We start from the raw sequence: 72,089 nt of genomic DNA on the forward strand, positions 1-72,089 counted from the left end.
TTCTATTGATGGTTTCAATTTATTTTTATGCTGAAGTACATAACTGTTACCATATGTTTTACCTTTACGTCTTCGCTTTCATTAGATTCCAACATAGTGTCCACTGGGTTTAATACCTCGATTTTTGTTGCCATTTTTAAACACCGGCTACCTTATCTATAGCCCGCCCTGCTACACCACCTAATATACTAGTCAAGCCTGTCAGCAATAGTGGGATTAGTAGGACCAAACCTCCTCCTCATCGATATAGAAACTTTTGTGGTTTCTTTGGCGATTTGTGCAATGTTTTATACGCGTTGTAGCGAATTGTGGCTTTATATTTCTTTAAATCTTTGTATAGTTTTGGTGACAGTTTAACATTACCATTCAATATATTCTTGCAAACTTCGGAAGGAGCTTCAATGCTGTGTGGAGGAGCCTCTCTCAATATGTTTTTCCATTCTTCTGGAGTACAGGTTGCAAGCACTTTAAGGAAAGTTAAATGGCGACGTAAACTTTTCATTTTGGTGTGAAAACAAATTGTGACTCGAGCTTCGTTATACCTCTTCTCAATCTTTTATCAGACTGCATAAGTGGATGTAGCTCAATCACAAGACAACCAAATGCCTGTTGCATGTTCGAATGCATTCACGAACTATATCCTATCTCGCGTATAGAGATGAACCATATCTTGCATAACATTCTTTTCAGTCATGAGATCATCAACTATAATCAGTTTTGGCATGTTCTCATCCCATGTTGTTGGTAATTCTTTACTAAATGTAATTTTACTGAATTCATTCTGCCAGCTAGCATCATATTTACTAACATGAAATATTTGTTCTGGGACTACATTGTTATACTGATAGGTTTCTGAGGATGTTACGAACTAGATGAGTTTTTCCTGACATTGAGGGCACCTTCCTGACATATAATAATTCGCACAGGGTGGATGAAAGAAAACGGTCTTACGTTTGACATTGTGTCGCAGAGGTAGAAATGAAACTGATAATAACATGTGTTGAAAACTAGATTTATTACCATCCACTGCTTCCACAGCCATCGATTTGATGACATTGACTTTTTGCAGACTCTCGTTTGGCCCTGAGGAGACGTTCGTGTGACAAAACTTGTCCGATAGCTTAAGCTTTTGCTTCATGAATTTCTTGTTTCAGACGCCATTTCCTCTCTTCCCTCTCTTCGGGAGACTCAACTTCTTCCTCATCCTCATGTTTCTTTCCAAAACAGAGACGTAAGAGCTTCTGCATAATTATTTTGGGAGTGAGCTCCTGGTTTGGGGAACGAATATGAAAATGAGGAGGTGGGCTCGTCCGAAAGGCAATAAATGGAAAACAATGGAGAGGAGGTTGTATGATAATGAGGGTGTGGCACATTTAAAAGTTTGTTCCTCACTTATCTGACTCCAGTTGCTTCAAAATGTCTGACGACAGAGGTAAGTTTTTGCTTCGCAATGTAGTTCTTTTTTCTCATGAACATTGTCTTTTCCAGTATTTACTCCAAGTCCCGTTCTATTTGAAGAAGGTAAGAAATTATAATGAATATGAAAAAGTGTTTAAACTTGATTCTTATTTCAGCTCCAGAGTCGCCGCCGCCAATATGTGTGTATTACCGGAATTATGTTTAATTGGACGTTAATATATGAGTCCGATGACTTTGCTGGGTTGAATGATTGGATCTGTATGTTTAGTTAATATTAATTGTTAGTATCTTTTTCAGCTTACACACCGGTGTCTGATGATAGCGGTAAGTTTTTGTTTCGCAACATAGTTCTTTTTTCTCATGAATGTTACCTTTTTCAGTATTTACTACAAGCCTCTTTTCATTTGAAGAGGGTAAGGAATTATAATGAATATGAAAAAAGTGTTAAAATTTTATTTCTTGTTTCAGCTCCGGAGTCGCCTCCCACAATATCTATGTATTATTGGAATTTGTTCAATGGTTGTGTATGTTTAGTTATTATTAATTGTTAATATCGTTTTCAGCTTATACGGCGGTACCGCCGCCGACCCCTGAATGTGAGTAAGAGCTATAGGACACGATTACGATAGTAAATGAGATTCTCTTTCAGATCGTTGGAGTTCTACACCACAATATATATATTATTATAAAACGAGAATGAATGTTGATAATGTGACTATCTTTTCGATTACCCAACATTGTATCCAATCAACTGTATGTATTACTGATATGAATAAGTTGATATTAATTTAGATTCACTTCCAGATTACCGGGATCCGCCACCAACACCACCACAATGTATGTATTATTGAAATGTATAAGTTGATATTAATTTAGATTCACTTACAGATTACTGGGGTCCGCCACCACCACCACCACCATCGCAATGTATGTGTTATTGAAATGTATAAGTTGATATTAATTTAGATTCACTTACAGATTACTGGGGTCTGCTGCCATCACAATGTATGTATTATTGAAATGTGAGCGTGGTTTCATATAATAATAATAACCGGTTTTTCAGGTCACTGTTGTGCACAACGTGAGTTATCGAGTGGTAAGCAATGTAATGATGTTAATTTTATGGTTTCTTTCAGATATCGACGACTTGAAGGAAGTTGTTAAGAATATGATAATACATTAACAGAAATATTAAGTGATGAATAAAAGTGTATTTCCTTTACATGTACTGTCTTGTGGTTTGTTCCTTCTGTTTCAGGATTTTTCGGCTGGGTTTTTCTCTTTCACCTGATTCCCGGCACTATTGGCTTTAATAAATATATTTCAACTTGATTGGCATTACAATTGGCATTAATAAATATATTTCAACTGTAGTTTTTGTGTATGACTCTTCTTTGCATGTCTATGCATGTTATAAGCGCGCGGACAACCCTCCGCCCACGCGCCGCCCGCCGCGCACAAGAAAAAATACGTCAGTGAAGTCGGCCCAGGGGTCAATAAAACGCGCCTACCAGTGGACACGCCTTCCATACGACAAGACCAATTACTACTGCTGCCGATACATCGGGGAACCAAGCGTCGCTTCAGTGACTGCGAAGCCGTAACTTCAGTCTCGAATTTCAAGGTACGATATTTCACAGAGGGAAGCTGAAACTGCTCGCTGCGCGTTCATTTAAGAAACACCGTTTTCGAGTTTTTGTATCTTTATAGAAGTACAAAGATATGAAACGTCACAAGTGTGGTTTATGATTTTCCACCACATGAAATTGTCATAGGGCTTATTTTTGTTCATGGAATATTTCGCTGAGGCACCGTCACTGACAAATATGTTGCAGAGTCGTATGTCACTCACTTATCTCACTTATCTTTTTAGGTGATTTGCTTTATTTTCCGTCGTGTTTTATCATTCTACAACGGATATTTATTAGGTAAGTATAACTCTAAGTTTTGCAGCGTCGAACGTTATAAACACAGTGCGCCAACAGACACATGGAAGCGAGGATAGCCAGAAGGCCAGAGATCATGGCTAGGAAATCATCTTGAGACTTGATTAGAGCTGCGATTCCTCCAGCAAGAAACATTATGCTTCCTAGACCGTAATATTGCAGGCTGATGAGGAAAGGCAGTTCCGCCCTTATGGATCCGGTCTCTATGTTTGCCCGAGTACCAGAGAAGAGGCCCGTCATGAAGATGACTGTGCTAAGGAGACTGTACGTGAAGCCGAGGTTGCACAAATAAAAGAACACATCCCAAATGAAGCCACGGATGCTGAGCGTAGTTACGATGACCGAAGCGCAGCCAATTTCTAATAGCCCCAGTTTACCTGCAAAAAAGTGTGAAGAATGAAATGGCACCGCATGTAATGACCTTTAGTCTGAAAATGACGCACCCAAAAACTAGGATGTGGCAAGGACACACCGCTCTGTGTGATACATTGAAATGTCACTTCTACGCTGCTGTTCAAGCTGTGAAGCAGCTGTCGCTATCAGTAGCGTTTCTAGTGGTTTTGGTTATGGTAATAATTTAGCTGTGACGTGGTATCTTCGTTAACAGCGCTTTTCGCGACTGCTATGAACTACAGGAGGCGCACCGCACTTTCAACACGTAAACTTTACCAACACGGCTTACGAAAACTGGTCTCCAAAGCGAAGCGAGCGTAGGCAATGTATTGTCGGCCGCATTATAATCTTCCTGGAGGCTCCATTTCAGTTTTTAAGAGGCACAGGTCGAGATCCTTCATTAAAGCGGAATTAATTTTGTCTGCGGGTCATCTCATACCGTGCAGTTTAACTAAGAGAAATAGGCAGAAAGCTCGGTTGTCGGAGTTTGTTTACATACGTCGGGGGTCGAGGGTCATGGAAAATGGCAGAGAGACAAAGCAAAAATGGGCTGCCTCAGGAGCGTAACATACCTAATGATATGGAATGTGGACTAGTAGTCTACAAGCAATTCAATTTTCGGGTTGCTCCTTCCATTGTGCCGTAGTATTTGCATGTCAGCGTTGCAAGGGAACAGAAGCTCCATTTGAAGTGTTGTGTCTCCAGAAGTTAGAAAGTAATTTTAGGAACTGGTAGGCACAAGTAATCATACAAAACTGCAATGCACAAGTTAACTTCAACATGTGCATTTGCAATAGCTCAGATGCACAGTTCTTTGTTTGGTGTGGTGATGAGGAAATGTGCTCATATGACGTTCGCCCAGGGATGTTTTGCTGAACTCTGACTCTAGACCTGGCAAAGGTCTATGAACACTACAGATTTTGAATGACCTTGCCACGCAGCTTGCCTTGCCACAATGCCACAGCTTGCCGTAACACAATGCACGATTTTTTAACATTCCATGTGCTCCGCGGCGAATGCATATCTGAGCACTGCAAACGAGATGCTCTGGCAGAGTGAAATTCTGTCTTTCTGCGTTGATCTTGGTATTGTTCACTAACACCGTGATATTGTTATACTTGCTGAGTCATTTGTTGATGTGCGTGTGGTACCAGACAATCCTTGTCTGTCTATGAGCGCCACAGAACATGATGGATGCTTGGTCAATCCACGCTGCGTTAGTACTGTGATATTTACTTTGCAATACTATCATGTTCGCTCAGTCCGCGGCAGAGATAGACTGGGGACTAATTTCGCTGCTCCGTGTGCTCAGATTTCAGTGCGCATTAAAGAACCCTCGTGTGGCCAAAATTAATCCACAATCCCACCACTGTGGCGACCCCTAATGTTCACGGTTACCTTCCTACACAAAGCCTAAAATATTTTAAAGAAGATAGATTCATCGTGACATAAGTTGCCCAGGAAACTCGCGCGATGGATCAACACGCGAGACGTCTGTTCTCTTCAATTAGGTAATTATTAAAGGTCAGCTCCGGAGGAAACTCACTGCCACAGATTACAACAAAAACTCGCAGGCACAAAGGTTGATGCCTACTGAATGTACAGCTCGAAGCAGAGTTAACTGGAACGCCGCTTCGACCTGCGGAGCAAGAGGGGAGCCACCCTGGCGGCCTTTAGCAGAAATAAAGGGAGAGGGCGTTTCGACATTTCCATTCCAGTCGGAGGGGTGTTCGCTGCGGTGTGCCGAACAGTGCCCAATCAAGCTGGCGTTATCAACGCTGCGCCTGTTTGCGTTTTGGGCGGGCGATTGTATGATTGTGTCTGAGATAATGCGGAGAATCGATGTCATGACACGCGCCTAGAAACAGGTTGGCGCATGGCCACGCGTCATCCGAAACGCTCATTATGTGACCGAATGAAATGAATGACAACTTCTCTTTCGGAAAATTTACTGTGCTCAGAATAGAGGATGCGAAGACACTTGAAATAATTAACAATGGTAATCGCGAAACCATCGTAATGAGTTTTTAAATAATAATAAAACAATGCTTTCATGGTGTAGCATCTCGCGTTTCTCGGGAGCTTCTCGGAAGAGCAGCCAATTAGTACACACAAATATTTGTGTGCATGCTGGCACACAGTGCAGGGAGTCACCGTGAAGGTTTTCTATTATTGGTGAAGTGAATGATGATCAGACCTAGACAAATTCATCATAACCTTTGTCCTCACTTCAATGCCCGTCAGCGGAGGTTCGTCCCTACATCGACTGCACGTTCCCCAAATTTGCCTCTCCCACCTTTCGTAAATCTCATTTTGATTTTTTTTTCTCCCACTTCAATCCTTTTTCTGAAAATTTTCCTTATCTGGGTCACTTCACCTTAATTTTAATTTTGGAAGTTCAGGAGAGGTGAGAGACAACTGGTTCGCACGTGCTAACCCGGCGCGCGCCATCGGGATATCATCGATTCTTCGCAATCCCTCAGACAGGGCCGTCCAAAACCAACGAGCCCAGCGTTGATAACGCCAACCTGATTGCGCACTCTTCGGCACGCCACAGCGAACACCCCTCCGACGAGAATGGAAATGTCAAAACCTTCTCGCCCTTTATTTCTACTAGACGCCGCCAGGGTGGCTCCTCCCTTGCTCCGCTGGTCGAAGTGGCGTTCCAGTTAACTCTGCTTCGAGCTGTACTTCCAAAATAGTTTGGGCGAATACCCTGTATTTACTGCGAAATCTGTTTTTTGGTTTGCCGTCCGATCGTCCGCTTGAAGAGCTGACGTCACGCTCAGCTTTCGCTTTGGCTCCTCTTGGCTTGTTTGCTGGCTCGCAGTTTCGCAATCGCCAGCAATCACAACTCGTCACTCGTCAGGCTAAAGCGAAATGGAGAGTCGTGTACGTATGGGCACCTTTCTCCGCGTCTTAATTTGATCATCTTTTTACTCCGGCTAGTCAGTACACACAACCTCATCTAAGTTGTCACTTTGTGAGAGATGCAGCGTGAGTGAATTGTGAGAATGCCGTGCTTCTCGCAGTACGATCAGGTACGCTACTAAGAAAGATGTTTCGTGCCAGGTTCCCAGTTGATATTGTGCGTGATTGAGTGGTACGAAACCAGTGGTTGAGTGCTCTGAACTTATCAAGGCAACTGTCGTGTGTGCTCGAAGCATTTTGCATCAGAATGTTACGAGGTCGTTCACCTGACGGCCGATTTGGACTGTAAAAGTCGCTGGAAAGGGATGCGGCACCTGCCTCGTTCGACGACAACAAAGAGGAGAGGATAGCAACAAAGGACCAAAGTTGCGGGTAAGTTTCCGCACGAACTTGCACTATGGCTTGCACACAATGTAAACATGTGAACGACAAATATGGGACTGCTAAGCCCTATAATCTGCGGTTGTATGTAAAACTACGCAGTTTCTCAGAGAAGCTGGTTGAGAAATTACATGAGTTTGGAGACGTCTGAGCTTGGGCACAGGGAAGACAAAACAGTCACAGCAGCTGAAATCAGCAACAACTTAGGAGTTCCTGTTTTGAGACACTCTGTGTCTGTCTGGACTTCTGTGTGATCACATTCCGCCTTTTCCCAACCATGGAACCACACCATATCCTGCATACATGGTAGCATATTCTTGTTCCTCTTTAAAAGCCGGGCTGTGTCTGTGAGTGCTGTGTATTCAAGTTGTAATGTAAAGTTATTACGTGCCAGAAATTCCATTCTGTCCTTCTATACTAATGAAGTTGACTCCAGCAACTGAGTACCTTGACCAGCAAGGGATGACGATCAGCATGCTCGTCACAGGTTAGCAGAAATAGGTGAAGTCATGAGAAAGGCTCATCTACCTGTGAATCATCGTTTTGACACATGGCACATTGCAAAAGGGCCACATTTGCTTTGTAGCACACTGTCATAACACATATGTATGCTGTCCATTGGTTGACAATTTCCTATTAGAAGGGGTATAGCTGGGGGCAAGCTATGCTGTCAACATTGTTGATCACATTTTGTAGCTCTTAAATATGTAGATGCTTTTTTGCACTTTTCCTAACAATATTAGCCTTAACAGGTATAATTATAATTTCTGCTTCTCCTTTCTCAGGCCCCAGGAAAGAGGTACATACAGCAGCACTGGTGAAGCAACGTCTGGTGCTACAATAATGGTGCCACAGTATCGTGAACATGTACATGTGTGCGCACATGGACAAGCAATGATAATGGCAACCTGTTTCCGGTAAAATGGCTCGTGATACTCTGGCATGTCATGGATATTTGGATCATAACGTTGCTTCACATATTCATGAGCATCAAAGTCACCATGCAAGATCAAGGCATTGGGAAGCTGCTTTGGCCCGAGGAAGGTGATTTACAGTATTTCAAGCTAGCAGCGATTACTAAGCAATTGTCCTGCATTCCCCACTTACAGGAACTGGAACATTCGAAGTGTTGTAGGGGATAGTGGGTGTACTTCCCCTTCTGAAAGACATCCCGCCATTGTGTGCACTAAAGGTTTCCTTGTCTCAGTGTTGTTACTCGGTCATGTATCTAAGTATGTCATGGTAAGTAGGTCATGTATCACTTCCACCTTATCTGTGTGCCACATGTTGTATCTACACGTAAGGAATGTGTGTGAGAAAACTACTGAAACAGAGAATTGCATTGCTTCTTTACTGCACAAGCCTGGTCTGTCTGTTTTAGGAATTCTAATAATGCTAATTTTCATGTCAGGGTATGTCCAGGGTCTTTCTGGTGCTCTGCTCGATCTCTGTGGACGATAGCTGTTCATGAGCCCCCGAACAGAAGGAAGAGACTACACAAGGGGGGCTCACCGCAAGAGTTACAGTGAATGAGTAAACGCTAACAACTCTGCAAGGCATTAAATGCAAGTCGACATCAGAAGGGCTTCAGCTAACATGTACAAACAGTCGCATACCTAGGATTTTTAGTTTTTGGCATTTCATTCGCCATTAATCGGTGGCTTCTGTAGAAGCGTAGGGGATGGGGAAACAAACACAAGATTTTGGAGCACACAGTAAATGGTACTCCATGTTCCTTAGCCATTTTTACTACATGAAGTACCAGGGAAAAATCAATGGGGTTGGGACGCTTTCAAAGACGTGGTTTGTTACATCATGGGTTCATCATGCATTGCGCTCCATCTGCATACTGATCTGCTTTTTTTTTTCATGTGTTATACTTCGCGAGATAAAACCTCTCAAACAGATGCCTGACTAACGCACGAATGTCAAGGACCTCAGAGATACAGCCAATTCCACTGATAGCCCTGAGGTCTGTGACGTCAGAGCTGCTTGAGTTTTGCTATTCAAGGTGCCCATTTTCTACGCTCTATTCCAACCTTGGTTTGTAAAACACACATTGGTACGAAGAAGCTTTTACGTTCATGTGGGATGGTGGTGTTGCAGCCCCTTTCACTGGTTTGTGGGGAATGACCTGATTCTGCACCCAAGACTTACCACAGAACACCTCAACTGACACCTGTATTCTGTCCATCTTGCAGTGTGCTTGTTTACCTGTTGCGAGGGATTATGGGGGGAGTCAGATAGTTTTATGATATCTGTGTATTCAATACAATTATGGTCTATTCAGTGTTACGTGTAAAATTACAGTATCTGTGGAGTGTGTGGAGATGTGCATTGATCCAAGAAGTAAATCGGCTCCTGAAACCAGCATGCAGACCGAGATGTTATACTGGTGTCTTTCACATATGGAAGCAACTCATCTTCATTTCTTTTCTCTTTTTTTTTCTTTCTTTTTTTGTGGTTGATTAATGTGATGGCTCATGGCTGCACTGCACTAGTAAACCAGCCGAAATAAGGTGCAAGATATCCATGATAATTACACTTGCATGGTATCCTTGTACTGTGCAGTGTATTTTTGTATTCGTTTATTTTTTCCTTCCTTTCTTTTTCTGTTCAGCTCTCATAAGCCACGTATACCCTCATGTAAGTATCTTGTTCTTGTATCTGGTGCTTGCTCTCTCGACAGTGCAAAATTTTGGCAAATACGTTCATCGCGAATCTACACTAAGGTTGTCATTCAAGTCCAATTCTTACGTACGTAGTACCTGCAGTGTGTATACGATAACATGGCGTTGCCAAACACAACTCGTTCACCCGGTTATAATGCCAAGAAATGCGATTACTGCTCCTGTAACGTCAAACGCCAGGTATTCGAGAGTGAGAAAGATATGCGCAAGTGATGCAGCAGTGGTGAGCCGTAACTATAAGAGAGTGAAGTCTTCAATTAAGCGATGCACTGACTTACTTTATCAAAGACACCTACAATGCGAATAAAAATATCTTTCGTATGCAGGCGCAGCACAGTTCCGTTGACGATATACGTGACGTTCATTGCGTTCTTAGCTAGTCTGCCGCTGGCCGGAACGCGACAGCATAATTGCACGAATCCTAACTGCACAAGTGGTATTAACAGCGTGTTTTAGCATTGGCATATCATCCCAAATATTAAAAAAACGATGCTATCAAGAAGCCTACGTCGATCGAGCAGACGCTCCCTGCTACCATCGCCTGTTTACATTCCCGTATGCTCCGTAGAGGGGGAGGGAAGTCTTGAAGAACACTGACATCACTTACGTCGGCGATATAGACCGCGTGAACAGCTGCCGTCATAAAAATGGCGGCCCCCATGTCTGTTTCGAAATGGTTAATTTACGATTATTTAAAATATGGGGCTGTTTTGTCGAAATGAAGGGTGCTTTCAGACACAGTTCGATATGGGCTTCCAGAATATCGTTACAGTTTTAAGAAGTCAAGGTATCTCCGGAGCTGACCTTTAAAGAGACTAAAGGAAAACGTGGGACATTTCCACAAGGCTGAGAAACCTTGATATTCTTAAGTTAGGGGACTACAGTGAGAAAATTGATATACTTCGTAACTCTCGGAAGTTGAAGGGGGGTTCCTTACAAGTGAAGGAAGATTTTTCACGGCGATATTCGATATTCGATCAAAGCTGTGGCTTAGCGCTAATGAAGACAGAGAACGTGGACATAACGTCAAACTGCGGTTCGATAAGCTTTTTGTTAATGGTGACTGTTACAAGTGGAACGATGTACGTAATGAACGTGTTCTTCTAAGCACTAAGTCCCAGGCAAAAATCTGGAGTGGAACCACTTCGAAGTGGATTATTCGACAGGAACCACTTGGAATATGGAACCATTCACTGGCTGGGACAAGTTAAAAGTGGAACCAGTTCCACGGTGGTGCCACTTGAAGTGGACCCAATTGAATTTATCCAGTGGTCCCCTCTGCTAAGTGGTCTCGGATCCGACCACTTTGCAGCTGGGACCACTTAATGCATGACCGAAAGTAATGCGTAGAAAAGCACAAACTGTTCAAGTAAATATTGTTTATTCTGCTATGAGCATACACTAAGAATAAAAAAATAATCGATACATCACTCACGTACTAAGTCGCACACGGGTAATCACTCACTGCGTCTAGACGAGGCGTGTGCTTGTGTTGAATTTGCGATGCACTCACGGAGAACAGGGAGTATGGCGTTTTGTTGACCACCTCACACCACCTCGCACGTGTATTTTCGCAGAGAAGACGACACCTCCGTCCATGTAGGTCGCGACATGTACCCCTTTCCTCTTCACCAAACGATCTTAATCTTTATACTCGTCTTAACCATGTTTCTCAGGTTCCTCTAGCTCCTGAAATAAAACATATGATCAGTAGTAATCGAAGCACCACGGTAAGCACTTATACCTCTTAACATCGGAACAAGCATTCTGTGCAGTCCGTTTGGCGTTTCATCGTCCGGTTCTTCTGCAGACGCCGTGTCTTCCGATAGGGTCGAAACTTCTCCGAGATATCGCCAATATGTTTCACATGACTCATTGTCATCACGTTGTCTTAGAAAACGCACTAAAAACACGTAAATCGAGCACAGGAGATGCCCGATCTCTGCCACGGAAAAAAAAACGACCTCGCAGCGACGCGTCCAAGTTCCAACTGACGCTCTCTGACTCTCTCTGCTCCCTCTCGCCCTCCCGCGGCCAGCCGTTTGAATTTAGATTGAAAGCCTCCCGCCGCACCGGTGCGCCCTCATAATTATTGCATCTGCTTTGGGTCAGCCCGTGCAATTACCTCTTTGTTTTTAGTTCAGTTATTTGGCGGACTGTGTCATCCTTTGATTGTGTCTGTTGGCATTTTGCTGGTACTTTTTGTGACATTTGCCTTTAGATGAAAATATGAGCACGAATCGAAGTTACAGCATATATTTTATCGAAGACGTAGACGGATAGAAAACAATAAATATAGATCATCCGTGTGCTAACATACATCAAAATAATGGCTAAAAAAAGCAGAAGGGTACATGGCAAGAGTGGACTCTTCTTCCCCTAACGGATCTCAAAGGGGGAAGCTGCCCAGCTTGGAATCTCAAGTGGTTCATTGTGGGAACAAAATTGTACCTGTGAGGCTCCCACTGTAAGTTCTGGAACCATTTGAGGCCAGGGTGGTACCACTGATTTCACCAATGTGGAACCAGCCACCCCACTTGCGAATCCAGCTGGGACCATCAAGATTCAACTGGAACCATTCCGGGACCATCCACATTCAAATGGAACCAGTCCAGATTCAGCTGGAACCATTCTTGAACCAGTCCAGATTTTTGCCTGGGGTGAAATGAACAACAGCAGAGTAATTGACAAGTGTGTGACCATCCCTTGTGCCTTGTAAATATAATGCCAGAAGCATAGTAAATAAAGCCCTAGGCTCTTAGATAGCCCAATTCTTGATAGTGAATTTGTTCCTAGTAGCTTCTGTGCAATCCGAAACGACAGGTCCCCTCGCGGAGGTGGTGTCGCTTTGTTGATTAAGAACGTGTTCTAGATCACGGTTCTTCCTACCTTAGCGGGTATCGAGTTAGTTTGGTGTAAAGTTCAGCTGTATCGGCAATGCTTTATCGTGGCTTGCTTGTACCGTCCTCCTGACTCAACCACTGACATCTTCTCCATACTTCTAGACAACATATATAGAAATCATCTGTCGCATCACAAACTAATTCTAATGGGTGACTTTAACTTACCCTCCGTATGCTGGAACACCTCAGTAACACACGGGAGAGATGTTGCCCTCGGTCAATCCTTAATTGACTTCGCCACTAGTCTCGATTTCATCCAGGTTGTTAATAGTCCTACGCGTATCCAAAATGACACGTCATCAATCTTAGATTTAATCTTTCTCAGTTCCACTGTTGCTCGTCTTGGTTACAACTGTAACGTTACTGAAGGCCTTTCAGATCACTTAGCTGCAGTCGTTCACTTGAATATTAGTGTTCCCAGATCCATGTACAGGGTTTCTCAAATTCTCGATTATACGTCGGCCAAAGATACCGCTACTATTGACGAGCTATCATTTGCATTCGACGACTTTGTTCGTCCCAGTGAGTCAGCTGACGTTAATACCTTGTATGAGGCTCTACGAAGTTTGGTGTCAACATGTATCAGTCGTTTTGTTCCAACGAAGTTTTAAAAATGTAACGACAATAATCCGTGGATAAGCGTGAGACATTTTGCACCTCAGGCGTCGATTAAATAGAATAAGACGTCTACGTGCCCGCCACTTATCATCACACTATTCACATACTCGCAGTCACGTAAGACGAGGATGCAAGCTGCTAAGCATTTGTAGCAGGCCGTGGAGAACGACGAGGATGGACACGCGCCTGGAGTACCAGCTCCTCAGTTCCACCGGCGCGGTCACGGAGATCGGCCACCGTCATCGCCTCTGCGTGGCATACTATAATCGCTGGTCGGGACTCATGTAGAGGAACAACACCTCCTCTACATTTGGTGACCCGGACGTGATTATTACAATGTCTCACTCTCTAATTTTCTGAAGATAAATCCTAGGAAGTTTTGGCGCACAATTCGTCCAAAAGAATCTAACGTGCACTCTTTCATAATCTGTGGAGATGTTTCCTCTGATGCTTCAATCATTTCTAACCACTTTAACGGTTACTTTTCTTTCGTATTTGGTTCACATGACGAGGGCGGTACAGATTTCGTTCTAGCCGATGACGTTCATCCGACAAACGATCTGCATTTCTCTGCTTCCGGCATTTTCAACCAGCTATTGAAACTTGATTCTAAGAAGAGTAGTGGTCCCGACGCAATCTCAAACGTCTTCTTGGCTAGATATGCAGAGTGGATGTCCAAATAGTTAGAAATGATATTCAATAAGTCGTTTAATTCTGAGCAGGTGCCTGATCTATGGAAGAAAGTTATTGTTGTGCCTATTTTTAAATCAGGTAACAAGCAGCTTATACAGAATTATCGTCCAATTTCATTAACGTCTACCGCCTGCAAAGCATTTGAACATCTATTATGTAACCATATAACCGATTTTTTGGAGTCCCGCTCTTTGTTGTCTGAGTATCAGCACGGTTTTCGGCGTGGGTACTCCACTGTTGCACAGCTTATAGAGTTTGTCGACAGTCTGGCAACTGGCATTAATAGGAACAAACAAACAGATGTTATGTTCATTGATTTTAGCAAGGCGTTTGACCTTGTATGCCACCGTCAACTACTCTTAAAATTGCAGTCCTTCCTGAAGAACTCGAAAATTGTATCATGGATTAAGGATTACCTTTCATGTCGTCACTGAGTGTTTTTTATAACCAGTGTACTTCCGCAGATGCTCATGTGATCTCTCGCGTCCCACAAGGGTCTGTGTTGGGACTACTGCTCTTTCCACTGTTTATTAATGATATTGCTAAGGATGTTCCTGCGGAGATAAGGTTTTACGCTTTACGAAAGAGGTGACTTCACGTAGTGATCAATTATTACTCCAAGAGTCTTTAGATAGAATCACTGCGCGGTGCAACAAGTGGGGCATGCTCATTAACTTCGGAAAATGTTCCAAAATGACATTTACACGCCGTTATTCTCCGCTCCTTTTTGACTATAAAATTGACCATTCGGTTATAGCATCGGTCGACAGTTACAAATACCTGTGTGTTATCCTTAACCTCAAATTGTCCTGGTCACCACATATAGAAATGATCTGTTCCAAAGCGTTGAAGAAGGTTGCTATTTGACGAGGACATTAAAATTTGCTACACCTGAAATTAGGTTACTTGCGTACAAAACGCTAATACGCCCGGTCCTGGAATATGCATGCGAAGTGTGGGACCCATACAATAAGTCTGGTATTGCTAAACTTGACTCGGTCCAAAATAAGGCAGTACGTTTTATGTTATCGCGTTACGATTCATGGTTTTCACCAAGTGCAGCACTTCGTGACCTTGACATTACTCCACTAAAGGTTCGATGGCGTGCTCTTCGCCTTAGAACATTTCATTCTATTATTAATGGTAAAGTAAGAATTCCTTTTAGCAAATATTTATCATACGTTGGGGGGGGGGGGGGGGACATCCTCACTCAGAAGCTCTCATCAGCTAGATATTGTCCCTATTTGTACCCGTGTTGACGTTTTTAAGTATAGCTTTTTTTCTTGTTGCGTTGAAGACTGGAACGCTCTGGATGGTTCTGTCCGCCAATTCTCCTGTGAATGTTTCTTTGATGCACTCCTGCAATAACCCCTTAAAGGGGTTGCAGTATGTTTAAATAAATAAATAAATAAACACCAAATAGAGCAACATAACTCTTTTGTAGTTCGATATATTCTTCGTTTTCGGCATTATGTGCAAAAACAAGAGAACCGTGTACCGCCTCCTCTGACCCTGACGGGTTCTCTGACCTGCTACCGCAACTTTTGGAAATCCCTGTTATCTGGCCACGGCTGGCGAATACAATATGTATTTTATATTTCAATATTTTCCAAATCGCGATTCATATTCTCATAATCAGAACGTGCTACCAAAAAGGCGCGTGTAAAATATGTGGGCGTGGCGCGCAAGGGACGTGCGAGTACGTTGCGGTTTCAATATTAAATTTGTCACATGCACTGAAAAAAAAGGGCAAAGGGCGATGTCCTCTACGTATGCCTGACAGCGGGTAGCAATACAGTAAGGAGTTACTACTTTGCACGCATTGGATGCGCGTTTAAAGGAGCATGGAAGTATAGCACATAGCACGCTCCCAGCCAACCATCATACCGAATGATATCATTCTGTGTCATGATTTGTTCAAAACAGGGGGCAGGCGCCTATCTGGGACAAGATAATCTGTCCCAGCTAGGCGCCTCCTCTCATTTTCAACAAATCATTGCACAGAATGATATATTTGGAATGATGGTTGGCTAGGAGCGTGCTATGTGGGAAGTTCTGTTTTAACAGTGTGTGAAGCTCTCCAGAAGGAGTCACCCTGCAAAATATTTTCGCTCTGCGGCGTTTTGTCACTGCGCAATAAAATTTACAAAAGACAGTCCGTGAAAGCAGTCGTGGACGAGATACACGAGCTCCGCGTCACGTAGAAACTGCTCACGGCCTTTCTACTTTGTTTTTTCTTCCCGGCTCACGCGCCCCTTATACATGCTTGAGCTGTGCCGTTGGACGTCACTGGTCACGTGCCGGAGCCCGTGATACGTCAAGACGTCTTCTGCTTAGCCGACGGGCTCTTTGGATGTTGAGAGGGTTTTGTAAAGGTGTCTGGGGTTCGGACTCGCCCATAAAAGCGTGACCACAAGGGCGCTGCCATCCGTTGGTCACGGAAGGCGTTGCTTTCCGTTGGCGGCTTCATTCGGCTAAACTTGTCACGTTCGGTTTCCTAAATTCATCACTTGCCATCTAAATTCGTCGTACTATATGTGGGTACCTCATATGTATTTGTTAAACAATTAAGCAGTGAACATTTTCCCGCTGCATCACTTGCTTGTGTGCTGTCGTTCGTTCATTAGTTTATTATCACGAAACTCGACAGACCACAGCATGGAATGCAGAGTGGTTTCATTAATGCCATTTCCGGTTCCCGTTGGTTCGCAGAGCAGCATGAAGATGACGGTTTACTGTGTGTATTCATCTTTTGATCATTGTTGTCTTCGGAAACGCATGCCTACATTTGTTACGATGGGTAACGAGTTATTGATTTCGCTCTCAAAGCATACAAACCCCACTTCAACACGTCATAGGCGGTGAACAAGTTCATCTGTGTTGTGCAAAGCAAAGGGTTGGCGGTGTCGCAGGTATGCTCATAGACAAAATATGATTCACGTTTGATATGACAAAGTTTACCTTGTGATTCCAATATCACTACTCAATTCTGCACGTATCCCGAAGGTTCCTCAACGCAATTACACGGCTTGCCTCGCTTCCTACGCTTGACGTCATTCCCTCCATCGGCTCGTTTCCCCGTTTGTTATCCCACGTGAATGCACAAGGTTGGCAACAAAAATAGCAGCTATGCTGTAGTTTGGGGGCAGAAATTCGTCCGCTAACACTGTCCATGATCAACCGATGGCTGCGCCCTGGCGGTCACGCTCGGGGATAGGAGAATCCCATTGACGGTACGCCAGGTACGTTCCCTAGGTTCTCCCTATATTAACTCTATGTGTGGAACGGAGCCTTGCGCGTGCTCTGTAGGTTACCTGCGCTCATCGTTCCTTCGCAGAAACCCATTTTATTCGCTGCAGAAGACGTCGCAGCGGAAAACAAAAAAATATTTTGGGAGTGACTTCCATGCTCATTTAAGAACAACAAAGTCTGCTAAGCAGCAAGAGGCTATCTTTGGCGAATGTTTTAGCGGTGTGTAACCACTGGTGATGTTTAGACAAGCGATAGCTGTGGGTACCCGGTCCTAACAATCGAGAATACACGCCACAATGTTAAGACACTTTTCTGGTCGCATATCTGGAGTGACGCTGGGGTGAAGACAAAAGACCAACAAACAGACGTACAATAGAGGAATCCTGTGTTGTACGTTTGTTTTTGCTCGTCCCCTGCTTTTATTCGAAACTCAAGGGCACGTATCTTGGCTTCGTCAAGTTTACGCCAGTTCGCTTGCGTAATGGTTTTATGTTCATTGTTTTCTGCTTCCTCCGTGTTTGTATTTGGTGCAAAACGTCACCTCGTTGTCAGGGGTGTGGGAATTCTTCCTGAATATGAAATGTTCCTTTGACGCACGGTAATGGAGGATAGCGGGTGATAGGCTGATGTATATACAGCCCTACCTCTAAGCAATTTGTGAGACTCAAGCGGTTTCCAGCAAATATTACGCCAATAATGAGTTCGGACGGTTTATAACATGTATACGCATAAACTAAGACGTATGAAGACAATGCTAAGACATACGTTCACTACAGCTCGTTCCTATCAATCGTCGCAACAGACAACTGCTCAACTGATCGCCACTTATACTCTAGTTACACTAGCTTTCTCAACCACGGTTGAGTCGACTGCAGTCTAATGGCTCAACCACGGTTGAGTGAACTGAGTAACGAAATCAGTTACACGGGCTTCTGTGAGCTCAGTTGAGAAGCGCTAGCAGCGTCGCCTGATGAGCAAACGCAGAAACCCCAAAACACATAACAATTTTAAGCATTACGTCGTCAGAAAAAGATAACGCTTTGGACGCTTTCCAGAGGTGTATAATGCCGCAAGAATGTGTGTTACTGTGTATTGGAAGGATTTCGTACGCAACTCGACATTTTTACTACTGTTTCGCATTTCCAAATTTACATTTCAGCCGAATCGCGAAATATGTTCACAACACTAATTCGCACGAACGCTTCTGCTGTACTTCTGCTCTTTCGTGCGTCGCCGTACATTTTTCTTATCCGCGTTATTTAGTATTTTATTTTGTTGTACATGTCATTGTCCTCGTTGAGTTCTACATATTTCGTATAAATATTTCTTGTGCTGCCGTGTCTGTACTGTGCGTGTACGCTCTGTTGGACAAGCGATGTGTTTGAGCAAACTGAAGAACGACGTGGTGCGAGAGAGGGTCAGGAATGTTTTTCTGTACCTCCCCTACTTCCAGTCTCGACTGAGGAAAACAGAGTGTGAGCTGGATGCTTTGCGCGCGCGATAGATAAGCGACGAAAGCGGAAACGATCGACGGCCATCGTCTTGGTCGGAAACCACAGTGCCCAACCTCGCTGACGAGTTCTTTAAACCGAAACGGGACTATCGCGTCACCTGTGCAACGTTCAGCTACATTGTGGGCGTTTGCCAGAGCATAGCTAGGCGAGACACGGACAGGAGGCAGGCTGTGCCTTTGCAAAGAATGGCAGGTTCCCTTTATCGCCTATTAGCATCTGCAGAACAGCCTTTTTGGTGTCAGCAGGCATTTTATGAATCATGCGTACTGGGAGTTTTTACTTAGTGATTGTACAAACTACAATCCCAGTTTGTGAAGCTCACAACACAAGCAGAGCCACCTACGTCGGTTTGACGGAGTAACAGGACTCTCTCAAGATTCTGGACATATGCCACATTGAGATGTGCTCTCAAAGAACAAAGGCTCAGACTATTACAACTACAAGGGCTGGTACATAGAGACAATGCAAGGGTTCGTCGTGGGTCTAGTCATCCTATGTGACCAAGCGTTTCCTTTGCAGACGTATATGATGAAGCTATACTCTGACGGCAATTTAATGCTTGACTGTCAGATGCAAGACACGTGGTTGAAAATGCCTTTGGGAGAGTGAAAGCACAACTCTGCATCCTTCTAAAGGGGATTGAATGCGACATCAATAACTGTGACATGTAAATCATGATAGAGGTTGCATTCTACATAACATGTGCAAAGGCATGAATGACAGTGCAGGACTGAATGCAGGACTACCGCCATCATGTCAGGGAAATGCCACAACATTCGACACCAGTTTCCACTGAAGGTGGGGCATGTGTGCAGGATGCCATCGCATTGCACATTTATGGAGAAACGCCTTCATTAAATCGACATCTAGCGCATCACCCCCACACCAAAAAGGGCCTCGAAAAGACCAAGACAATTGTCTCCACCAAAGGACATCTCACCATTAAACAAACCCTGCTTAAACGCTAAGCATTTGCTTGTGAAGTAAATTATTAAAATGCCCATAAACCAGTTAGATTGATTAGCATAGCAAAACGGTGCAGTATTCAAAATTTTTTGCCGTAGCAAATAATAATGATTTTAAATGAGAGGTGCTGAAAGCGCCCATCATGCTTCAATAACATCGACGATTACTCTCCCTCGTCAGGAAAAGTCACCCTCGCTCTACTAGTTGGGAGATTGTGTACGTGTGCAGCCAAGGGCAACTGTGTGTCCTGTTGTATGAGGTTCGGTCATGTCCGTTGCACTTAGCTGCAACTTTAGCAAGCAAAAACTGTCCATCATAAGAAACAAATGTCCACATTATGAAATACAAAAAAAAAAGAAGACAGCAACACCAATGTCATTTTACAGTCTATGTTTATTTGAACTCTTATTTCATTTACTGGACACATCCATCAGGTGGACCTTGTTTGTTTTTTGTTTGTTTGTTTTGCATGGTTTTTCTTCTTTGCCTCTTCGTCATCTTGAGGTTGGTTTTTCTACTGTTTTCTATTCACGAGTTCTGCAGTAGCTGACCCGAACACCTCCATATTTTTTAAAATCTCAGTCAATCAAACAACGTTTTACAACACTATGACAGCATATTTATTGCGGGCAAGTGCATTTCTCTAAAGTAGATAATTGTACTGTCATGCTTCCTTATATCTAGATTTTATAACTACGGTAATATGCCTATGTTTTCTTGTTTTTTTTTTTTTTTCACGCAATGACCCTTTTTCAGCTTAAGTAACAAAAGCCGAGAATCACTGGCATAATACATTACACATATACATTTAATGAGGCTTTGCAAGGACAATGCACTGTTATAAAGCTAAAAAACAAACTACGTATGCAAGATTTCGCTGTTATGAAAAAAAAGAAAATTATTGTGGTGGCGATGATTGAAAAATAAGTCTGCATCGAATCAAACATTTCTTTGAAGGAGGAAACATTTCCTTGAGTTTGAGGAACACACAATATGAACAGAAGGAAATGTTAGCTCTTTCCACAGTACACCATCTCGCTTGCACCATTTTAATTTGCTTATCGAAGCATTTCTTGTTGCATTCTATTAACTACTCCTTCCTGCAGCCTCAGTACATTTCTTTGAAACCTTTGTTCCTTTTTTCAGCTTTTGTAGCTCTCATTTCCACAGCTTTTTAGAGCTCTAGGACCTGCATCATCACAGTCTGGTTTTTTGGCTACTTTCTCTGTGAGGTCTCTGCAGGTTCCGAACTTGTCTCCTGTTGCTCAGTTGTTTGTTCTTCAGGCTGGGATGCTGCAACAATGGTTTCCATCTGGCTGTTCGTGTACAATTGGAACCTTGAAGATACACAAGAATGTGTGAAGCATGCAGTGAGACGACATATTACTGAGGAAGATGCCTCGATGTTTCCTCTGCAGTTTTTTTTTTTATTTGTTTTGTCACTCCTTCGAAGTTTATCGGGACTACTTCCAACATATAGCATGCTTATACTGCATCACATACACATACACAGGGGGTAAATAGCATGCATAACAAATGACATACAATACACACAAGCTACTGTTATTGTCTTTTCTTGTTGCACATAAATCTCCTGACTATGGATCCCCATCCGCTAGTTGCCTTGTTATGCTTAGTAGTAATATGCATATGATTACATGCAGCATTGCCAGCACTGGCACTGATTTCCAGCTTAGTAAATGCTCATCCATATTTATCATTTTAGTGACTTCAAAATTGTTGCGCTTTTATTTTTTACCACTTAATAATGCATTTACAAACTATTACATGTTTTAAGCACATGCTTGGTTCACAAGAGTTCAGAACAAGCAGTGATATACTAACTGCAACACATATTCCAGCGAAGAGGACGTACACACCCCATTTCCATATCCACACATCATATCAGCACACAGATTCAGATTGCAGCTGTGGTTATGCTCACCAATCATGACATCACTGTTACTGAAGTAGTCGTTTTGTAGCAGTGCGAGACCGTGCACTGTGGCTGTAGTTTTCATAGGTGAAGCTGGAAATTCAAGTATGACATGTCATCAGTTGTACCAAATAGTATGAAACATCGAAAAGGACACCAAACAGCATGTACATCATACGCGCTCGCAGGAATGCGACGAAAACGCCACTGATCGCACGGAATCATCTACCAGCATGCTGCGGTAGCTGGATAAAATAGGCGTACGTAGCTATGACATACACAACAAAGCAAGCAGAAACAAGAAATGAACTAACTGAGTTTCCTACCTGTATTCATCGTCAGGTTTTCTATTTTAACCCGCACTTGCTTCCCGACGGAAACCGCAGTAGCTGTCTCGACGCGGTCGTAATCGGCGGCGTTTCTTTTCTCGCCTCTTTGGTCCCCGATACGGCTACACTGTCTTCCCAGGGGTTTATCAAGTGCATCGTCATGGCATCTGACCAAACGAAGTGTGTTTTACTGCACGGCAGCTCACTTATTGCTTCCGACGACACTACAGTAGCTGAAGTGGAGTGCGCCATCTTGCTTTTCAGTTGACCCGACCGTGGTTGAGGAGCTCGGTCGAAACTCAACCGTGGTTGTGCAGTCAACCACGGTTGGCGCTGCAATGTAACACTCTCAACCACGGTTGAGTTCAACCGTGGTCGACTCAACCGTGGTTGAGAGCGCTAGTGTAACTAGGGTATAAGACTGGAACTATAGACCTTTTTGTATGTTATTGTAGGTGCCTCATGGTTTTGTCCTCCCCAATGGCAACACGACGATGTTAGAAGATGCTAAGATTATGAAACAGGGTTCTTCATTCGGCTTGTATACCTTAAACACAGAAAACGTTCAGAGTAAAATATGCAACACTAGGTTTTTTCCTCTCTGTGTGTGTACGGGGTTCACATTAATATCTGTTTATATAGTACCAACTTTGGAGATTTGCCAGTCAGTCTCACCAATTTTCACACACAAACTCATTAAATCATGAAACAACACCATGATTATGAAATATTAGATACAATACCACCAAGCACCAGCTCATTCATAAATATAGCAGCATCCACACGAGCAAGAGCCGAATCAACCATTACACATAATCTAAATATGGTCCACACTTATGCCTTCCTCCAGGTAGCAATACAAAACAAAAGTAGCTTGTAAAGGTCTGATCCAATGTTGAAGGTTAGAACACCTTTGGGCTTCTCCTGTGCTGGTCTCGAACATTACACATTCTGGTAACTTAGGCCCCACAACACCGCCCCCTAACCACACTGCCTTCATGTCAATATGAATAAGTTTCCGATATCGCGACAACAATTTTTTTTTTTTTCCTGTGACATCGAACGGATGACCCGAAGGCATGTAGGAGGCGAGTGCATGCATATTCCTGCACGAAGCCGAACTCGACAGAATGATGTGCACACGGGTGTAACATCCAAAGTGGGTCAGACGTCAACTAAATGTGGGACGTCAAACATGAGAGTGATGCTTAAATTGGTCCTAACTGTCAAGAAAGAGAGAGAGAGAATTGCGCAGTTTCGAAACAGGTGCGCCGCTAGAACACGACACACGAGGAAATGTCAAAACAACGAGGGGGAGAGTAGCCAGTGATTTATCGAGACCCTACCCCCCTCCTCCAACACCACCAAAATTTTTGGCGACACCCCAGTTGTTTTCTTTACGACACAGCTGTAATGATAACCCCCTCCAATTTTTTGCTTCCCCCCCCCCCCATGATTGCGATTATGGATAATTTACTGAAGTGTGCGTCACAATGGTGAGGGGCCTCCCTTTCCGTCTCCAACCAGCTTGACGCTTCGCGTCTACGCCGAGGCCTCAACTGGACGTTAAAGGGACTATCGCATCCGTCCCGGTCGATTCCGAAACTGTAGTGTCGTTTTACTCCGCGTTCATCACTGATAATAACGCCGGAACCCCGACGCGAATTGGTGGCCTTGTTCCTGTGCAGTTTGATATAACATTTGGCAAGAGCAGACGACACATTCCAGGTTTCCCTTTCTGGAAACATCACACGGACGAGGCCAATCACCGCGCGCCGTTTGACGCGAAGGAGACCAGTCATGGAGCGGCCGGAGCGATCTGGGTAGCCTTGGCGACCGACAGACAGGCGGGCGAGCGAGACGGAATTCTAGGGGACGGCGTCTTCTCTGTGATCGGCTCGCGGAATGTTGTCCCTGGTTAGTGTCGAACGTGTTTGTACAGCCAGCAGCGTAACACCGTGTTTCGCGCAACATGGTTACGGCAGGACTCACACTGGTAAGCGAAAGTCAGCGTATTTACCGATGACTTTTCACTTAGTACATTGCTATGCGAACGCCAAGCAGATGACCTGGGAGACAATCGCCCGGACTGCGCTTGCCTGGCTTACGTCATCATCGTGTTGGCTGCAGATGGAATGCGAACTTTTAAAACTCGTTTATTTCATTTCATACGTAAGCTGTTTCCGGAAGAGAAATTTGACCAAATTGACTCTGAAGCAGTGACGAACATTACCCTATCTATTTTGACGTCTCGAAAGCATTTGACTTAATGAACCATGATCTGTTTCTTCGTAAGCTTGGTTTATATGGTGTTTCTGACTCTCCTGTATGTTTCTTTGCCTCGTACTTACGGCATCGCTTATACTTAGGGGCCTGTGTTTTCGGGTTTTATTTTTTGTGAAAATCGGGGTGTAATATCGGGTTGAAAATCAGGACCTGCCAAACAGGGTAAAATCGGGTGATATACTGAGAAGCGATGTATCTTCGGGTGAAAAAAAAAAAAAAACAGACACTTTTATGTGTTGAAATGAATTTATTAATAATTGGGGGTTTGCGTCGTGAGACAACTGAGATCATGAGCGACGTCACAGCGGTCGGTCTGTGGAGTGTTGAAATTAAGTGAAAGAATATTTATTAAGAGACTGGTTGATAATTCACTGTATAACCACTAAGGCTTGCACTGGCCCCTGTTTATAAAAAGAATAAGTTACATGTTCAGTAAAGCATCATCCAGCGATGAGCGTTGAGAGCATGCTCGCGCTCGCGTTGGTATGCCTCGTATATCGTTGGCTGTTGCTGCATCCTCTTTACTACTACGCGTACTTTGCTGATACAGGATGCTCCCTACAAGATTTGAAAGTTGGCTTCACCTAACACTTCCGTGTAGTGCGGGGAATCCCACTTCAAGGAACGCCGAGCGTTGCTTAACTCTGTTTCTCCGCTGTTTAGCGTGATTTTTCCTGATTCCTTTGCTATTTTTGGTAACAGCACAAGAAAGGGTCTCGTTGACGTCCACGGAAAGCACTAACAGTACAAAAATCCAACACTGAAGTTTTCAACTTACTTATTGACACAAGTTTTCATGTAGCAGACTACATTTCTTCGGGTGTGAAAAATACAGAGCATTTTTGGTACGAAAAGGGTATTACTTTAGTTGGCGTTGCCATTCTGCAAGGCGGCTTCATCTTATTATTGAAACGGATTTTGAGGGACAAGGGAAGCTGTCATGGCCCCATTAATCTAACTTACCACTAAACTAACCAAGTTGATGATGTCTTAGGTTAGTTTAGTGAAGTTAGGTTAGATTAATAGGGTTATGGCCCCTTCGATAATGAAGTTGGGTGTGCGAGGCAAGCTGCCACAGCCGCACTAATCTAACCTAATTTATCACTAAAGTGTATGATGTCATAGGTGAAAGATGGCTTTCCCGTAACACAAATAAATGAATCAAAAAGTTCCGCTAAACCTACCAACGTACACTTAAAGCAACCTTGAGCATTTGTTGAAGTGGGCTTGACCGCAATGCACGGAAGTGTTAGGTGAAGCCGACTTTCAAATGGTGACGCCTACCAAACGCCTACCATTTTTCACGCTAGAAATCGCACCTGCATGCAAGCGTCCACAAATCCAAACCAGACGTGTTTTGTTTACTTCACCAGCAAGAGGCGGCGCGGTCGGGAGCAAGTCGGGAGCGGTCGCGGGATAGCCGTAGTTCGCGCGTGTGCGGATCAAGTCCTTGGATTGCACTTTCGCAAGCCCGGTTTACGGGTCTTATCGGGTTAAACCCGAACTATTTTGATGTAAATCGGGGGATAAAAACGGGCTTTATCGGGTTTTACCCGGGAAATGAGGGCCCTACTTATACTGTGTGTGTGTGTCCGGATCCTACTCTGTTACCTATGTTTCTACGTCTGGGGTTAAATATCGGACCTCTACTGTTTAGTATTTTTATTAATGATCTTGTATCTTGTGTTAGAGATTCCACCATGCTACAGTGCGCTGATGACTTCAAAATAATGAAAACCATAACCTCGCCTTCTCATTCCTTACTGCTTCAGGAGGATGTTTACAGTGTTATTTCTTGGTGTACCTCTAATTTCCTCAAAATCAACACGTCAAAAACTAAAGTTATCTCATTCACGCGCAAGTCTCAAGTAACTCGATTTCAGTACTTTTATGATGGCGAAATAGCCCCTGTCGACGGCATTCCTGATCTCGGTGTTGTCTTTGATGCGAAGCTTCAATTTCATGAGCATGTGAGAGCCACTCGCTCTGCTGCTCTGCGTATGCTTGGTTTGCTCACCTACAGCTGTAAAATGTTTTCTTCTCACACGGTATTTCTTACTCTCTACAAAGCTTGCGTCCTTCCCCCGACTTGAATATGCGTCAGTAGTATGAAATGCTTTATGTGCCACCGATGTCAAACGTCTTGAAGCTGTGCAAAAGAGGGCACTTCATATTATTCATTCGCGTTTCTTGCGGAATGTCCCCGCATTTTTATCGTATGACTATGACAAGCTTTCAAATTACCTGCACTTGCTTCCTCTTGTTAACCGCCGCCACATTCATGACATGGTGTTACTCTAAAAATGTGTGCACTCAATATTTGATTCCCCTTTTCTGTTAGGCCGCCTAAAGTTTTGTCTCCAGAATGCTACTCTGCGGAACGCCCCAACGTTCTATGTCAACCACTGCTGTCCTAATGATCCCCTTACACCGGTGCCAAATCTTGTTTAACTCGCTCCCTTCACCTCTTGATATTTTTTCAGCATCATGTGCATCATTTAGGTGTCACACCTCTTCTAATTTTTCGGATATTTCTTCTCTTTGACTTTTTCAGATAATTTGCCTTTTGTTGCAGAGCGATTGCATGTGTTTCTCACATTACAATGCGCGTGTGCTCTTTTCTCGTTTTCAATTCAAGTCATGTATTTTTTTTTCTTTTTTTCATGTACAGACTCTTTTGTTTTTGTGTGTGTGATCGCGTAGATCGTGTCTCGTTGTTAGTCCATATTGTATTACTGTATTTGCATGTATATTGTGTCTATTTGTAGTGCATTCTATTGTATTTGTGTGCGCCAACATTAGGGTCGTCACGGCCGTTCTTGGGCACCAGTAAAACATTATAAAACATCATACATGCGTTCCCGGATGCGATAGTCCCTTTAAAGGAATATTTAAAAAAAATGTTTAAAGTTAGCGTCGTAAACCACGACCGCGATTCAAATCTGCAAACCGAATTTATAATGTCTATAACATCTAGCATATCCCTCGAACTGTGAGCGATGAGCTGGGGAGGGAGGAGGTAACTTGCGTTTATCGAAAACAAAAAAAAGAAAGAAACATCAGGACAAACGGCACATATTATTGCTAGCAGAAGTGCTAAATAACACCCGGGCGTCCAGTGTGTCCAAACAAACAACAACAACTTTGATGATGATGAATAGGGAGCTTCGACGCAAGGGCTGATACTCTACCTCATTGCTGGTGGTGACGTGGGCAATGAAAAAATGAGCTCCTTCAAATACGGATGAAAACAAACTTTCCTGTGATTCTCAATAATGTTTCAGCAGTTTATAGTAAATTTAAATTTCCTAGGCTTCCGGTCAGTAAATGTTGAACCCGTTGCTCAGAAATCATGGACACCGTTACTGTTTCAGAAATATTCAGAGTTCGAGGTAACTCGTTACGAGTATCTCGTTAGTGTAACTAAGTTCCTTTTTTTTGTGACTTGTAACTTAACTCGGTACTTTTGCGCCGTGGTAACTTTCAGAGAAACTCGTTCCTTTTTAAGGTAACTTTGCCAAAGTAACTTAAGTTCCAAGTTACTTTGAACTCGCTTTTCACTCACGTCCACATATTTTCTTGCTTTCTCTTCGATTCCTTCATGGCATTTTGTTTGCCATAAAACGTGATACTCAATCAATGACACTATTTTATTCACGAAGTATGAACCGCTGCCACTGAAATGAAGCTGAACCATTGTGCGCCCACTGGGAGTAAGATGCAAAGCGTTCAAATAAACCTGTACCAGACAAACGTCATCATGACATGGGTAGACAGACTGAAACCAAAACAAATCGGAAGGAGAGGGCTGCGTTCCACGAACGGGCACTTGTTCACTGCCTCTCATTGAAAGAAAAGCAGAACCGAGGGTCGCGTCCCTCTAAGGGACCATATCGTAATCCCCTCAAGACCGTGACTTTCGTTCGCGAGCTTGCTCACCTCTAGCTTCAAGCGTAGTTCAATTCTACCAAAATTGTGGCGCTGTCGAACACTATGACGTGATTTGTTTACAAACAGGCAGATGTCTATTGTTGGACATAAACGAAAACGATCTAAGCGTGTTGCATTCCTCTGCAGGCAACTCAAGGTCTAACTCAACTACTCCCGCGCGCTGCAGCTGCGTAATGCTATTTTGTGTCCGAAGTAACTTGGAAGGAGACCGTTCTTTTTTTAAAGTATCTCATAACTGCGAGTTACATTTCAGGCTGAAGAACTTCGTTATTAACTTAGTTACATTTTGGACACGGCAGCTTAACTTGTAACGAGTTCTTTTTGACGTGTGGCTTCTCAATCTATGGAAATAATACTGTAATTTTGCATTGCCGACAAAATATACGTAGTAGCAATACGGAAACTCTTTAACACCATAGACATTAGTGAAACACCCCATCCATCATATCGCAATAAAGTTGTCAGTTAACTGTTTTCACTGCGATATTCCAATTCAGCGCATCGCAACCATTAGGCGATGGCACAATTCATTCTGGACCAGACACGTTTTAAAAATTTGTGTAACATACCACAAACAAATTTACACTATTTATATATTGAGGTACTACCACGGCAACAAAGCATACCTTGGGTGTCCTGCACCGGCAGTAGTGACATAGGGGATATTTTTCCTGCGAGGTATTTCAACAGTGGTCCGTCGGAAAACGGCAATGTGCCCGTGCAAACAATATCGGTCATGAAGTACATCATGAAATATGTTCATAGTGTGTTATGAGTAAACATTCATTCTGGTTTATCCGACGGTGAGTGACGATATGTTATCACCGGTATTGTACATAGCGGCGCTATACTAGTAGCGGCGGTACCGTAAACAGCGCAGGGACGGGACACGAATAACAAGTGCACACACACAGCGCTGACTAGCAACTGAAGCTTTGCTTCCCAAAGGGAGCCAAAACCGAAAAGTGGAGAAGAACAAGAAGGAGGACAATCAAGAACAATTCTGAAGGTGACCAATATCTTTGTACAGCAGGTCCACTGAAGGCTTGTTGACACATCTTTCGCCTCTATTGTGAATTTGTGCTCCTTCGTAAATTTCCCTGGCGAGCCTCTCGGACTAGCTCTTAAGAACACGTGTGTCTTCCAAACGAGGTCGGCATCCGCAATCGCGACAATGCATGGCCAGGATGCTGCCTGTGTGGGTTCGTAGGGAGCGTGAGAGTTCGCGCAGCCTGTCATTCAGACAACGGCCTGTCTGCCCAACATATGACTTCCCGCACGTCAGAGGAATATCATAAATAACATTTCACCTGTACTGGACGAACTGGATGAACTGGACTGTTTCTTCTTCGTGTCCCCTTCGCGTCCCCTCTGAGCTGCTTTTACGTAGTTATGTACCAACTTGTCCAAATCTCCGCCTTTACTCATATTCGCTACTTTTTTTTCGGTAGCGGAGTAGCGATTGCGCTAAATTTTAAATTGGTTGCAGAAAAGGTATTTCCGCTACAAATACGAGTAGCGGCGGACTCCGCCTTCGCTACCGCTACTTCTCATAATACGGAAGTCGTGGAACACACAGAGAAAAAGTGACAGAGCGATGAAGCAGAATTTCTATTTGTTCTTGTCATTCCTTTTAGTTACGTGTTAATGAGGCAGACTGATGTGACGATCTTCCTCAATTTCACTAACTTTTATATGTGACAAAAGCACTGAAGCTGCTCTTTATTAAAGGTGTTGCGACACTTTCTCTGATGTGTTGAAGCATAATATATATGCATCGTACTGATTATGAGAACACCGTGAAAAAAAGAATGTTTCCTCTCGCTACAGTGGTTCGGAAAATAGCCGCAGCCAAAAACGACGACCCACGGTGTGACCTCACGGAACCCTCTCCCCTGTTTTCACGATCTAAGCGTTTTCAGCTTGATTTTTCCATTTCCGGCGCATGTTTGAATATTCGTATTTTCGACGTCGCCAATCGCTCTAAAAACGCTATTTAGCACTCTTTTCACGATCAAAGACGTTTTCAGCTTGATTTTCCATTTCCGGCGCATTTTGAATATTCGTATTCTCCACGTCGCCAATCGCTCTAAAAACGCTATTTAGCACTCTTTTCACGATCAAAGACGTTTTCAGCTTGATTTTCCATTTCCGGCGCATTTTGAATATTCGTATTCTCCACGTCGCCAATCGCTCTAAAAACGCTATTTAGCACTCTTTTCACGATCAAAGACGTTTTCAGCTTGATTTTCCATTTCCGGCGCATTTTGAATATTCGTATTCTCCACGTCGCCAATCGCTCTAAAAACGCTATTTAGCACTCTTTTCACGATCAAAGACGTTTTCAGCTTGATTTTCCATTTCCGGCGCATTTTGAATATTCGTATTCTCCACGTCGCCAATCGCTCTAAAAACGCTATTTAGCACTCTTTTCACGATCAAAGACGTTTTCAGCTTGATTTTTCCATTTCCGGCGCATTTTGAATATTCGTATTCTCCACGTCGCCAATCGCTCTAAAAACGCTATTTAGCATTGTTTTCACGATCTAATACGTTTTCAGCTTGATTTTTCCATTTCCGGGGCATTTTGAGTATTCTTGGCTTGGGAGACGCGCGTCTTCTCTCGCTGCTCCTGTGTGACGTCACCAATGTCGCTTCCTTCGGGGCCGTTTTTCGCCGTACCTGCTCATGTCATGGACCTAAAAACTTGAATAACGGATGATGTCGGGTGATAGAATCGTTTTTCGTATTTATCTGGGAAAGCTGGAAACCAACTGTCACAATGCCTTTAACGTACGAGCTTTCTTGCCTTGCAGTAGTCTGCAAAAGTGATAAAGACCTGGCATCTCAAACATACGAGGTGGTCACGTGAAAACAGAGGCTGGGACAACAAAAAAGAAAAAGAGAGAAAAAGCTTATACATTCCTGGATTGCTAACTTTTATAAGCTAAGCGAAATTGAATAACAACCAATATCATTTTTGCTATTCTGTGCATTTTAGAACTGTTTAGCTCACGTGTACGAAACAAACAGGTGTGTATAACATACTGCATATAACATACAATCAGTTGCAAAGCTACAGGTCTTCCCGCTCATATTAATCCAAGCACGAAAAGTTTAATCCAGGCGCCATCTATTTTAGTCCCATCGCCAAAACATTAATCCAAGTGCCATCAGATTTAATCCAGACGCAAAAACATTAATCTGATCGCCATTTGAATTAATTCGATTGCAAAAAAATTAATCTGGGCTCTATCTAAAATAACCCGGGTGCCATTTCATTTAACCCGACCATTTCTTAGCTTTGCTCACGAATATTTAAGAGGAGAAACATCAAGAATAATCAGTTAGTGATAGAAATGATTAGTTCGTCGTATGACATGGCGGTGTTATAGGTACATATTATAGGTATATAGTGGTATACCGTGGTAGACTATCGTGTTTTACGGCATATGATGGTACGCTTGGTACATTACCGTGTTTTACGGTATACAATGCTACACTTTGTACATCGCCGTGCTCAACGGCATATAGTGGTATATTTGGTACATTGCCTTTTTTTGTGGCATATGCGGGTATATTTAATACATTACCGTATTTTACCGGTATGTAGTGGCATAGTGTGAGAGATTATCGTGTTTTATGGAATATCGTGGTGCACTGCGGCCCACTGTCGTTTTGCGGTACGCGGCGGTATATTCAGTACATTGCCGTGTTTTACGCCATGTAGTAGTATACTTGGTACATTACCGTGTTTTACAGCATATAGCGGTGCGGTTGGTACATTACCGTGTTTTACGGCATACAGCTTCCGAAACAGTCAACAGTTCGAAGGCATAGGCTAGCTGTCTCTCATGGCTGCAGGATTTAGAAATGACTTTTTCGGGTTAAAGGTTTTCGAATAAATATGCCGTAACACACGGTAACGCACCGAACATATCACTATATGCCGTAAAACACGGTAATGTACCGAACATACCACGATTTTCCGTAAGACACGACAATGTACCAGATACGCCACTATATACCGTAAAACACGGTAGTGTACCAAGTGCACCACTCTACACCGTAAAGCACCATAATCTACCCCGCTATCCGCAACAGACCGTAAAACACGATAACGCACCAAATATATATATTTGGTGCGCCTATACGCCTTGAAAGATGTGAATGTAGCAAATACGCCGCTATATGCCGTAACACACGGTAATGTACCAAACATACCGCTATATGCCGTAAAACACGATAATCTGACATGGTATACCGCAATAGACCGCAAAACACGATAACGCACCAAATATACTATTATATGCGTTAAAACATGGCAATGTACAAAACACCGCTATATGCCGTAAAACACGGTAATGTACCAAACATACCGCTATATGCTGTAAACCACGGTAATGTACCAAACATACCGATATATGTCGTAAAACACGATAATGTACCACATATACTACTACATGGCTTAAAACACGGCAATGTACCGAATATACCGCCGCGTACCGCAAAACAACAGTGGGCCGCAGTGCACCACGATATTCCATAAAACACGATAATCTCTCACACTATGCCACTACATACCGTAAAATACGATAATGTATTAAACATACCCGTATATGCCATAAAACACGGCAATGTGCCAAATATACCACTATATGCTGTTGAGCACGGCCATGTACCAAGCGTACCATTATATGCCGTAAAGCACCACGGTATACCACGGTATGCCACTATATACCTATAATGTGTACCTATAATGTGTACCTATAACACCGCCATGTCATAAGACGAACTAATCATTTCTATCACTAACTGATTATTCTTGATGTTTCTCTTCTTAAATATTCTTGAGCAAAGCTAAGAAATGGTCGGATTAAATGAAATGGCACCCGGATTATTTTAGATAGCGCCCAGATTATTATTTTTTTTTGCAATCGGATTAATTCAAATGGCTATCAGATTAAAGTTTTTGCGTCTGGACTAAATCTGATGGCACTTGGATTAATGTTTTGGCGATGGGACTAAAATAGATGGCGCCTGGATTAAGCTTTTTGCGTTTGGATTAATATGAGCGGGAAAACCTGTAGTGTGACCGTGTTTTGCAAATGTATTGTTCTGAGCAGATAAACAAAGTATCGTGTCTTTTGGAACAGGAATACGAAAACATATCGGAAACACAATGAGATATCGCCATAGTCATTCATTGCACTCCACACGTATACCCACATACGCTACACTGTGGGTGTATGAGCTACCCAAAATTAATGAATATTATTATTATCCGGGAGCCAGTGTACGCCAACATGCTTATTCTTGCTCTTTGCTCACCTGCTTGGTGGTGGTACACCAGCATTTAACCTTAAAGGGCGAAACGCATTGGACGTTTTCTCAGCGTCAAAACGTCGCGCGTACGCCATGGCCTTGCACACGCGGCGAAGAAACGCCAGCGAGGCGACCACCCGAAACGCATGGGACGCGTACGGAGCGAGTGACGCGCGCCACTGTTGTTATATTCGTCGACCACAAATATCTGTTAGAACGTGCAGCTGCTCTTCTTTCCTGTGGTTCCTGCGTTCCTTCATTCCAGGTACCATTAAAATGTTCACGTAAATTTAGTGTGATGGATAATGTCCCAAAAATTTATGCGAGCTGCTCATACGCCACGTTGTCTGCCGCACGACGGCCATGGTTCTGTCTACTTCTCGGAAAACGCAACCAGACGCGCGCGAATATCTGTAGTCGACAGATTCCGGCGTACGCCCTCCGCGCGCGTTGAAAAACTGATTTTTATGAGGTCACAAGCACGCCGAGCGTGCGCGCGTCCTGAAAACGTCGGAAAAACGCTCCATGCGTTTAGCCCTTTAAACAGTTGATTGTTGACAGCGTTTGACATGTACAAGGGTAGTTTCATTTTAAATCGAACAACGTGTGAAAGTCGTATTTTTGAATTCGCCCAGAAAAAAAATATATGTTAGAGGACAGCTCAAACGACGCAAATCGCGCCACGTGCGACGCTCGTGTTTCCGCGTGGGAGAGGAGGAAAGTCTGAGGCTGCTTGAGCGCGCTTTCTTCTGGACAGACTTTGACGGGATCTAGCACCGCTGCTTTTATGCCTAGGAACTGGAGGTTTTTTGTGATTACAGGCTGCACCATAGACACTATCGACAGCCACCCACAGAACTTTTAGGGCCACAGATTTTCTGTTAAAAAATGCGAAACTTGGCGTAAACGTTCAAAAAGGCCAAACTTTGTTACCAATTTGCTTCATCATGGAACGTCTGAGGACATCAAGCTTAGTGCCATTCGATAGGACGTTGAAAGAGCTAATTTTTCTCAGCCCAGTGGTTTCTGTGTTATTAGCTTGAGAATCGCACATGGTAGGCGAAAATTGCCAATGTTGCATCTCACTTTTCTCAAAAATGCCACCTTCGATTTCCTTGATTATTTTTGAAACGGTGGCGTCATATCTCTACTTGAGACGCCATGTGAGACAATCTCTTATTTTTACGTGAGGGACGCGCAGCGATATTTTTTGTCAGGCAGGGTCCACGACGCTGCGGCCTTGCGCGCCCCACCCACGAGCACGCTTCCTTCAACCTCTTCTTTCCTACAGGTGTCCCGCTGACGGAGAAATCAATGACCACACTGCGTGAGCTTGCTGCAGTTTTCCCAGAGCATCACTTTACGTTTACCCGATGGTCTCCCAGTTCCGTTAGGCTCATCCAAACCGTGGGAGAGTACATGAGTTGCCTATATGCGCCCTTGACGAGAAGCCCGACGAACATACCGACAAATCAGTGAGAAGAAACGAAGCGTTTCGTAAATATATTTATCCACTGGTAACATCGTAGCTTTTGTTTCAGGTTGCCGCCAGTCCTGCAGGCAGTGTGAAAGTCACATCCTTTTCATTGGTAAAAGAATGAAAAACGAAAGTTTCGAAAAACGTAAAATCTGCCCACTGCAAGACCCCTGCAGGTGATGACTGCCACCATTGGATTAGCATCATCCGATAGCTTTAGACATGACCTTTCACATGATATAAAGTGACTGGGTTAAGTGCATTGTTTGTCCGCCTAGTATCGCAAAACCACGAGTGTACGCGAAAATTTTGCATGTTCCATCTTAATTATTTCTAAAAAGCCAGAAGATTTTTCACGATTTACTCCACAGGGGAAGAATTATACCTGTACTTTGCACTGCTGATAAGGTGCCTTTTCTCTTTTTGATTCAGACGCAGGGCTACCTTTCCGTGGAGCTATTTTTCCACACAAAGGCGCTCTTCGTATGTTTGCGAGCGCGTTTTGCTTCATAGTCTTTCCTTTGTAATTTATTGCCCAGATATTGCATTGTGTACTTATTTTGCACTTATGGTACGTATGTTTATTTTTTCCTTTGGAGACGCAGGGCAATACTTTCGTGGGCGCTTTGAACTTGCTATTACGCACTTTCATTGGAGTCGCACGCACGACGTGTGCGTACGTACGTGCGCATATTCACTATTCTTCCACACATGTGCTTGAGGCAGTGCACATACGCGCGCTATGAGTGCTGTCGTGCGAGTTAATGCTAAGAAGGCAGAACTACGGTCACAGGGGACTATATTTTTTCTGGGCGAATTCAAATATACGACTTTCACACGTTCTTCGATTTAAAATGAAGCTACCCACAGGGAAACCCTGCATGATATTTTACTCTCTCTAAATGTTTCATTACGGAGATGAACTCGCACGGGTAGACTCTTACTGAGGAATTCAAACTCCCGGAAAAGCGGATTAAACGTAGATTTCCTTATAGTCAAACCCTTTGTAAGGGAAGCCGTCATGTGGCCGGAAGAAGGGAAGCAGGGGGTAGGCAACAACATTAACTCCTAAGTCATGTGAGACCTAAGCATTATGTACTAAATGCACTATGCATTAAACATTGTGCACTTCGTTTGATATTTTCACCTCATGGTAGCCACTTATTGATAACTCGATGTGTGGTCGCCTAAAATGGCAGTTCAGGCGCTTCATCAGACTCAATCAGTCGGCAGGAAGCAAACGGAAGAGTTTGAGCTTGGGATCTGCGGATACCTCGGACAAAATACTATCACTGCAGGAAAATCGTCGTGTGCTTCAAACATTCTTAGGGAAAATTATTAAATGTACACATGCTCTTTGTGCATTAAATTGTGTCTAAAATGCTTATCATCTCAAGGTCAAGATCAATAGGAAATAATATATATTGGCTGTAGGTAGTGGTACACATAATACTATATGCCAGCTATGTGAAGGAACTTAAATATTCCACCGTCTTTAGAAACATTCGACAAGGTGCCTATACGGTAATCGGAATGGTAGGCGTATGGTAAGTCGGCAGAGTAATCGTACAGTAATTATAGAGGAGGGTACGGTAGCGGATAAGTAGCGGTATAGTATTTACGTTACTGTTATTTGGTAGTGGTAGCAGTATCTCGTTCATTTTTCAAATTTATAGCGACGCTAGTGTATTGCACTACTTTGCTATAATGCAGCTGGTAGCGGTATTACGATACCTAGATTTGGTAGCGGGTACAACACTGGTCATCACATACTCTGCTCTTCAAATATCCCCCAGAGCCATTTCCTTCAGCATCAACAATCTAAAGTGCAAGGGGATGTGTACGGTTCCATCAAACTCAGTAAACGAACGGTAGTACACAGCGGTTACGGTACTTCTATTGGGGTGCTTCGGGCGAATTTAGTGAACCCGATCAACACTGTAACTTATGCGACTAAGATTTTAGGGACACTGTTGCTGTGACACTGTTGCACTTTCCGTGACATTCGCTCTAGTGTGAAGAGTTGAGTTGTTAAAAGACAGACCCGACCTGCTTTCCCCCTGTTACTCTAAAAACTCTTACACATATACACGGCTTATTGCTGTAAGAGTTATTTCTTTGAAGATTCCTTCAGGAAACAGCTTCTTGCTTAGTTTATGATATCCTTCACCTGACGTTTATTATGTTGGCGTCAATCATAGTTTTTTTTTTTTTTTTGCTCAATCGCTCCAAGCTGTGTAATGAACGCGGTGTGTATAAGTCGATCGTATCGGAGACTTACCTGACATATTCTTATAATATTTTTTGTTGAACTTGAGTTCGTAAGGGTTTGGACCCTTTGAAACGTCACTGCCTGGTGGAGGATGCCCTAGGTGACAGAGATGACATGTCTCAGCTAACGCATGTCACACAGCATAGAGCCGTTCCGAAGGGGGAGGGGAAGGAGCAGGGCGAGAGGGAATGCCACCCTGGTTGTCGTTCCCCCAGCAGGATCGCCCGACGAGAGGTTTCAGGGGCTAGGTTGGGCAACAAAGCGATAATCAAGATAATTTTCTAGGTCTGAAATGCAGATCAGGTGATTTTTTTTTTCTTCTTTTCATTACTAGTTCGTTGACAGAGCTTCTGGTGGGCGAGGACTTCACATTTATTCTGCCGTCGGCAGAAGCTCACCTCGGGACGGCTCTACTGCTGCAGGCATCAATAACGTATGTCTCAAGCATGGTTACCTGGCGGTGGGACAGGATGCCCGTCGTGGTCGTCTTTGAAAGCGAGGTTCACCTGCCCCTGCGGCTTGGCTTGAGATGGCTGTCCTTTGCCAGACGACGGGCTTTTGGGTCCCGCTGCCGTGAACAGCGCTGAGCGTGGCTTCCCTGAAGGGGCAGGCTTACTGTCCTTTTGGTCCGCTTTAGCAGTGCTCTGCTTGTGCACTGGTGCAGGAGACTTTGCTTCTTTTCCTTTCTCCTTTTGCGCGGGCTTTCCATCACCCTTCTTGTGTTCATCCTTTTTTGCACCTGTGGGTGGAGTTTTCGCGCCACCTTTGTCAACTGATTTCGAACTCTTTGAAGCACTTTCGTCGCCGGCTTTCTGACTCTTCGCTGTAGGTTTTCCAGGAGGTGCTGAGGTTTTATGGTCACCCTTTATTGTGGGTTTTTGACTACTGTCACCGCCTTTACCACTTTCTTTTGGGCTTTTATCGACGCCTTTACTCGCATGCTTGTCCCCTCCCTTAGCAGCATCTTTCGGACTTTTACCTCCAGATTTAGGACTTTTCTCACCTCCTTTATCCCCGCCCTTAGCACTTTTGTCACCCCCATTAGGGACTTCTTTTGGACTTTTATCTCCAGACTTAGAAGTTTTATCACCTCCCTTGTCCCCGCTTTTAGGACTCTTGTCTCCACCTTTATGGACTTCTTTCGGGCCCTTATCTCCAGGCTTTGGGCTTTTCTCGCTTCCCTTATCCCCATGTTTTGAGCTATTGTCGCCTCCTTTCCCGCCTTCTTTCGGACTTTTGTCTGCACCCTTTTCTCCAGATGGCGGTGTCTTCCCACCTCCCTTGTCTCCAGGTGTCAACCTCTTCTCGCCCGCTTTGCCAACGTCTTTTGAACCCTCGGTACTTGTCTTAATTTCGGGCTTCGGGATCTCTTCCACTTTCTTGTCAGCTTTTGATGCCTTATCGCCAACGACAGGTTTCGGTCCAGCTTCAGACTTCGGTTTTTTGTCGGACGCACCCTTATCCTTATGTTTGTGATCCTTATCACCACCTTCTGGGCTTTTAACGGTACTGGCACCCTTGTCGCTGCCCTTATCGCCGCTCTTGTCATCGTGTTTTGGAGCCTCACTCCCTACACTTGGCTTCGTAGACTTTTTGTCATCACTTCCTTTACCACTTTTGTCCGCATTTTTCTCACCTGGTTTCCCTTCACTATCTTTCTTTTCCGGCTTTTCGCCGCCTTTATCGCCGTCGGGTTTGGGTCCTTCGGCCTTTCGTGGCTTATCAGCTGGTTTACTGGCACCATGGTCTTCTTCAAACTTCAGGCCGCCTTTCTTGGGCTTCTTTGCTTCGCTGCCCTTATCACCTGCGGGCTTAGGGACGTCGTCCGTGTGTTCCTTGTCGGATGCCTTACTACCTTCCGATCCGCTGCCCTTGGTTTCTTTATTTTCTTCTGGAGCCTCAGCAAATTTAAGTCCTCCTCTCCTCTTCATGCCAGCTTTCTTTGGTGGGCCACCGTCGCCTTTCTCACTGCCTCCGTCGGACTATAAAATGTGTTACAGCTGTTAAAGGCGTTGTGCACTAAGCAATATTTACTCAATAGTCGTCTTATTATAATATACGACATCATGAATGGTCATATGGCTCTTCAGCGACAAACTGAGCTATATCTTTGAAAAAATTTCGTTTACTATGTACGCGTACTTGATGTAAAGAAAAGCCTTTTTGCTCCCAATGTGCCGAGTGACAGCGATAGCTGTATCATCTTCTGCGCAGTGGTGCACCAGAACATGCACACAGACAACTACCGGCCTCGGTAGTTCAGTCGGTAGCGTGTTAGCCTTCTGACCCCAAGACCGCGGGTTCGAACCCTGCCGAGGACGCCAGCAACTTGGTGGGAGGGTACAAGTTGCGTAGACACGCAGTCTTACGCGAGGGACGGTGGTGCCGTGAATACAGGGTGCGGTGTGGTGAGCGTTGATCGCACGTGAATGAACCTTCAGGTGGGCAGAAGCAATCCAGAGAGCGACCGCTGTGGCGTCGCTCATGATCTCCGTTGTCTCGCGACGTTAACCCAAATTATTAGAAACTACATAGACAACTGCTTTTCACACTTGCTTGCCGTTGTCTCATCTCCGACTTTTCTCGCCTGCATACTTTGGACTCAGCACTTCTGGGTCATCTCGCCTTCTCTTCATAGTCTGCGCTCCGCGTTGTCTCATCTCCGGGCCTTCTGTCCTCTCGCGACTTCTCGTTATAGTTCACTTTGTGGAGGATGCCACTCAGGAGCAGCAGAGCTGCGCAATCTACGGATGGCGTGTGCCCTGTACATGGCTGCCCCAATTGTGAACAGCCTCATACAATGGAAACAAGCGCAGAGCCTTCGGCTTGTTTCACTATCCTTTCAATGAGACTGACTACAGCGCCGGGCAACGGCAGTGCAGTAAGTGGTCTGATATAATCGGAGGCATCTAGTGCGCGATGTGATATTGTGACATCATTTCGTTTCTGCCACGGCCGTCATACTCACCGTCAACTCCGCAAAACGTCTCTGATACAGCTACCGTTGTAAAAGAAAAATGAGTCGCATGTGCACGTTCCCCTTCGGCGCTACGGTGCCATTTTTCGTGCCAGGCGCCACTTTGTGACGTCGCTACTGTATAGGAGCGAAGTCGAGACCGTCTGAGAATTATCAGATATTCTACAACGTAGAGTCACGGCTTTGTCTCGAGTCATCGACTTCAACGAATACGAAACGGAATAGAAACTGCTACTTGCTTACACCTATATGCAGTTATGGCGAAACCACTGTCTAATGATCCAGTTCAATAAAATAATTAGCTGCACATTTATTAGAATGCTTGGTGACTCTGAGCGATTTAGAACATAAAGTGACAGCGCTATGTTCATATGCTGGGTTTGATTTGACTCTAAACTGCACTATATCACACTAAATGTTTTTACACCTATGTTAGTGTAAGAGGGGTGCATTTTGCAGTATACACCCAGATGGCTCATATTACACCCATTCTAAGCTGATCCTCTCATAAATGGGTGTGAATTTTGTGTGCGCGTCTACATTGGTGTGTTAAGAGCGTACTAAGGGAGTAATAAGAATGCAATTGTTTAAGAGTGTTTTCCCTTATTGCAAACAGTTAAACATTATTGTGGAATATGGATGGCGTGTACATTGAGTCTTAATTTTCCCTTATACCAAAACCACTAGGAAACATTTTTTTTTTCGTGTTAGCGCCGCGAAGCAACTGTGGCTATGAGCGGCGTACAGGTGTGGACAGATGGAGAGAGGACAGCAGGAAGGAGTGGGAGACAGAGAGGTTAGTATGCGCCCTGGGCCGACTTCAGGGGGAACTGTGCCGACATTCGTCTGGAAAGTCTTCGGAAAACCCAGGGAAAACCTCAGACAGCACAGCCGGTGACAGGATTCGAACCCGTGTCACCTCCCAGACTCGGCGTGGAAAGAGATCATCCTAACCACTATGCCACGGGAGCTGGTCACTAAGAAACACAAATGTTTTCTTGATGGTGAGCTGATACACCAAGCAATTCCTCAATTCAGTGTTGTTGTTTCGTGTGTGTGTGTATATATATAATGAAATTAAAATTCATCTCACCCTTGCTTTTGACTCGATTGCGAGCAGGGCTGTCGAACTTGCAGACGACCGCAACAGAGGTAATGTATATAGTATCTGTTTTCTCTTAGAAAGGAAATGCCTTTCTAAGTGAGCTGTGGTTCGTCATCCCATTTATGTGATGTTTCAAATTGATCTCTCAACTTAAGCGCGTATATCCTTATCTGTATATCAGACCGTATATAGGTCCAACATGGCACCATTTGTTAAGTGCTATACTGAGAGAACACAATACATTACATTTTCATGTTATGCATTTACTTTGGCTGATATGCATGATACACTCACTACGGAAACAAATCTGCACACGTTGAGGGTGTTGATTTGCACCAAAACTTGAATCATTGAGTCAGTTATAGGGTATCCTCCAATTACCAGCGTAGACCAACTAGCCGCACATACGCTGAGTAGATGTTACACCATTTCAGAGGTAGTGTGGGTGTGTGCCATAGCCCACACCCTTTTAAGTGCAAGAGTTTGAAGGTCCTGTACAGTACACCCTGAGAGGTAGGTGTATTTCATTACGCCTACTAACTGTTACACTCAAATGGGTGTGGGTTATGGTGTGCCCACCTCACACTCAAAAGGGCGTAAAAACATACGTGCTGTGTACATCTGTTCAAGGACAGAAGGACTTGAAATGACCGTAGACACCCCTATAGGTCAGTAGGTCATACTCGGTTCCCCTGATCAAGCAAAGAAATGAAGCAGAGGTGAAGTAATGCGACAGCCTCGAAATTGGATAACCCGTTCCCACTACCCATATGGTTGTGTGTAACCAACGTACACAAGTGAGCGTCGATGAAAAGCTATGTCCAGTCATTGTGCATATGCATTGCATATGCATGCATATGCGAGTCGAAGATCCTAAGTACTTAAGCTTCAGGTAAGTAGGTCAACTAGACGACATTCAACACACACTCAGCACAGATTACACTAGGCAGGGAATGCTGCTTGCTAATTGAACTGCTTGCACGTGTCGTTGTTGCAGTGGTCGAGGGACACACCTTGAATAAAGTTCACCGTCAAAGAAGTGAGGTGGCAGTGCTCACGTTTACTAAAACCGCTGTAGTTCCGTAGACGGGATTCTGGCTTTTAAAAATTTGTGAGCGTGTTTAAAAGTGAAATATTGCGTAGTCGTTATACATCGAATCTAAAGATACAAGAATTATAAAATTGTGTGGTCTAGAATCACATGCGTAGGAGGAGAAAAACGGCGTTCTGTTTTCTGTAATGTTTATTTCCTCTTGATAAAAAAAGGTAATAAGCCTGTGTACGGGACAACATCCAATCATAATAATAAAGTGGAAGCTTTTACTTCAACAGGAGGGTCCAAACATTCGCTGATTAACGAGGTAGCGGAATGTGATGACAGAGCTATGACTGTTTCGCTGAATCTATAGATCATTCATAATGATGCCCTAAGGGGGCATCATAGAGGTAATAAAAACTCCAGGATATACCATCCACCAAATTACTGGCGTCATTAGTCGGGTTCGAAGTTGCAGCCTTAGGATCAGTAGGCGGCCGCAACTGTTCCACTTACTATGGTCAAGCACCGTACTACTTACAATGCACCTACGATGACTCATATACCTTTGTTGTGGTGGTGGTAGCGTCTAGGGAGTCTTTGCTGGAAGACGTTGAAGGAAGAGATGGGGCGTCAGGGTCCTGGAACATGGCCTTGCGCCTTTTCCTTGGACCAGCAGGAGGTTCAGGGGCATCGGCCATAACAGACTGCGTAAAAAGCTATACCACAAAGTTGAATCACCAGCGAATACGTGGATTACGAATGCCTGGACAACTGATCACGAACGCTTCTTCGTCTTCCGTATGGCTATCGAAAGGCTGCCCTCTTGAAATTGGTCAAGAAAAGTAATCATGTACCGCCACTAGAGGGCAGTGTATAGAATATGGCAGATGCACAGAGCATAAATGCAGGCCTGCTGGTAAAAGACATAAATGAAGGCATATAAGCCTGAGCTTGGGCAACACTTTCAAAAGGGACGGCACGTACGACAGCTCAGTTGAGCTGTCGTACAGTGCTGAACAAAAGTTTACGGAACACGCTCGAGCGCGTTTCTTCGTCCGAGTGGCACGCTAGCAGCGAATCGGACCGTACAGACTCTCAGACATGTGCTTAGGTAGCTCAGCCAGCTGTTCGCAAGCCCGTGCGGTACCGTTCGCTGCTAGCATGTCACTTTGAGGAAGGAATGCGCCGGAGCGTGTTACGCAACCCTTGGTCGAGCACTGTACGAGCCGTTCTTGAATGTGTTGCCCAAGCTGAGACCTATATTTCTTCGTGGTGTAAAGAATCAAGTAATTTACCCTAAGGCTAATGCTGGTGTGCTCCTTTGGACGACATCTGTTCCAACTAGTCGAGTTTGTATGTTGCTTCCATTTTTATGCAGATTTCACGCGTTTCTCCCTATGACAGTTTTCCTCATTGGGTCATTACGGACAATTAAACAACATTCATTTCATGTCGTATAATAAGGGTTCCGCGTTTTGGCTTTAATCGAAAAACATCGGAAAAGATGGGTGTAAGAAAAAATGTCCCCGGAAAAAATGTCAGCGTTCCCAGCCCCTCAGGTAGGATTATAGCGCAAAACAATGCACCGACTTTGATTTGGTCATACCAAAGAAGGCATTTAAAATTCAACTACATACCTACAACTGCGGGTGGAATAGAGTAAGTTACAAGAGCGAATAAAGGATATTATTCTCAATAGGCACGAAACAATGGTGAGGCGAGTAGAAGGAAATGCCCCCCATTATATTTCTTTATTTTTTTCTGCAATTCTATATTTATTCACGTACTTCCTGATCCACATGTGTTCGGCTGACGTTAAAACCGTGTCGTCGGTCCAATGCCGCGAAGAAATTGCACCAGGCTCTTCTCTCCCGGTGTGTACTGCATACAAAGATTCCGATGCCGCATTTGCAGATTCACTGTCGTCAGCCTTACACGCTTTTTCGGCGGTATTCCTATTGCTTCTTCGTGAATTAAAGCAGACTTCTGTGAGTATCACCATGTAAATGCGACAGTAAATGAAGCCTTAGACGGTAATTGTGAACAGGCTTACCTTCAACTTACTCCTTGGAACACGTTGGCCCTTCCTTGTCAGCACAGAATAAGCATGATCAATGACAGGACGCTCAATAAATGTACGGCAACAAACTGCGGCCTCAATACCATGTGATCGTATCCTCAACACCCCGTTCTGTTCAGTCGCACGTTCTGTTCTGACGCCTGTTCTGTCTGTACCTTATGACCTCGTCTTTCGCGTCCCCAAATATTGCAGTATGCTATCCCACCAACAAGCCCAACTTTCTGCTCTTGTTCAACACCCCGATTTTGTTTTTTGGGGAAACTCCGGGTAACCTCACCACAGTGGACACGGGGACCTGCAGCTTATTGCTTGGAAATACGTTGACCCCCATGTCACAGCACAGAATAAGCATTAATAATGACAGGATGCTCAGTAAACGTGTTGCAACAAACTGCAGTTTAAATACCATGAGAGCCTAACCTCAACACTCTTATTTTGTTTCTTTCGGGAACTCCCGGTAGCCTTTCGACAGGGGGCATTTTTTCCGGGGACATTTTTTCCGGCTCCCGAAAAACATACGCCGGTTAAATTTTCCCACATTCGGTTTTAATTGAAAAACATGGAATACACAGGAACATTCCAAGAACCATGACAGATAAATTGCTGCACGTGCCCAGCTTAAAATTCCAACATGGCAAGCAATCTTTCCTTTATTACGCTTCTTTTCTTTGGTATTTGCGATGGTTGGATGACCTGCGACCACACTGAGTGTTCCAGGGCCAATCCTTTTGTCCCGGATCGTGTGCGGTGGTGGAAATCTCATTCCTCTGCCATTGTAGGTGCCCCAATGCGCTTGTGAACCTTTTAGGGACGTGACGTCATGTAGAATCTCGGTCACCGGCCTTTAGTTGATTAGTGGAGAGGTTACGACAGTACAGGCACCTCCACTTTCCACGTACGGCAGTTCTGTCTTTCCGCGGCAGCCGAGGTAGGAAGAAAAATGAAGAGGGCCTCGGACTACGTTTGGGAAAATCAAGATTTTGAACCCTCAGGCAAGGAAGATGTTGTCGTATGCAAGTATTGTCGCAAAAATATTCCAGAAGCCAGGAGAAGTCATGATCAGAAAACAACGAAATTGCACACCGGCTTGACGCAACAAATAACAATTTTAATGCAGACGTTTCGTCCCCCATGCGGGGGACATCATCATTGAAAGCAAAATGAGAGGCGACCGCAACCAGCGGATTACTTAACCAGGTCGGCGAACACTTCAGGGAGGGGGCCGCGATTGGTATTACACACCGAAGGTTCTCCTCGCAGGTGCCATGACTCAAGCAGTTTCCTGGGGCCCCACCTTTGTTCCCTGGCTAAGGTCAAAGCATTCGCGTAGTCAAAAGATTGATCTGTGTTCCAACAATGCTCGGTGAGCTCTGTCTTAGATCGCGTTGCGACAAATAACAATTTTAATGCAAGTATTTAAGTATTTAATGCAACAATTTTAATTTTAATGCAAGTATTTTCGCGTGACAGTTAATGTGGGCTGTGGAAGAGGTGCGGCGTGCATATCGGAGCATGTGCAATCGCGGCGTCACGTGAATCTGAAGACTCCTCGTAACGAACAAGGTGAGCGAACGCCTTCCGGTCATTCCTTGCAGCACTTATTGAACTCGACTAATTAGTGAAAGACAGGATCTGTTTCTTAGACGCACTTACATTTCGACATGTTATTAACATATTCTCGTACTCAGGAGTACATTCTTCCTACCAAGCATCGCTGTAAGAATCGATCACAAGGCACCGTCACAACCAGGAAGAAAAGGACATGACTTTTCACCGATTCTGCAGAGCGCTGTGCCATGCAGGAGTTCCTTTATTGCAAGCGGAGGGTCCTATTGGAAATTTGTTCCGGACTATGTGCCCAGCAGCGCGTACGCTGCCTTCTAGAGATCAGATGTACAAAAAATATTTGCAAGATATTTTTAATGAAAATTTGGACGCTGTTAAGGATTTCGTCAGGGGACTGTCAACCTCGGTAACAGTTGACGAAACACAGGAGCTTCGTGGTCGTCCTGCAGTTGCTGTGCTTGTGACTTTTTATGACAGGAACCTCCATGGACGGATAACTCTTATGGCCGACTTGTGGTTTCTCGCTCACTGCAACGCGTTGTCCATCGGAATGTTTCTGCAGTCTGTGCTCCACGTGCTGGAAAAACCCTTGAAAGACGTCTGCGTGCTATCTTCGGACTCTGCGTCTTACATGCAAAAGCTCCACAGAGATATGCAGCTGTCCCATGCGGATTACAGAGCTCTTCATTTCAAGGATCCCTGTCACCTTCCTAACAACATCTTTGAAGAGGGCACAAAGTTCATCCCTTTCAAAGACGCCCACGATTTCGTCGTTCACTTTCCAGCTTTGCTGAAGTCTTCAAGAGAATTACGTCGAAAGTTGCTTTCGTGTTGCACCGCCACAGGAATAGGATCTGGTTCACTAACTAACTGACTCACTACGGTGCAGTACACCATCACGTCCCACGTCTGACAAATCAATGCACTGAAGATGCCGACCACATGTGAAAACTAGCCAAAACCAAACGCGAATGATGGCAGCGACGGTATCCGCATGACATGTGTCGTCTGCCGAGGGTCCCGCATTCACCGCCACAAGCATGCGGCGGCCGGTTGGAGAAACTAAACCAGCGGCGCTGGGGCTAGGTGCGAGTGTTATGGTCGTGTATTATAGAGATGGCCGTGGTCTGTCTCCGAGTAACTGCACGCGCACATACAGGTCTCCACTCTGCGCCCTGAGTTGGGAGACTGCCAGCATCTGTGGTGAGAAGACAGAAACCAAGGGCCAATGTTGCCAGACGCGTGGCAAAGCGCGCACTCTATGACGTCATGCTTTCGAAAACTAGACATTCATGTTATGATATATAATATTTCGGAATAATGTAGTGTGAAAGACGTAGGATACAATGGCATAGATTTCGTACGGCTCTAAAGGCATGAAATTTACCCATGTAGTGGCATTTTAAAAAGAATACACGTACAGATCGTGAGGAGTGCACAGAGTCCTACCAAAACGGTTTTACCACCATTAGGCTCATGCACAATTACGAAAATTGCGCGCGATCTGCCACGCATGTTTCTAGCGCCAGGAAGTCTACTTGGATTACTTAAGTGCGCTAAGGTGCGGATGTTCAATGCTGGCATTACTATTACAATTTGACCAGCTGTGGTAGCCTCTCTCCACAAATCCACGGCAGCACTGTCGTTTGTTGTGTTTGCTCTATTCACTTACACTGTACTGCGGTTGGACAATTCTGTATACTGCCATTGCTGATGAAATTACAGCCAGAAGGTTTTTAAAGGCTCTGTGAGTACTCTCTGTGTTTGTTCCTTTCTAATTTTGTTTTTAGTGTGGCTATAAATGAGCCTTTATTTTACTTTATTTTACTTTGCCACATGTAGATCATTATGCTGTAAGCTGGAATCATGTCGCAGAGCACAGATGACTGTACAGATTTAGTACACTCCATAAATATCTATGAGCAGTGAAAGGATACAAAACTAGTACTTGACCTTAGATTTCTCTACGCTTCAACTCAATTGTCTCGCGACGTAAACACTCAATTATATATATATATATATATATATATATATATACAGTCATGTCTCGATCATCCGGACACCTTGGGAGTCGTCCGTTTTCGTCCGGGTAACCGAACCAAGCAAACTTCCGGGGAAACCTGAAAATTTGGGAGACCTCTTAATAGCTCCAGAAAAGGAAACAAGTAAAAGATCGTTACTTCAGAAATTCATGCGAACTGAGCTGCTTGAAATTAGCAGGCACGCGTGTGACAGAATCTTGGTAACAGCCACGGGCACACGCTGCATCGCCCTGCTGTTCAAAGAAGAGTAATGTCGCAGAAAGTTGGTCCAGCATACATGTTTTTTGTCTTATTGCAAATATCTTAGGCATACGCCAAAAGACGATGCTTTCCTTGCAAACAAACAAACAAACAAACAAACAAACGATGCTTTCGGACTGCCTGGACATCGACGTTCACATGTGGATTGCTTGCTCCCGGTGGGAACAGGGCACCTGTTCCGCTTATCGTGTGTCCGCACACACCAAAAGGGAGTGATCTCTGAAGAAAGGGGAGTCAAACAGTACAGAATACCACGGTGAGATGTGGCCCTTTTCCGGAGCAGTGCGAATACAGCAAATACCAGGGACAGAGGACGTTGACACTTCTCCGACTAAGCGAATCAGAATGACCTTTGTCCTGGAAGATCGTTCCCCGTACTTGCTGTCCGGATACGGATAATGAATACCGGATAACCGAGGCACAATCCAATGGTAGCAGTTTCGTTCCCGGTGATATAGTCCGGATAACGAGTTCTCCGGATATCTGAAATCCGGATTAGCGAGACATGACTGTATATCTGCGCTTCAAGCATTTTTCACCTCGTACTTAGATGGTTTGCTGTTGTGTGATATTACCACACCAAAAAGGATTAGCACTCACATGAGTTGACATTTTATATGCAGCTATAGCATGATACCAGGCAGAAGTGCCTCCTTATTCTGTTAGCTTCGCACGGTCGTATGACATACACATCCCTATTGCACTTCGAAGTGTCAAAAGGGATATTATGGTTGTACAGGTGCGGCATTGATTTTCTACTACATTTTTGTCATTTTTTTTTGCATCTTTTGCGTCACATTATGTTGTTCCATCTCTTAACCCGTAGCATATTCGTATAGCGACTCCCTGGCAGAAGGAGCCAATCTCCAATTCGGGTATAATGATCTCAAAGGCAGTGACACATTCAACAGCGTGTACTGAACACCAGTGCCAGAAGTCACTGGACTGGGAAAGCACCGCCATCCTTGACCTTTGCCGCCGCGAGCTTGAAGCAACAATTGCAGCCGTAGAATACCCACACATGCAGCGGCCGCCAGTGTTGTTCCAGGATCGAGGCGGGAAAGGGAAAGCATGGCGTTACTTTTCCCCAAAATAAATCATATACGCGGAGTTAGGCCTAGCGGGAAACTCTGCGGTAGGCTAGTTTATAGGAACACGATCTTCCGATCAACGATATCCGCATTGTTGACATTCTCTATTAACGTATTAATCATAATTACCTATGTTTTTACAGTAACGGGTGAGCAAACCGAAATATTCAGTTGAGAAAGTGCAAACCACGATGCGTGTGATTACAATGGAATAACGCATATATCCCTGCATTGAGCTAACAGAACAATGTTATTCCTACAAACAGGACGGCGTCATGGCATAAAGGGATTAATGTTGTACGTTTGTTTGTTCGTTCCCTTGTTTTCTCGAAAAATCTCAGTGTTACGCTGCTTACGTATAGTCATGGCAAGTGAAAGTTGTGAATGCGTGGACGGCTACACGTGGGTCCAAGCTGTAGACCTTGTCGCATTACTCTCAAACCACTAGTCTGCGTGCGCTCCTTAGTGTCGTTACGAGCGATGACACCACAGAGGTGAAGTGCCAAAATCGCTCTTCCCATTGGGATGAATGCTCGTGGCCGCCGTCTTCAATGCGTATGACTGACGATAACGTAACATTCAATATAACTAGTCACCGGATAAACATCTGAGTAGCGTATTTACGTTCGAGAGATCAAGGAAAAAGAAGATTGCCATTGCTTGCTTCCGCGTGCGATATGCACAGTTGTTCACGTGAGGAGTGCTGCAGAAGCGATATCCGTTCTACACTGGTTACCAAGCGGGAGAAAATGTACCGGCATGAAATGAACAAGAACACACACGAAAATGAACGAAAACACACATGAGAAAATGAAGGAAATCGGCGAATGGCAGTCCATATGTGCACAGTTCCTGTGACTACTACGGGGTAGCAGCACTAATGGCGGCGCCCATTCCTTGAATCGCGTTTTTGTGTATAGCTGACGGTTCAAATCCGTCCCCTTCTTTACTGTTCTCCTTTAGAGTAGAAATACTAATATGCGGAGCCACGGAGAATGTGAACACAATCCGATTTCACAGATGAATGCTCATACCGGGAGTGAATAGCGTACTACTTGCCGACGCGGACGTAGGAAGCTTGGGCTTCCCACGAGTTCGAGAGGGTGGATTTTGAAAGATTTATTTCGACGCACTGATTTTGCGTAGTATATTTTTCGAGCTTATTTTGACATTGTTTATATTTACATTATTCATTTTGAAATATTTATTTTGGGAGTTCGATTTTAAAAGGGAGACTTCGCAAGGATTCGAAAACACTTAGGTGAGCATCATACCAAACAGGGACCACCCCCTCGATCCCGAATACATCAGTCGCACGCATTTTCCAAATGATGGCAATAGCAAACCGAAACCGTGCTCCGTACTACGACGGTTTGTCCGGAGGAGGGTACCGTGACGTCACCCAGCGTCTGCCTCGAAATGTGAATTCTCCCTTGCGGGATGCCTGATGATATCGGCAGTGCGTTGCTTTCAGTGACCTCTCGTTTCACATGGACGAAGCGCTCGCTTCGTAATAAATTCGCTTGAATAACATCTGCACAGTTTTGGAACGAGATATTTCGTACGCGTGTTTCTGACATCCTAAAGACGGGTATGCCACAACCTCTGTGGTGATTTTGCTCCGGAGTCCACTTTAAGTAATTTACTTTCTTAGTGTTTATTTCAATGGTTTATATCAGCGTCACTCCACCCCCACCCCACACCGCACTCTGCGGAACGCTGCTCAGTCAAACGAGTCGAACAGGACCGGAAGTTCAATAAATGATTGGTTGCCTGATGTACCTTGTTGTGTGTTTTTTTTTTTCGAGCTGCAGAGTAACAGAAAAACGTTATTGTACCAGCTTGAGGCCTTGAAACGTATAGTGATGAGACACTTAGCAACCATTACCACCTTGCGGCTTGAAAACGTAGAAAATTCACAGCCTCCCCTCCCCCCACAGTTACACATACTACCTTGCACGTTACTACATGCTAGTAAAAGCTACGACAACCACTTACAATGGAAATTGATGTGATGAGGAGCGAACACGGAAGAAAGGACAACCAGTTACTACTATACGCACCCCCCCCCCCCCCCTCGTTGGATTTTCTACAACTCTCTTCTTTCCCAAGATTGTAGTTTCGGAGTCGACCACGACGGTTGCGACATTCCCTTTAATGCTCATTAGCTTTCTCAGCCATTGTTGAGTCAACCCCGGCCGAGTGAACTGCGGAACGAAATGAGTTACACTGACAGCAGCGGGCCTCACTGAGGGCACCGCTGGCAGCATTGCATGATGAACATGGAAACTCCTAAACATATCACTAGGGATGGGACAAACCCAGAATTTTCCGAACACGAATACGAATCCAAGTAAGGTTCTACGAATCCACGAATCTTACGAAACTCGAATCTTTCGAATCCCTTCTTAAAAGGGAGTTTATACAGCCAGGGGGAAATGGCATTTCTGCTGGACAGTGTTCTGAAGCCGAACTTGATATATTTGGCTGATGAAGAATGAAGAATAATAGTTCACTTTCATTTGATATCATTTCATTTTTTGTTACCTTAAGCACCACTACTGATGTACCCTACTCTCAGGAGAACTCATACTCATATACTTCTTCTTAAGTGTAATTTATTGAACTTGTTGTTCATCGACTGCAGCCAATACATAAACTCTCGAGTCTGAATTCTTTCCATGAAACTAAGAAACAAGATAAAGTTAAGCCATGTTACTTTTAAACTTGTAATGTAAGAGTTCCTGCCTGAACTTGGTCCAAAGCAATGCAAATGAACAGACAAGGAAACACTGCTCGAAGTTTTAAAGGCGAAAGAAAAATTCTTTCCCGGAACAGTACCGCAAGCGGTACTGCCCCGTCGACGTTTTTATCGGCCGAACCAGTAAAAGACACGGCCCACCCAGGGGCGGACCGCGTTATCAAGGGGCTCTTCTCCATATATGAAGGAATGTAGATTGCGGATTATTATTGAAAAAACACTAGCGTTCTCACACGCTCAGGGACTAATCTACTGCGTTTTTGTCAGCTATTACACACGGTGTGGTGAACAGTCTTGCTGATACTGTTGATGGTGGTGTTATTAGTAACTTTCAAACTGGGATATTTTCAGTTTTCCTTCCAGTACTTTATTTATTTATTTATTTACCCTCACGGCAAGAAGCATTCCAGAGGGGAGTGGATTGCAAAAAGGTTACAACAACACGATAGTGATACAGCAGCATGATAGTAATAAGATCTTGCTATGCTAGAAAATTATCACTTGGGTAACATAATCACAGACAACAGTTTTAAATATATTAATGCATGAAATTGATATGAGACAACCAGGAAGGTGGTTCCAATCCTTGCTTGTGCGGGGAGCAAAGGAATTGGCGAAGCCTGTAGTATGCGATATGGGTATGTGCACTTTTTGGCGATGATTGGTGCGGTGGGAGATGTATGTGGCAAGACGAATATGGTTAGTTCGCAGCGAGTCATTCTGGTCATAGATTTTGTGAAAGAGGCACCGTCGGGAAGTTTTCCAGCGTACCGCAAGATCAGTTAGCTGAAGGTTAATTTTCACATAATCGACACTTGCGGTACGTTGATAGTTCCCGAGAATGAAACCCGCAGCTCTGTGATGGATGGTTTCGAGGGAGTTAGTAAGCGTTACCTGCACCTGGATCCCAGAAGATGCATACTTCAGCTTAGGTCGAACGATGGCTTTATACTGGGATAGTTTGAGGTGAGAAGGTATGTGATGAAAGTTACGTCGAATGTAACCTAGAGAACGTTTCGCGTTGCTAGCTGTAAAATCAATGTGAGTTTTCCAAGACAAGTCTGATGAAATGCATACGCCTAGATATTTATAACGCGGAACTCTTTCTAATGTAATGTTGTCCAGTGTGTAAGAGTGGCGACATTCCTCGTTTCGTGATATCTTAATTGCTTACATTTGTTAATCTTAAGCTCCATACCCCACGTGGTACACCATGTTAGTATGTTATTATGGTCTTTCTGAAGGAGTACGTTATCAGCATCACATGAAATCTCTTTGTAAATAACGCGATCGTCAACAAATAATACAATAGTCGAGGAAGAAACGCATTGTGGTAGGTCGCTAATATATGTTAAGAAAAGTAAGGGGCCAAGTACAGAGCCCTGGGGCACACTTGACAAAACAGCGGCAAGGTTCGAATCTCTATCATTAACTGTGACGCATTGTCTGCGACCAGATAAAAAGGAATGAGGCCAGGTTAATACAATACACTCTCAGCAAAAAGGGAGTCAAAAGGGAGTGAGATGATGCTCGGACACCCTCGTGAACAGGGAGGGTGTTGCAGTGACACCCTTCCGTGACCATATTTAATGCGGGGTGTTGCGTGGGCTCCCTACATGGAGGGCTGTTAGCCTCACTCCCCAATGTCTATGACGAGGTTCTTCTCCCCAATGTCTTTGACGAGACTACGCAGCTGTGCAGCCTCGGACATTTATTCATTTGTTACGATTATCGAGACACACCTGCAAATAATGAAAGATAGATGAACAATCTGTATCTGACATGGCCAAAATAGTTGTATCCCAGCAGAGCACACTTACTTTTCGCAAGCCCTGGCTGTACCAAGAAAAGCCGTTGGTGGCTCATATAATTGTAATGTACCCAACATTACATACTGAGGAACAGGTACAAGCAAGCTGGTGCCTACATCTTGTTTCCTTGTGTTCATAAAGATGCCGCTTCGACAATGCAGTCCTTTTTGTTATAATTGTAATTGACCCCCGGATCGGTCGTTTCATTCGAGGGAAAATGTCCGTGGAAATGATCTCTATTGACAAGGGAAGCGGTAGATCAATTAAGAAACACAGTGTCCGATAGAAAGGGATATCTGTTCTGTAACGCTAAGTACTTTACACTATGTCACTGCAGATATACTGCACGTTGATGAATCGTATGTCCGTCATCGTTACGAAAATGTTTCGGTCCTTCGTACTCTAGGAGCCGGTTGTAAAATTTTGATTCGTGCAGTATAGCAATCCCAATGAGGGCTTTTGAGGGATGTTCCCGCTTGGGTACTCCTATGGTACTACGTAGATTATTGAGCAAGACGAAGAGGCGCTGCTCCTGTTCGTGTTTTGGGGCGGCGGCAGTATTGTTTTTGTAACGCTTCACAACACAGATCAGTATCTGCAAAAAAGAAGAAAAAAGACCAATGGAGTAACATCACTTAGTAACAGAGTGGGAAACGGACTGCCTAATGTTCTCTGCAGTGTGCTTGGGTAAGGCAGTCAAGGGAACACCTGCAGGAAGGGTGTCAGGGGAACACCTTTAGCGAGGGAGTCAAGAGAACATCTTTACAAGTGGAGTAGTGTTATGTATTGGGTTGTTTATGTGTCGAGTTCTTTGTTATCACATGGGTTATGTAAGCGCGGTCCGAAGAAGACGACGATGGGCGCGCGACAAAGAGAATAGTGCGCTGGCCAAGCCGGTACTGTCTGTACGCAGGGGACTACTAATAAAAGGTAATCCATGGACATCGGTGTTCGCTTATGCTTATAAGCCATCAGGAACTCACGGAAACTCGGATCTAACACTGGCGACGAGACGGAAGCAGGATGGCAGCGACTGAGGCATATTCAGAACAGTTTCAAGGTACCGACTGGGCCACATGGGCGGAACGCTTGACGTTCTTCTTCGAAGCGCAAGGAATCACAGACCCTATTAAAAAAAGGGCCCAACTGCTTACAAGATGCGGACCCCAGACGTTTGCGACGATTCGAGCTTTGCTCGCTCCTCGGAGCTTGCATGACGCCACGTACCAGGAGATTGTGGAACTGCTCCGGAAGCACTACGACCCGCAACCCTCCGAGGTTTTCAGCAGATGCAAATTCCAAAGGAGAGATCAACAAGCTGGGGAATCCATTAATACCTACGTAACAGCACTGCGTAAACTTGCAGCTGACTGTAACTTCGGTGCTGCGTCCACTCCGACAGGAACAGCGGTGGAAACAGCGGCGTCATCAACAGGTGCTGGCACCGCTACGTCACCGGCGACTTCGTCCACGATGCTTCCGCTTGATATTATGCTCAGAGATAGATTTGTCTGTGGCATAAAGGATAGCAATCTGCAACAACGACTATTTGCGGAAAGGGACCTAACGTTCAGCAAAGCACTGGATTTTGCGTTGCGGGCAGAAAGTGCAGCGGCTGAGCAACATGGCGTGAAAGCATCTCAGGAAGAAGTACACAAGGTAAAGCTCCAACAGAAACACGGCAATAGGACAAGGAAAAACCAACGCAAAGTTAGTTGCTACCGTTGTGAAGGGGCACACTTTGCAAGAGACTGCAAGTACAAGAATGCCCGATGTAGATTCTGCAAGAAGGTGGGCCACATTGAAGCCGCGTGTCGTAAGAAAAAAGCAGCTGGCAAAAGCGACACCAACCTGTTGACAGAAGACGAGGATGGAGCAACATCACTGGATGATCTGTACCATGTCGCGCAGAAGGTATCGAACTCCAAGTTCTTAACAACGTTACTCGTTAACGACAAGCCAGTACAGTTCGAAGTGGACTCTGGCGCGGCTTGCTCACTCATTGCCGAGGAAATGTACAAAAACACGTGGCCAGAGAAGCCGCCCCCACTAGCTCCGGGAACAGTACAGCTCAAAACATGGTCGGGTGAAGGGCTCGACATCTTGGGATCCACAACTGTCGTGGTCCAGTCCAGGAGGAAGAAGTGCATGTTGCCGCTATTAGTAATAAGGGGATCAGGAGCAAGTCTGCTTGGCAGAAATTGGTTTCGACCACTACAGATCGAAGTAAGCGGAATCAACTATGTCAACGGCGACTGTCTAGAACGAATACTCGAGGAACACAAAGAGGTCTTTGGAAAGGACATCCAAGGCCACAGAGGCGATCGGGTAGACATCCAGCTTCAGGATAGAGCAACGCCGAAATTCTGCAGGGCAAGGCCTGTGCCATTTGCCCTACGGGAAGCCGTATGCGCAGAACTACAATGCCTAGAACAGCAGGGGATCATCGAGCCGGTGCAGCATTCCGAGTGGGCAACTCCGGTGGTGTGCGTTCGGAAGAAGGACAACACCATACGACTATGTGGGGACTATCGGAGCACAATTAATGCAGCAGCGATGAAGGCGGATTATCCACTGCCTACGCCAGATGAGGTGATGAGCAAACTGCAAGGAGGCACGCTCTTTTCCACGTTGGACATGACACAGGCGTATCAACAGTTGAGAGTGACAGAGACAACCGCACAGCAGTTGACCATCAATACCGTGAAAGGCCTGTACAAAGTCAAGCGGTTACCATTTGGAATAGCAGCAGCTCCTGCTATATTTCAGAGGTTTGTCGAGAAGCTTCTAGCTGGCATTGACGGCATCGCAGTCTACCTAGACGACATCATTATCAGTGGAGCAGACCAACAACAGCACAATCGACGTCTGGAAACAGTACTGGCAAGACTGGAACAGTCCGGACTGAGACTTAAGAAAACAAAGTGCAAATTTGCACGTGCCGAAGTGGAATTCTTAGGACATAACATCACAGGTTCGGGCGTGCGGCCGACAGATGCAAAAATACGGGCACTACTGAAAGCTCCTGAGCCAACGTCGAAAGAGACCTTACAGTCATTCCTCGGAATGTTAGCCTTCTATGATCGTTTTTTGAAAGACAGAGCAACTACGGCAGCACCACTCTATAAACTGCTTGCGAAAAACGCAACGTGGAAGTGGACCACGGAACACAAGACTGCATTTGAGGCGCTCAAGGAACAGATTTGCCATGCTCCTGTGCTGGCCCACTACGACCCACACAGACCACTGATACTATCATGCGACGCTTCGCCGTACGGCGTGGGTGCGGTACTCGCGCAAGAAGACAATGAAGGCAACGAAAGACCTGTCGCTTTCGCATCCAGGACCTTGGGACCAGCAGAGAGAAATTACTCTCAACTAGACAAAGAAGGCCTGGCAATCGTGTATGCGGTTGTACATTTCCACATGTACTTAGCGGGTCGACACGTGCAAATATACACTGACCACAAGCCGTTACTCGGGATCCTCGGAACTACGAAACCTGTGCCATAGTTGACGTCGCCCCGAATGCTGAGATGGTGCGTTAAGCTTGCTGCCTATAGCTACGATCTAAGCTATCGTCCGGGAAAGCTGAACTCGAATGCCGACGTTTTGAGCAGGCTGCCGTTGCCGTCTACAGATGATGAGCCGTGCCACCCGGCGGATGTGCTAATGTTCGAAGCATTAAGCCGTCCTCCCCTAACTGCGGAAGAAATCTCGTCAACAACGCAGAGCGATCCAGTTCTTTCCGAAGTGTACACCGCTATTAAAGCAGGGACGTTGTACAAGTTACGAGACGCACAGTTTCGCCAGTTTCGGGCAAGAGCCACGGAATTTTCCTTCCACAGAGGCTGTATTCTGCGTGGATCAAGAGTGGTCATTCCACAAAGCAAAAAGAAGCAGGCGCTAGAGTTGGTGCACGCTGGTCACCGTGGCATCGTGGCTATGAAAGCCTGTGCCTGTGCCCGGAGTTACATGTGGTGGTGTGGTATCGACAACGACATAGAGGAGATGGCCAAGACGTGCATCATTTGCGGGAAGAATCAGAAGTCTCCCGCGAAGGTGGTACAGCCAGAGTGGACTCGACCCAGCAGCCCATGGCACACCATTCATCTAGACTTTGCTGGACCTATTCGAGGTATCACATTCCTAGTAATAGTGGATGCCTATAGCAAGTGGATGGAGGTCCGGCAAGTGGAAAGTCCAAACTCAGCTACTGTGATACGAGTGCTCCGCGGCCTCTTTGCGACTTTTTGAATTCCGCAAAAAGCAGTGTCGGATAATGGAACTGCTTTTGTGTCCGAGGAGATGAAGGAATTCTACCGGAGAAACGGGGTTAAGTGCGTCACGGCAGCACCTTATCACCCTGCTACCAATGGGCAAGCCGAAAGAATGGTCGGTTATTTTAAACGGGCACTGTCGAAAGAAACATCGGGAACGCTGGCTACGCAAGTTTCAAGGATATTGTTTAAGCAACACACAACGTGTCACGCGACAACGGGGAAGACCCCCGCAAGACTGATGTTCGGGCGAGAATTACCCTCGGTTCTGGATGGTCTCCTACCGAAACGTCACACCAGCCAGCTCGATAAGCTACCAGAATCAAGGACACTCCATGAAGGTGACGTGGTCCTCATCAGAAACTTCAGGAGCAAGCCAACATGGGTGCAAGGAGACGTGACCAGAAGAGTGGGTCGCCGTTCGTGGATAGTGCGCACAGAGGACGGCGAGTGCCGACGTCATATCGATCACATTAGGCTACTCCGACGTAAGGCACAACTGTTGGACACTGGCACTTCGCCTCTTCTGGCTTGGGACATAGGCGATACTGAGGATCAAGTTACCAGGAACGAGGAAACGTCGTCCGTTCCACCTCCTTTGGAAGGACGGCCTAAGAGAGTCAGAAGGAAACCAGATCGATATGGAGACTTTGTTTCGGAATAGATTCATTGTGGTTTGGGTTTTAACCTAAGGGGAAGAAAGTGTTATGTATTGGGTTGTTTATGTGTCGAGTTCTTTGTTATCACATGGGTTATGTAAGCGCGGTCCGAAGACGACGACGATGGGCGCGCGACAAAGAGAATAGTGCGCTGGCCAAGCAGTCTGTACGCAGGGGACTACTAATAAAAGGTAATCCATGGACATCGGTGTTCGCTTATGCTTATAAGCCATCAGGAACTCACGGAAACTCGGATCTAACAAGTAGCCTAAACACCCCAAAGGGAATTATATGTGTGACGAGCGTGAACACCCCCAAGGGAGTTTCCCATACTCCCTTTTTTCTAAGAGTGTAGATCCAATCCTTTGTACACGAAGTATGTGCAGAAGCAGCGGGTGTGAAACCTTGTCGAATGCTTTTTTGAAGTCTAGAAACATACAATCAGTCTGGGATCCGTTATGAAAGGCCACCTAAGGTCACTTCAAAAGGGCACTTAATGTCAAATGTCACTCAGGCGAAAGTACAAGCACATATTTACTTGAAGATGTCCGCAGAGGGGGGAATCAGCGGATCTAATAAGTAAGCATTGATTTTGTCGATTTTCAAAAGCAACACACAAACGTGGTTTGTGGATTCCAAAAAGATTTAATGTGCCGTTTTGGTCACTGGTATACGGATTCCCGAATTTCGGATCCCTGCCCAGGATTCGCAGATTCAGTTGGTCCATGCCTACATTGAGCACTTTCGAATATTACGTCATAAAAAAAAAGTTTAGATGCTTTCCAGAGGAGTATAATGCCCGAATGTTAGGCACAGCATGTCTGTCCTCAGCCCACAATGGCATAGACTCTCTAAAAAAAGAGTGTACTTTGACTCCTTTCCTCACCACATATATCACTCCCCGTTTGGGGAGTGCAATTACTCTCAAAAGGGAGTGTCCTCACTCCCTTCAGGCCCTTTATCTCCCTACTGGAGAGTAATATTACACTCCAGTAGGGAGTTATAGGGTCTGAAAGGAGTGAGGAGACTCCTTTTTGAAAGTAATTGCACTCCCCAAACGGGGAGTAATATATGTGGTGAGGAAAGGAGTTAAAGTACACTCTTTTTTTAAGAGTGTAGAGGAAGTCCAGACGGGATAATCCAAGATGCAACCTTGGGAAGCACTTTGGGGCCCTAGTGCAGCTGGAGATTATGCTGAAACATAAAACTGATTTCTCGCGTGTAAGTTCATTTTACTTTTGCGAAAAATGAAAGTCCCGGTTTGACTTGAACACCCCTCCTATGTATGTGTATGTATGTATGTGTCAACGTATGAGATGCTGAGGAGAGAGCATTCCTTAGCCACTATTGGTTGTGTCAAATAATTTATAATTATCACTACCCAGGGGAAAGGGTGCCTGAGTGTTGACTTGTGGAATATTTTAGGAGGTTGTGTCCTGTTTTGCACCCTTTAAAGACTGAAACACAAACGGAAATCTGGAGAATAAAATATGTCTTAGTCACTCCTTCCAAGTGGTCGATTGGTATGATTCCTGGCAAAGTGTCCAGCGCAGAGGGCCTTTTGAGGCAACAACGAAGAACTTCAAGGAGATGGAACCTATATCCCCGAAGGATGCGTGTTATTGTGTATTGGACGAACTTCGTACTCATATCGACATTTTTACTAATGCTTCTGATGTTCAAATTAACATTTCAGCTGAATCGCGAAGTATTTTCACAACACTCATTCCTGCGAACTATTCTGCTTTTTGTCCTCGTTCGTTGTGTTCGACAGTTGTTGTTTTCGAGCAAACCGAAGAACGTGGTGGCGCGAGAGAGGGACGGGGATGTTTTTCTAGACCTCTCCTATTTCCAGTTTCGACTGAGGGAACACAGTGTGAGCTGGATGCTGTCCGAGATGAGACGATTGAGCAGCGACAGAAGCGGAAACCAACAAGGCAGCAGGTGAAAATTCTTTTGAGGCAACAGCGGAGAACTTCAAGGAAACGGGACCTATCTGGCGCAGTCGACAGTATGCGACCGGACTTTCTGCGATGAAGGATCAGCAGCAGGGAGGCGACAATGACTATGTTAAACTCCGGCAACATCGCAAGGCAAGCCAGGGTGTCGAACCGAAATTTTTTTCGTTTCGGTTCTATCATAAACGGTCCCGTACCGGTTCTGCTCCGGAGAAAAAAAATAACGGTTCATACCGGTTTTAACCGGTTCCGCTTCTAGTGGGCATATTCATTCCCAGAAAAAAATCAATGTTGCAAAATGTAAACCCGTTTATTCCTCACACATGGTATTTAATATTAATAGGCAGCTGTGAAATGGGTAGCTCCTGGTTCCTGAAGGTGGCTATATCTGTTCAAACAGGTTTTCTCCTTTCTTGAAGCGCATGATACAGACGGACTTGTTTGTCGTGATGTCATACGTAAAGTATTGGTGCGATCGCGTCCCATCCGAATGTATGTTGCTGCTTCCTAGCCATCAAGCACCACCGCACGAGTACGACGCAAATCGAAGAACACCTTCACTCACGAACGCGCTCGACGGCTCCGTTTCCTTTTCTTCGTGTTCTGTCCACAAAAGAGGCTCCTGCGCTTGCCCGCGCGTATACGTAAATGTATTCAACTTCGTTGATCTCAAACAAGGGACGCGTTGCGCGACATTTCCGATATAGAAGCCGTAACGCAGCCCCCTTGGGTCGCTGTTTAGTTGAGGAGAGTTTGGGCGGATGAAATTAAAACGAACACTACGGCACATTGGTAGAGATTCACAACCAGTCACATGTACCTCTAAGCAGTGATGGCCGCTAATTACTTCTACAGTAGTTTAACTATAACTACTAACTACTTCGTGATGGAGTAGTTTAACTAGTAGTTCAACTACTTTTCAGGGGAGTAGTTAAAACTACTTCTTTAACTACTTCAATGTAGTTTAACTACACCTATAACTACTTAACGTTGTCCATCAACACCAATCCCTTGTAGTGTTCTTGGACCCCTAATATAAATCACAAGCAATGATAAACTTTGGCTCAAGCCACTGCTACGACCGTGAAATACGAAGCTTGCGGCGGGATTCTTTCTGTGCTTCCGCGATAAACTGAGTTGCATAATTATTTCACAGCAAATGAGGCTTCACTGGACAACGGTGTTGTGGATTTAAATCCGGGGATTTGATTTAAATCCATCAAAGGGCTCGTGGATTTGATTTGGGATTTGGTTTACGTGGAAAATATGACGACGATTTGGATTTGGATTGAATCACATTTTTGACAGATGATTTGGATTTGGATTGAATCACAATTTTGGCAGATGATTTGGATTTGGATTGAATAACGTTTTTTTGTTGTTTTTTTTCGACGGAATTGGATGTGTATTTGGTCAAGCTTCTGAAGGGAAATGGTTGGATTTTGACTGCTACGAAATTTGACGTTGACGGGCGGGCAGATTCTTAGTCGTATCTGAGGCCGTCTCTGTAATTACGTTTTTACAAGAGATTTGACTGAATTGCATTTCACATATGTTTCCACACGATGCAGTGCAACTCTTAATGAGGAGAAGATCTAAAAAGTGTTTGGATTTGAGATGGCTTGCCTTGCATCCCGCCATCTGGGTTCCCAATGTCCCGCTAAAAGTTGTGTTTCGTTTAAAAAGAAATGCCACGATTTTTTGATTGCGTGAAGCAGTCTACGGATACTGTTTGTAGACTGCTTCAAGTTTAAGAGGTGGTTTGTCTGGCAGACAGACCACCTCTGAGGCATATAGCCATCTTCCCTTCCGAGCACTAAAGGTACGTCATGCAATACTCTCACATATAATCACATGGGCAGTTCGATGTCTAATTCACAACGGTATCACAACTTTCTATAATTTCTCAGAAATGGAACGCATTGGAGAAAGCGCACCACTGGTCCACTGAGCTCAAACAATGTACGTTCGAGAAAAGGACTACCATAGACGTATTTTGCCTGTTTTATTGTTGAACTGCGACTGATGTCGCGTTCTGGTGTCCCAGAGATTGCTAAAATAAGTCCCGAAATGTCCACATGAGAACCAGTCGTATGAGGTCATTGTGTCCAGGAACAGGAATGTGAATGTTGGTTGCCCTTTTTCATAGAGGCTTGCTTATTGTCAACTCGGTGCCACCGCAGAACTCTTACCGCAAAAACGAACGACGAAATCCTCTATTTAAGCGAGTGTACAGTAAAGGATGATGATGTTTCCCCTCCCTGCTATTGGATGTCCGCAGTGGCCCGCTACCCGCTGCTTTCGGAAGTAGCGAAACATGTATTTGCAGTACCTGCAAGTTCTGGAGCAGTCGTACGAGTGCTCTCTGCAGCCAGCCTGATCAAGACCGCGAAAAGAAACAGGCTGCACCAAGCTACATTGGAGCAGCTGGTCTTTCTAAACAAGAACTTGAGAGGATAAGACTGCTTACGCGTGTTGGGCGGATGCACTACTGAGTTTGTTACGACACAACTGCGGTGTGCAGCACGCAGCCGTCACATTTAACACAACATAATTCCCGGCAGTTGGCTTTATCTTATGTGCCCAGTAAGCGTATTTGACAAATATGTTACTCCGATATCCACGTGAAAATAAATAAAATGTCAGTGTCAACCTTCGCATCGCTATGTTGGCTGTTCATACTCTTCGCTACAGGTGAGATTTATATGTGTTTATACCATGTCACGGGTATTATCCAGCGAATGCATTCAGTAACTGTACCTTGTAGACATGGTCAGCTGCATGCTACAGTTATTTCGGGAACTTTAGCCCCCGGATTCGTTGACGGATTTGGTGAATCCTGATTTAAAACCGGATTTGATTTAGCACACCAAAAACAAATCCGAATTTAAAATGATATTTGTCGCCTCAAGTTTAAATTCAGACTTGATTTGGATTTGATTTGCGGTGTTCCGAAAAACATGGATTTGATTTAAATCCGATTTGACTCGTTAAATCCGCAACACTGCTGGACAAGCATTAAAAGTGAAGATTTAGTACACATGCACGACACCGTTCTCATCAAACAAGTAGCTCAAGGTAAAAGTCGAAAGCACAATCGTGCCGTAAAGCTTGCGGCCAAATCGGAAGTATTTCGCGCCTTCAGTAACCTAACTACTGTAGTTAACTACTTAAAATAGTAGTTTAACTAGTAGTTGCCACTACATTTCTGCAAGTAGTTGATAACTACTTTTTAACTACAGTCTGGTAGTTTAACTAGTAGTTTAACTACATGTAGTTAACTACTGGCCATCACTGCCTCTAAGTCTATGTGCGCGAACGATAGAACGTTGCAAATTGAGCCTAAGGGTCATAGTATACCGACATACATTCCACCGTAACCGTAACCCTCGTAAAGTATGCACGACATGAACAGAACACACGACGTATTCGGCTATTCGTAGTCCAAACCGGCGAAGTTTTTTCTTGGACCGAAAACTGTTAGATATTTTTTCGGTTTCCCTCCTATATACGTATACGGTTTCGATTCCGTTCCGGTTCGCACCAAAATTGCGTGTGTGTTTTTTCGGTTCTGGTTTTTGGTTCGCTCTGACACCATGAGGCAAGCAGCGCTGGTTCCGCCCGTTATGTCAACAGATGAACGAGCGGAAACCTTGGATCAGCCTGATGAACAAGCTCATCGAGTAATAATCGTCGGTGAACTTCGAGCGACGTGAAAGGACCGAAGGATCTCAATATAGTTTCTGAACGTGGCAACGGCATCAATGCATCTTTGGAAAGGCTGTTCTCAATCTACAGTGGACAAACACACAGGTGGGTGTCTCAGAACGTTACGTACTCTGTCATGCGTTATGATCGGGGGGTACTTAAGAGATGGGAGTAACGCTGAGAAAATGGAGGAACAGCAGAGGTGTGCTCAGTCTGTGGTGGTGGCGGAAACGAGTCAAAGGGAGACCAGTTCCGCGACGTCAGAAAGTCACGGAATAAGGATGATGGAGCTTAGGTTAAAGGTAGCTGAAGCGGACATGTAAAGACAAAGTGGGGAGGGGGGAATATATATTTATTCAAAGGAGCGGAGGAAACTCAGCGGTTAAGGTCAACAGGAGACAGTCCACATCGTCGGGCTAGTGTTGCGTGTGGAGAAGAAGATAAGATGCTCAAATTCGCAAACTTAATGAAAGGGGTCCCTTCGCCTATGCCTGCTCATGAACCACTCGTACTTAGCTGCTGTGAGGATGTGGAAGCTACTTTGGATGCCTACAAGGTGCCTAAAGATTGGGGAGCTAGGCTCGTGTTACCACTTCTAAGCGAAAGAGCGAGAGCATTACTGGTAATGTTGCCTTCTGCTGAGAGGACACAGTACGACATTCTGAAGGCAAAAATTCTTGAGGATCTTCGAAGCTCCACTGCAGAATACGGAAGACTATTTATGAAATCGAGGAGTGGTGGCAGGGAACCCTGGACTCAGTTCGCTCTAAGGGTCCAGAATTACTTCAGTTACTACATTCGCAGTTGTAATGTGAAAACGGTGGTGGAACTGCAACAACTAATGGTCGCTGATTGGTTGAGAGAGTGCTTAGCGCCGAATGCGTAACCCCAAACAAGTAATATGTAACCGCAAACGGTGGGAAAAGTGTTAATAAGCCTTGCGCCCTGGCCAAACTGGCGGAAAACTTTGACGAAAGCCTTAAGTGCAAGGCAATGACCAGCCGCAGCGCTGTTTCTAGCAGGTATTATGAGGACAACAGCAAGGCAGAAATTAAAGAAAATTCAAAGCCTAGAACCGTTCACACTCGCACGAAACCCGAGACGGATGGTTGTTATGGCTGTCGGTCTCCCGACCACATGCTTAGAGAATGTCCACTACGAACTAGATAATCTAGGTCTCAAACAACTCTAGTGAGTGTACCTGGAGAAGCAAAAGAAAAGGTGCTTTTCGCGAGGGTTGCCGCACCAATGGTCGATAGAGATGCACAAATGGGCGAGAGTAGCACACAGCGACTTAGTAAGCTGCACGAAGTTCAGTTGAAAAATGGGAATTCCTGCTTCTCCGCGATATAGATTCCGGAGCGGAGATATCCGTTACCCAGAAGTCGGCAGTGACGGAGTATAGTACGTCTGCAGTACTACAACAATTCTGGGCGCTTTCGGTGAGGTGAAAAAAAGCTGAGTTAGTCTATGTCCCTCTTAGCTTGGCGGATGGGATTACCTATGTGACCGTTGTCCCCAACGACTCTGTCTTCTTGCGCGCAATGGTGGACACGTTGGCAGAAGGCACCACCGCGTTAGTAACACCTGAGACCTACAAGCAACAAAACAAAAAGAGTGCCTGCCCGAATATTTCTAGTGCAGAAGATATCACGAATGACGTAACGGGGATCGAACAATCATTCGCAGAGGCAGACTGTGACATAAGCGGTATTGACGAAGAGGATAGGTGCGCCACGGACGAAGTAAGTGGAAAGGAACAGATTTCCAGTATTAAAATAAATAGAGAGGAGCATCTTGGAACGAAAAGCTACAACACTAAGCTTGTAGAAACACAAGAGGCTGATCCGACACCAGCTGAGGCTTCGAATCAAGCGCGTGAAGGGACACACGGCATGATCATTGTAGATAATCTGCTGTATCACCAAGATAAGCTGAACGGTCAGATATATGCACACAACAGGTGCTTCCGCAGGAAAAGCGGATGGAGGTGATACGATTAGCTCATGATACACCGTGGCCAAGAAAACGCTGCAGCGCATTAAACCCTCATTTTATTGGCCGAGCGTTAACGGAGACGTGAAGTGTTACTGTCAAGGCTGCCATAGCTGCTAGATTAAAGCAACTACGCGTTCGTCTGACAAGGTTCCGATAACTCCAGTTAGTAGACCACATGTACCCTTCGACGTAATAAATACGGACTGCATCGGGGAAATCGATCCCAATCCTCAAGAGGCCACATGTATCCACATCAGGGTTGCGGAATGAGACCACCCATTCCATTCCAATTCCATTCCGAGGAATGGAGATTTGTGATAATTCCATTCCTTTCAATTCCTCGGACTGAAAAGGTATGGCCGATTCCCACTCCTGGAATGGCTTGGCAACCCCATTCCATTCCTTTAATTCCATCAATAAAAGAAAAAGGACCGATAACCGTGCTGGGTGGCCCAGCAGTGCTATAGAGGAGATTGGCATTACCCATCACGGAAAAAGCCAAAAGACAACGTTATTTCGCCCTTGACCGTGTGGCACCCAGACCAGTCTATTCCAATTCCATTCCGCCTGCGAAAAAAAAAAACAATTCCATTTCGTTCCTAGGACAGTTTCCGCCATTCCATTCCGGGCTCTGATAAATCTGGAATGATTCCGGAATCATTCCAACTCCGGAGTGGCAACTCCGCAACCCTGATCCACATTGCTTGGTGGAGCTCTGCACGAGGTGGCCCGTAGTAGTTTGTTTGCGAACGTTCATTGCCAAAGCCGCGCGTAGTGACCTCCTAGAAACGTTTTCGCGGTTGGGCGTTCCTGAGACGATTTGTTGTGACAACGGAACGAACTCTACGGCAAACCTCACGAGGGAGTTGTTGGACAGAATGGGGTCGACTCCGAGGTTTTCCACACCTGACCACGCACAATGTAATGGAATGCTCGAAAGATGGAATGGGACCTGCAAGGCGATGTTGTCTCATGTTGTGGCGGAATTGGTTCGAAATTGGGACGAACGTATACCGTTCTTACTTTGGTCTTAACGAGAGGTACCTAATGTAACAACTGGAGATTGCCCATCCCAAATTATGTATGGAAGAAATCCTGTAGGACCCTTGGGAATTTTGCAAAAGATGTGGGCAGGAGACTGGACACTCCCAGACGGGTTGAGCACGCCGGCCAGGCAGTATTTAATGGACTGAAGGCAGAAAATGGCAGTTGCAGATGAAAGAGCTCAGGGTGCGTCTACATAGAATCAGAACCGCTACATATCTCGTTATAATTTGCGGGTGAAAGACAAGACCTTTGCCGAAGTTGACTTAGTACTATAGCTTGACGGCAGTGCTACTGGGAAGCTAGTACCGAAATGGACAAGTCCAGGCACGGTCGTTAAGCGGGTACGTCCATACTCGTACATGATCGAGCTCGCTTATGGTAAGCAGAAAACTGTGTATGCCAATAACCTTAGGGCGCACCACTCAAGGGTCAGTACGGTCGGCGTCATAATTGAAGACGATGACGAGTTTGGTGAAGTTGAGTGGATCCCTGAGCCAATAGCTCACTGCGACTATGTAACAATAAGGGTGCGTTCGTTTATTGAACTCGAGCGACTCGAGAGTCGGAAGAGTCGCCTCTTGGTGGGCGAAAATCCAGAAGGGCGGCACCCGTGACGTTACGACTCTCGTTCTGAAATTAACCAGCCGCACGCTAGAGGCGCCCGAGGGTTAACCCTCGCCGACTCTCCGGCTTGTGCGGGTCGCTGGAGTCGATGACGTAGGTGTCGTCTGCAATTTAGAGCGCGCTTTCTAGTCCAGAAACCCGGTTCAAACTTCAACTTTCGGTAATGGCAAATCAAAAATACACATGCGGCTATTGTGACATGCCGTTTCCTACGATGGAGGAGGCTACTACACACGTCGCCACGTTCATTTAAAAGTAGCAAATAGTAAGTGTTTGGCAGTACTTCGTAATAGCCAACGCCAGGGTGAACTGAGCTAACGTACCTGTGCTAGTATCTCCTCTGCTCTTGTATATCCTGATGAAAATATCAGATACATTTTCAGGGTTCGCACTATGAACGGCTTATATTAATATGCTGTCCTATTGCTTTTTCGTAGTTAATTCAAAAGTAGCGTGCAAGCGTCACGTTTGTTAGCGGTATGGCTAAGCATGACAGCAGTTGTTTTGTACGGAAGACAGCTCGCGATATCATCGTGTATATGCCAAATTGCAGGCACAGTAGGTCAGAACACTGCTACCACCCGCGAGAAAAGCGTTATTCCAGACGACGCTGCGGCTGGGCATTCGCTTGCTTTCCAATGGTCAGAAGAGGCCGTCAAGCTCCTAATCGCAGGCTGTGCAGAAGAGGAAAGTCGGAATGGCTTCGGATGCTTCACTAGAGTGTTTGGGGGCAGGTATGCCAACTGTGAAAAGTTACAGAATGGAAGTGTTTACATTATGTCAGCATGAGACTGTTCAACCCAATCTGCATCTGTGTACTCGAATTACTCAGGGCGGCTGACACTTTTACCTCAAGCGCGTACAGCATCAATGCGAAACAATGTGAATACAAGTGGAAGGCACTTAAAAAGAAGTCCAGAGAAGCTACACACCACAACAAAAAGAGTGGCAATGATAGATAAGTACTTTATATATGAAGCTTGTATTACAACACAGACTATTTGACATATGCAGAAAAACCTGGACGCACCTGGCAGCCTTCGATGACATATACGAGAAGACACGGGTGGGTGAGCCAGTTGCCACAGCAAGCAGCTCAAGCGGCTTGCATGCCGACGATAAGTTTCTCGAGACATACGATGAAACCGATGAGGGCAACAAGGAACAGGAGGAAAAGAGGACCAGCAAGAAAAAAAGAAAAGGAGATGAAGCTTTTGAAGAATATTTAAGGTATGGGATTGAGCTTGACAGGGAACGCACTGCACAACTTAAGCGTCTGAATGACATCCTTGAGGGGTTTCTGCGAAAGTGAAAGTAGCTGGAGCAGTCTTGATGTACCTGCAATATACCTTGAAATACCTATTGGGAATAAATCATCTATGGCTATAGTATTGCTCTTAAAGACGTTTCATGGTGCACAGAGAGCAGCAGTGTCTCTGTTTATTGTGCTACAAAGAAGTAGAGAAGACGAAAGTTCAATATACAAACAAAGTACCAGATCATCAAAACTGGGTAATGCAGTAGATTGACAGTAAGATTAACACCCTTCATTTAGCCAGTAGCTCGCGCGCAATTCTTTCACGTTTCAGCTCCCCCTGACGCTTCGTATTATCATCCCATGGGATCCCTGGGTCATGTTCTAGGTCTTGTTCTACGGGTGGCTCATCGACTGTGTCGCCCCACAAAAGACATACATTGTGCAGGACACAAGCAGTCATAATTGCGAGGACAATGATGTCTGGCCGTTTTGTTTCGACACGGTAGAGCCTCCGGAACCTATTCTTGAGATGCGCGAAAGCTCTTTCGATTGTAACTCGAGTCTTTGAAAACTTTTTGTTGTATCTAGTTTGCAAATGACCGAGATGTCCATCGACCCGGAAAGGGGTAAGTAGATGTGGTCCTATCGGATACGCGGCATCACCAATCAAGTGGCTGCCACAAGGAAAAAGTTCTGGTTTCTTGAGCATTTCACTGAGCTCTGATCTTCTCAGAACACGTGAATCGTGCATGGATCCTGGCTCACCTACATAACAATGCAGGAAATGCAGTTCGTGGTCGCATACAGCTTGGATGCAGATCGAGTGGAAACCTTTCCTATTTATGTAGGAGACATGGTCTTTGCTTGGTGCCCGTATCTGAATATGGCAACCATCTATTGCCCCATGCACGCCAGGAAAGCCAGATGCCTTTTTCTGGAAGCCTTCAATTATGGCGGCTGCTCGTGCAGGTCCAGGTCATGAAATGAAATGCGGGGCGGTGTCTAGCATCGCTTGCCCCACCCTTCTTATGGATGAGACGGCTGTCGCCTTGGAGATTTCAAAGCGGTCAGCCACTGTCCTGCATGTAAGGGAATTCCAATGGACATGTATTTTTATCAACATCTGTGGTTTTGGGCTCTACCAAAATTTTGAACCGAAATAACTCATATCGTATATACGTGTAGTCTCATCATTGAGATATGCCTGCGAAAGGTATCGTGTATCCCACACATATGCTCAATTCAGATTGTACACAGTATCTGAAGATCTATATATACACATGTATATATATATATATATATATATATATATATATACTTGGTGAATGGGGTTCGGACGACCGCGAATATATGTAGCTGAAATGAAAATTGAAACACAGACTACGAAGGTACGGGAAGTAAGAAAAAAAAAGGGATAATTTATTTACATTTAAGATACTTGGAATGCTAAAAGGGTTGTCGACGTTTCGACAGTGGCACTGTCTTCGTCAGGACTAAAGATGCGTAGCTGATTACACATTTCTTAAATAGGTTTGCTACATGACGTCATAATCGGTACGGGCACGCCACAGGCGTTTGTCAGTGAGTCAGATTCGGGAATATTCCAGAAGGTCAAGTCCGGGTGGTGATGTCATTCGCCGTAGGTCACTGTCCGCTTTCGGGAAAATTCCGGGCAGGGTGAGTGCTGCTTCAAACTTTGCTGGCGGTCGTCAATGGGTCACGTTCGAGAATGTTGACTTGTGAGGTTCAAGTGTGATGTCATCGTCCTTGGGGGAGTGGCTTTGTCCAGGTTGGGCCACCCATCCAGCTGAAAAGGAATTGGAAAAAAGTGCCTTATCTACGAGGTTAGACTTCTAATTGTTGATAGCACGCCGGGGTCTTCGTTAATGGTCGATTGGAATTTGTAGATTAGGTAGGATTCGCGCTGCTCTCGGGAGCGGTCAGAGCTGAAGTTTGACTGGAGAATAAAGATTGATACATCGTTAATAGAATGTTAGTTTGCAAATCTGACAAGATTGTCAGATTTGCAAACTAATGCAGACCACGCAGGAAGTCAAAAGTACAAACTCTAATTTTACCGCCAAGATCATTGCGGACCTAGATTGCAATTCCTCGAACGTCATCTATGCAATCCAATGTAACGCATGTCAAGCACAATATGTGGGTCAGACAAAAACTTCTTTCAGAGTCAGATTCAACAACCACCGATCGGATGTCACCAAAAAACCTAATCTTCCGGTTTCCCGCCATTTCAAGCAGCCAGGACATTCTATTAACGATGTATCAATCTTTATTCTCCAGTCAAACTTCAGCTCTGACCGCTCCCGAGAGCAGCGCGAATCCTACCTAATCTACAAATTCCAATCGACCATTAACGAAGACCCCGGAGTGCTATCAACAATTAGAAGTCTAACCTCGTAGATAAGGCACTTTTTTCCAATTCCTTTTCAGCTGGATGGGTGGCCCAACCTGGACAAAGCCACTCCCCCAAGGACGATGACATCACACTTGAACCTCACAAGTCAACATTCTCGAACGTGAC

The 72,089-nt window shown here is 44.8% G+C and overlaps 3 protein-coding genes across 4 annotated transcripts; 2 read left to right on the top strand and 1 right to left on the bottom strand.

Moving 5' to 3' along the window:
- Positions 1-3,352: 3,352 nt before the first annotated feature.
- On the bottom strand, positions 3,353-43,320 carry LOC135383246 (S-antigen protein-like). 2 transcript variants are annotated; one of them, XM_064612787.1, is made up of 4 exons: positions 42,967-43,320; positions 37,737-39,264; positions 37,292-37,378; positions 3,353-3,742 (listed from the first exon to the last, which is right to left on the bottom strand). In XM_064612787.1, exons 1-4 carry the CDS (start codon positions 43,099-43,101, stop codon positions 3,360-3,362), a joined length of 2,133 nt encoding a protein of 710 aa, XP_064468857.1. In that variant the 5' UTR covers positions 43,102-43,320; the 3' UTR covers positions 3,353-3,359. The 2 variants fall into 2 exon arrangements, with proteins under 2 accessions (XP_064468857.1, XP_064468858.1); XM_064612788.1 differs by lacking the exon at positions 3,353-3,742 and adding an exon at positions 30,948-31,028.
- Positions 43,321-55,038: 11,718 nt separating this feature from the next.
- On the top strand, positions 55,039-57,528 carry LOC135384424 (uncharacterized protein K02A2.6-like). Its single transcript, XM_064613626.1, has one exon. It carries the CDS (start codon positions 55,039-55,041, stop codon positions 57,526-57,528), a length of 2,490 nt encoding a protein of 829 aa, XP_064469696.1.
- A 795-nt stretch (positions 57,529-58,323) lies between these two features.
- On the top strand, positions 58,324-58,959 carry LOC135384426 (uncharacterized). Its single transcript, XM_064613627.1, has one exon. The coding sequence runs from the start codon at positions 58,324-58,326 to the stop codon at positions 58,957-58,959; it is 636 nt and encodes a 211-aa protein (XP_064469697.1).
- Positions 58,960-72,089: the final 13,130 nt, after the last annotated feature.

This window comes from Ornithodoros turicata, chromosome 2 (assembly GCF_037126465.1).
Source record: "Ornithodoros turicata isolate Travis chromosome 2, ASM3712646v1, whole genome shotgun sequence".
Taxonomy (NCBI): domain Eukaryota; kingdom Metazoa; phylum Arthropoda; class Arachnida; order Ixodida; family Argasidae; genus Ornithodoros; species Ornithodoros turicata.

Bases quoted from the DNA above. Each gene is read 5' to 3' on its own strand.
- LOC135383246 (XM_064612787.1), bottom strand. From the start codon at position 43,101: ATGGCCGATGCCCCTGAACCTCCTGCTGGTCCAAGGAAAAGGCGCAAG. The intron at 37,379-37,736 runs GTAACCATGCTT...TCTGTCACCTAG, and splicing joins GCATCCTGTCCCACCGCCAG to GGCATCCTCCACCAGGCAGT. The intron at 3,743-37,291 runs GTAAGTCTCCGA...ACTTTTTTGCAG, and splicing joins ATATTATAAGAATATGTCAG to GTAAACTGGGGCTATTAGAA.
- LOC135384424 (XM_064613626.1), top strand. From the start codon at position 55,039: ATGGCAGCGACTGAGGCATATTCAGAACAGTTTCAAGGTACCGACTGG.
- LOC135384426 (XM_064613627.1), top strand. From the start codon at position 58,324: ATGAAGGAATTCTACCGGAGAAACGGGGTTAAGTGCGTCACGGCAGCA.